The 72,089-nt window shown below is 34.5% G+C and overlaps 6 protein-coding genes across 6 annotated transcripts; all 6 read left to right on the top strand.

The window, feature by feature from the left end:
• The first annotated feature begins 24,971 nt into the window (after positions 1-24,971).
• LOC124921034 (feruloyl CoA ortho-hydroxylase F6H1-3-like) lies at positions 24,972-26,232 on the top strand. The gene has a single exon (XM_047461634.1). It carries the CDS (start codon positions 25,020-25,022, stop codon positions 26,142-26,144), a length of 1,125 nt encoding a protein of 374 aa, XP_047317590.1. The 5' UTR covers positions 24,972-25,019; the 3' UTR covers positions 26,145-26,232.
• A 5,426-nt stretch (positions 26,233-31,658) lies between these two features.
• LOC124921205 (feruloyl CoA ortho-hydroxylase F6H1-3-like) lies at positions 31,659-36,504 on the top strand. Its single transcript, XM_047461833.1, has 2 exons — positions 31,659-32,360; positions 35,770-36,504. Exons 1-2 carry the CDS (start codon positions 31,788-31,790, stop codon positions 36,316-36,318), a joined length of 1,122 nt encoding a protein of 373 aa, XP_047317789.1. The 5' UTR covers positions 31,659-31,787; the 3' UTR covers positions 36,319-36,504.
• A 5,345-nt stretch (positions 36,505-41,849) lies between these two features.
• Positions 41,850-43,188, top strand: LOC124921098 (feruloyl CoA ortho-hydroxylase F6H1-3-like). The gene has a single exon (XM_047461708.1). It carries the CDS (start codon positions 41,979-41,981, stop codon positions 43,098-43,100), a length of 1,122 nt encoding a protein of 373 aa, XP_047317664.1. The 5' UTR covers positions 41,850-41,978; the 3' UTR covers positions 43,101-43,188.
• Positions 43,189-47,786: 4,598 nt separating this feature from the next.
• LOC124921162 (feruloyl CoA ortho-hydroxylase F6H1-3-like) lies at positions 47,787-49,125 on the top strand. The gene has a single exon (XM_047461783.1). It carries the CDS (start codon positions 47,916-47,918, stop codon positions 49,035-49,037), a length of 1,122 nt encoding a protein of 373 aa, XP_047317739.1. The 5' UTR covers positions 47,787-47,915; the 3' UTR covers positions 49,038-49,125.
• A 4,599-nt stretch (positions 49,126-53,724) lies between these two features.
• LOC124921014 (feruloyl CoA ortho-hydroxylase F6H1-3-like) lies at positions 53,725-55,063 on the top strand. The gene has a single exon (XM_047461612.1). It carries the CDS (start codon positions 53,854-53,856, stop codon positions 54,973-54,975), a length of 1,122 nt encoding a protein of 373 aa, XP_047317568.1. The 5' UTR covers positions 53,725-53,853; the 3' UTR covers positions 54,976-55,063.
• A 4,601-nt stretch (positions 55,064-59,664) lies between these two features.
• LOC124921211 (feruloyl CoA ortho-hydroxylase F6H1-3-like) lies at positions 59,665-61,003 on the top strand. The gene has a single exon (XM_047461840.1). The coding sequence runs from the start codon at positions 59,794-59,796 to the stop codon at positions 60,913-60,915; it is 1,122 nt and encodes a 373-aa protein (XP_047317796.1). The 5' UTR covers positions 59,665-59,793; the 3' UTR covers positions 60,916-61,003.
• The last annotated feature ends 11,086 nt before the right edge of the window (positions 61,004-72,089 follow it).

The raw sequence follows: 72,089 nt of genomic DNA, 5'->3' as shown, positions 1-72,089 counted from the left end.
ATGATACAGACGCGAGAGGAGTATGAGGCTTAGAGATGACTGTCACGTGAAGAGATTGAGGCTAAGAGACAGTGTTGTGAGGCTGAAAGATAACGCTTTGAGGATGTGAGACAATTCTATGAGGCTGAGAGACTACGCTCTAAGTGTTGGGTTTTGCAACAGCAAAACTACGGATCTTCTTAGAAATCAAACTTGTAATAAATCAATTTCCAAATCGTCTATGACGACAAACAGTTTACCAAGAATTGAAATATCAAGAAATAAACGACAACACAATATACGTGGTTCGGTCAAAATCGACCTACGTCCACGGGAGGGATAAGTTTTACTAAATCAAAAAAATGTCAATAGTAGAAACTTACATGCCCTGCTATCAAATGAAAGAAGTGATTACACTAGGAATGATTGGAATCCTCCACAATCAAAAGCTCCCCCAACCTCTCACTCTAGATCAGCCAAAGAACAAGAAGTAAAAAAAACCCTAGATCTGTTCACTCTCTCTCAACCTTACTGTGTTATGAGAAAATACCCAAAAAAAAGTATTTATACTCTAACCCATTTTCATAACAGAAAACCCTGACCCGTTTACCCGGAATTTAAAACCCGCCCGTAATGGCAAGAAACACCTCAACAATTCTCCCCCTTCTAAACCATGGGAGAATGTTGCTATAAACATTCATCATCGTGACGCTCCTGCCAGAACCATTCCGGCTTTGGCACAACATATCTCATGCTTGCCTCTTGGTAAGCCCTTTGTCATCATATCTGACCCGTTCTCATTTGTATGCACTTTCTCTAAGTATAACTCCTTCTTCTCGAGCACTTCATGGATCCAATGGTACCTTCTTTGGATGTGTTTTGAACGTGAATGGAAACTTGGATTCTTGCTCACATGTATAACACTTTGTGAGTCACTAAACACCACAAACCCGTCTTGTGTAATGTCTATTTCTTTCAACAATTCTTTCATCCATCTCATTTCCTTACAACATTCAGTAATGACAATATATTCAACTTCTGTAGTAGAAAAAACAATACATTTTTGTAGATGAGACTGCCATGATACAGCTCCTCCTCCAAAAGTAAACAAATACCCTAAAGTTGATCTCATTGTGTCAATATCACCACTCATATCTGAATCAGAAAACCCTTCAACATGTGGCTTTCCAGTACCATAACACAAAGCGTATTTGGAGGTCCCTCGAAGATATCTCATTTGCCACTTAACCACTTCCCAATGTGTCTTACCGGGATTTGAAAGGAAACGACTAAGTACTCCAACCACATGAGCTATATCTGGTCTTATAAAGACCATTGCATACATCAGACTGCCTATTGCTGAAGCATATAGAACACTGCACGTTTCTTGACTTTCCTCTTCATCCTTGGGAGACATTGTCTTGTTTATTTTCAAGTGTGTAGCCAATGGACAAGCAACTGGCTTTCCCTTGTCCATACAAAATCAATTTAAAATCTTCTCAATATATCTCTCTTGAGACAACCATAGCCTTTTCTTCACCCAATCACGAATGACCTGTATTTCAAGAATTTGTCTTGTTTGACCCAAGTCTTTCATCTCAAAAGACTTAGCCAAATCCTTTTTTAACTTGGCAATCTTGAGCTTGTCTCTCCCAACAATCATCATGTTATCAACATATAGGAGAAGTATAATAAAGTCATTAGAATCAAACTTTTGCACAAAGACATAGTGATCTGTAGACGTCTTCATGTACCCATGAATGGTCATGAACGACTCAAACTTAAGATACCACTGCCTTGGTGCTTGCTTCAAACCGTACAAACTTTTGACAAGTATGCACACCTTGTTTTCCTCACCTTTCTTATTATAACTTTCAGGTTTCTCCATATAAACATCTTCATCCAAATCACCATGGAGAAATGCAGTCTTGACATCAAATCGTTCAACCTCAAGATCCATAAAAGCAGTTAGACTTAACACTATCCGGATAAAAGTCATCTTCACTATCGGTGAGAAAATCTCATCATAATCGATTCCATGCCTCTGGCCAAAACCTTTGACAACCAACCTAGCCTTGTATCTTGTCTTGCTATCATCACCTTCTTGCTTGATCTTGTACACCCATTTATTTTGTAATACTTTTCTGTTCTTTGGTCTTTCAACTAGATCATATGTGCCATTTTCAGTAATGACTTCATCTCTTCATCCATGGCAGCTAGCCATTCTTTCTTATGAGCATCCTCAAGATCCTTCTTATAGCATATAAGCTCCCCACAATCAATTAGAAGGACATACTTTGTAGCAGGGTACTTAGAACTTGATCTTTTCTCCATAGTAGGTCTCTTAAGTACCTCTGTTTATTGATTCTGTTGATTTCCATCTTCTTGTTGAACTTCAAAATCAACCTCAACTTTATCACCAAGATCAGTTTCAGTATTAGTATCATTTCCATGACCTACAACTTGACCCTAAGGAACATTATCATAACTATTTGAGTCTGAAATTATATGTGGCCTTGTCTCAACATCATGAGACAGCTCAAAACCAAAAAGGTCACGTATATATGCATCAAGTTTTTCACCATCTTCAAAATTCTCAATAGTATGATCTTTAAGAAATATCACATCTCGGCTTCTCAAAACCTTCTTGTCAACTGGGTCATAACACCCGTATCCTCACTTTTCATCACCATAACCCAAAAATATGTATTGCCTGGTTTTTTCATCTAATTTAGACCTCTCATCTTTTGGAACATGCACAAAAGCTCTACAACTAAAAACACGTAAATAGTCATAATTAACATCTTTACCTGACTAGACGCTTTCTGCACACTTATTATTTAATGGCTTGGAGGGAGAACGATTGATCACATACACTGTAGTGCTCATGACTTCAGCCCAGAAATGCTTAACCAACTTGGCATGAGAGAGCATACTCCTCATCCGTTCCAACATTATTCTGTTCATCCTCTCTGCCACACTATTTTGTTGTGGAGTCTTGGGCACAGTCTGTTCATGTCGAATACCCTGCTCTTTGTAATAATAATCAAATGAGTCTATGTACTCTCCCCCGTTATCTGACCGCACCCTCATCAGTTTTCTTCCTATCTCTCTTTCAATCAGCTTGTGAAAGACCTCAAACTTTGCTGCAACCTCATCCTTGGACTTTATAGCATAGGCCCAAACTTTCCTAGATGCATCATCTATGAAGGTTACAAAATATGAAGCACCACCTATGAATTTAATCTTCATAGGACCACAAACATCTGTATGGACCAATTCAAGGACATTCATTTTCAGTTCCACTTTCGACTTACTGAAGGAGACTATGTTCTGCTTACCCTTCAAGCAATGCTCACAATTTTCAAGATGAGCATCCTTGAGATTCAGCAACTCATTCCTCTTGATCAAAACATTCAGCCCCTTTTCACTAATGTGACCAAGTCTCTTGTGCCATAACTCAGAGGATGACTCCATCAAAACAGAATATGCGGCATCATAGAAAATTTTCAAATTTGTCTTGTATAAGGAACAACATTTCTTACCTCGTGCAACAACCAATGAACCCTTGCTTAGCTTCCATGCTCCACCACTAAAAACATTATGGTAGCCTTCATCATCGAGCTTACCTACTGAAATCAAATTCATTCTCAAATTAGTAACATGTCTTACATCTTTCAATGTCAGGAAACAACCCATGTTTGTCTCGATTCTAACATCACCAAGACCAACTATCTTGGACACACCACTGTTACCCATGCGAACCTCACCATAATCACCAGCTTTGTAGGACTGGAAGTAACCTTTGTGTGGAATAATATGGAATGAGGCACATGTGTGTCAAAAATCCATGTTGTTTCATTTGAAGATGTGCTAAGACAAGATTCTTGACAATTAGAAGCATATGTTAGTTCTCCATCTAAAGCATAAGCAAATGTATCTGTACTCTGTTCTTTCTTTTCTCTGGGCTTCACCGTACCCTTCGCTTTATCATTTTTAAATTTCTAGCACTCGTTTTTCCAGTGACCCATTTTGCCACAGTAATGACAAGCACCATCTTTCTTTGGAGCTCTAGACTTACTTCTAGACTTGTCCCTGCTCGAACCACTTCTATTATCCTTTGATCTTCCTCTATCAGTCACCAACATATCAGACTTAGAGGGTTTATCCCCCTTTCGATTCTCCTCATTAAGTAATGAACTGCTGACAAATGCCATGTTGACTTTACCATTTGGTGCTGAGTTACTGAGAGTGATAATAAGTGTCTCCCAACTTGTAGGCAAAGATCCAAGGACTAAAGTGCCTGCACCTCATCATCAAAGTTTATCTTCATACTACTCATCTGATTCAAAATATTTTGAAATTTATTCAAGTGCTCAGCAATTGATTTATTATCAATATACTTCAGATTCACCATCCTTCGTACCAGTGTTGCTTTATTCCTTACTGACCTCCCAGCATAGAGAGCTTCGAGTTTGCTCCACACACCATACGCCGTAGTCTCATTATCAACATGGTGCACAATATTTATACCAACCCAGGAATGAATAAAGCTGTAGTCCTTTCTATCTATCTTTTTCTAATCAGCCTCTTTTGTAGTCTCAGGTCTAACACCATCATTTTCAATTGCTTCATTCAAATCATCTAAAACTAACATATCACTAATCATCAGTTTCCATTGTCTGTAGTTTGTACCATTCAGACTCACCATATCAGGTCTAGATTTCTCCATTATTACTGTCTTAACAACTGACAAAAACCCCAACAAAGAAACTAGTTGATCTCCTTTTTGAATTTCGTCAAGTAATCAGTAGAGCACTCTGCTCCAATGTTAAAACAAATAACCAATCAATACTGCTCTAATACCACTGTTGGGTTTTACAACAACAAAACTACGAATCTTCTTAGAAATCAAACATGTAATAAATCAATTTCCAAATCGTCTATGACGACAAATAGTTTACCAAGAACTGAAATAGCACAAAATAAACGACAACACAATATACGTGGTTCGGTCAAAATCGACCTACGTCCACGGGAGGGATAAGTTTCACTAAATCAAAGAAATGTCAATAGTAGAAACTTACATGCCATGCTTTCAAATGAAAGAAGTGATTACATTAGAAATGATTGGAATCCTCCACAATCAAAAGCTCCCCCAACCTCTCACTCTGGATCAGCCAAAGAACAAGAAGAAGTAGAAAAACCATAGATCTGTTCACTCTCTCTCAACCTTACTGTGTTATGAGAAAAATACAAAAAAAAGTATTTATACTCTAACCCGTTTTCATAACAGAAAACATTCACCCGTTTACCCGGAATTTAAAACTCGCCCGCAATGGCAAGGAACACATCAACAATTTCTAAGGCCTAGCGTGACCAAATGATGGAAGAAATGGTTCAAATGAAGAATCAGATGACAATGATATTATTTATGTTTCCCGATGACCTCCCTCCTCGTCCTCCCCCTCTTACTTGATTTTTGTGTGTATTGAATTGATTATTTAATTTTTGAATTATGATATTTGGATTATATAAATGTTTTTGGCAATCAAATATTTAATATTATTTACAGGGTATATTAATAATTTAAATAAAAACAAAATATATTTAAATATTAGTAACAACATTGGCAAAGAGAGAGCCGTTACTGATATGAATGTCTGTAACGACAATGTCATCGATAGAACCGTTACTAATACTAGTATCTGTAACGACATTGGTAAAGAGAAAGTCATTACAGATACTAGTATCACTAATGCCAATTTTATTGACAAAATCGTTACTGATACTAGTAACTATAATGGCTCTTCTTTTGCCAATGCCGTTATAGATATTCATATCAGTAACGGTAATCTAAGTGATAGAGCCCTTACTAATACTTATATCAGTAACGATACTAGTATTTGTAACGGCATTAGAGAGCCGTTACAGATACTAAATAAGTATCCGTAATGTTCGTTTCGATAACGAATGGTAATATCATTATTGAAAGTTATCAGTAACGACGTTTAGAGTCTTCTGTAACGCTTTAGCCCTTACTAATGCCCCCTTTTCTACTAGTGTATATAGGTCATCATATCAACCACATGAATCCAAACTTCTTAGCAACTACCCAAATATTCGAACATCACCCAATGCATCTTAGTAATACTCCACAAAAGATTTCAGATACTAGTGGTCCATCGATAATGAAAAGTAAGTGATTTACCGATTCAACATACTCGTGACACATACGACTAATTATAATACATTTTTTTTTTCATTCACATATAATTCGTAAAATTTTTACCGTAAATAACACTACATTAAAAGAACGAGATCTTAGATGAAATCTTTGACTCACAAAATTTTTCTCGACAAAAATTATATAAAATTATTTTAGCGAACAATCTATCGAAACTAATAAAGCCCACATGATGGAAACTATCAATCTCTATCCATGTGTGATAAGAATTCATTGATTGATCATTTCGAAAAGTACTAGTATTTCTGAATATATAAATATATATATATATATATATATATATATATATATATATATATATAATTAATAGTAATTTTGTTTTAGTATGAGAGCTCTTGTAAAAAAAAACTTTAAAAAAAAATCATGTTGAAACTTACACAATTTGGTTATGAATGTTGCACAAATCAGGTTATAAAAATCTAAGAACAAATCAATATAAAAAATATTGAAATTAATTAAGATTAATTTAAAGTTAAGTAGCTTGATTAAGCTATTAAATCTTTCATAGCTATTCGCGCCCGCCCGCCCGCCGGCCGTCGGCCGGCCGCCCTCCGGTCCGTGGCCAAGAGCTAGCAATCTATTGCCGGATTCTACACTATTATTGTTTATTAGCTGTACCCAATTAATTAAATAATAAATTAATCAGGTGTGATGGTATGGGTTAAATAGATAAAACAAAAGTCTTAATATTTTGTTTTGGATTCTATTTTTAATATAAAATTCTCTCAAAAAACATTTTATTAAATTACAAAAATATATTCTATGATCTAATTTATCTGGCTCACTTTTCTTTGACAAAATAATAATATTAAAAGACTAGGATAATAAAGACACCAATTCAAATAACTTAAAATATTGCACACATGTATCCTGATATTATTTAATATTTTATTTTCTAATATATATATATATATATATATATATATATATATATATATATATATATATATATATATATATATATATATATATATATATATAATAATTGAGATTTAAGTTAACTTAAAAAGTAATGTGTCTCCTCAAAGGGAAACCTATCACAATAACACCCCTAACAAAATTTAGCAGTGCAAATCCTCAAGAAAGATCTACCCTAGTTGGATCCTAATTTGGCAAATTAAATTTTATTTTATTATTGTGCCCTTATCTGTCTTTTATTTATTTATTTATTTTTCAAATTGAGAAACATCTAGAAACATTCGTGGTGCACAACTAAATTAGTTAAAATATTTGTAAACAAAAAAAATTCAGAATATTTTTTCAGTTTATGAGAAAAACTTAAAAACTTTATTTTAGTTCCATTTATATTAAAAATTTATAAAATTAAATTTATGTAAACTAATATTTGTAACCTATTAATTATTTTGTTCAGAAAACTTATTTAAATTTTTTGATATATTATAATTTAAATAGGGATGACAACTAATTTGACGAAAACAATTAAATTAAAAAAAAATATTTTATATATAAAAATAATATATATATATTTTTTTTAGTTTGACAACTAGTATTTATTTTTAATTTGTTGTAAGATAATTTTACACAAGAGCCATAATCTCCAATAAAATAAATAAGAGAGGAAATTAGACTTGACCAAATTTAATGAAGCAATATTTGTTAGATATACTATATATTTGTTGTAGCAAAGTAATATAAGTTTAAGAAAAATATTATATTTATAATTTTTTTAAATGAGTTAAACAAACTTAAGTGCGTAACAAAACTCATATTATTTAACTTTTATTTATTTATTTCACAATACAACAATCTAATTTTTATTTATTTAACTCATGATATATTTATTATTTACAACAGTCATTATATATCAGTAAATAAAAAATAATCACCAAAAAAAGTATACTAACAAATCAACAAAATGTAATCATTAAAATATGCACTAATATTTAAATTAGAACACTACTCCCATCTTAACAATCAAAAGTGAATAGTCAATTTCAACTCTTAAAAAAAAAATAATGCTTGAATTCTGACTATTTTGTCTTACATTTATTATATTTCAAATTCATTTATTTTTGTTATGAGTAACCGATGACTAATATGATATAACAGGATGTGATTATGTGGATATTCATGAATTTGTGATTATTTGGATTTTGGATAATCTCCTAAAAAATGGCTAGTTAATTATTAGCACATAAGAATAACTTAATTACCAGATTTTATAGATATTTAATTTAAATTCATAATATAATTTATAAGATTCACAAGATTTTAGAATCATAGTACTTCATATGAATGAATTAAAATATTTTAATATAAAAAAATAACTTATTTATGTAATTTAAGTGGTAAAACATATTTAAAAAAAAATTAGTATTACTGATTTATTTTCTTACTTAAAAGGTTTTAAGTTTAAATTTAAGTGAATGTTTGAACCAATACAGATCTATATTAGACATTTATTAGACCTCAAACTCACCCATTTTTTATTTAATAAAATAATGTAAAATTACTCCTTAAATTTTTAATTTTTTCAATCTAATTCACTCTCGAAAAAAAATAATTACTTAATTTTTTCCTTTAATTTCTTTAAACACACTGAAACATTTTTTCAAGTCTACCCTAACATCAAATTCTGGATCCGTCGTCTATGAATGTGGGTAAGGTTAAGTTTCAACTATAACTATTAATAAATTTATATTTCCATAACTATTAATCTTGTAAAACTTCCTCAGAAAAAATAAAATTAGTTAATATATACATATATAAATATAAATAGTAAAATTTTAAATTTCTTGCATTTGAATCCATTGTCTTAGTTAAAAAAATAATTTTCGGATTCTTCTATATCATTTTTATTATTATCTTTTAGATGAGCTTGATTTATTATTAAATATTTTGTAAGAAAAACCTATAAACCAAACATATTACCCTTAATTAAATACAATTAAGATTATTTAAATATATCCTAAACGAGATTCGGAACACTTGCTTACGTCCTTACCTAACACCTTTTGATTTTTAATTAAAGAGGCCATTCAAATGAATATTATAAATAATTAGCGAATCGTTGTGACCACGATTCTTTCTTTTGATCAATCATTGAAATCAACTTTCTTAACAAATATTATTTTTTAATTATTATATTTTTGCAAAAACATAATTTTCATCAAATGATAAAAGGGACGATGAGAAAAACTTTTTTTTTGGCTTGTACTACATATTGATCAGTACCTACTTCTGGCTGACCTAGTCATACTATTTTTATTTATTTATTTATTTAATTTAACTATTATCTTATATGATATTTTTTATCCATTTTAATACAACTAAAAGTTTGCCAATGTAACACATCAAACATTAATATAGACATGTTTTTAAAAATGTACTTATTTGTTCAAAATTGAAAACTAACGTCTGAAAGCTGCAATGCTTGAGACAGTATAATTCACCATTTTGAGAAAATTTGTCTAGTTTAATTAGGATGGTTCAGAAAATTAATTGAAAAGGTTGGATTACAAATGTGAATAAAAAATGATAGAAAACTGTTACATTTTAATATCTGGAATCTCCACTATTACGAAGTCATGACACAAAATTTTGAGTTTTGCAAAAAAAAAATGAAAGTGGTATTTTTTTTTTAATGTTTATGTAATTTATATTAAAATTTGATAAAAATCATTTGAACAAAGCCAACAAAGTAGGACATTAAAAATAAAAAAGTCACAAAACATTAAGAGAATATAAATACGTTGCCCAATAAGTTATCGAGCTCGATCGTAGGTACTACAAAACGATTTTTAACTCCCAAACAATTTCACCCAATTTTAGGATATATAATATTAACTTATTAATTTTTTAGTCATGACCTCAATTTAAATTTATTGTGTTTTAGGTGGAAATCAAACCCATGACTTTGGTCTATTAAAAATCATTTGTGTCACTTGAAAACCTTAGTAGATGAATTTCTTACAAATCTAATTGTAAATTAAACTATTATAGGGATTTGTCCTGTTTTTACCATCATCCTATTATCACTTTCAAGAAAAAAACGAATGAATAGAATTATTTTATCCATACATACATCTTATAAAATTACCACATCTTTCAACAAGCAATTAAATTAATTGAACTTACTCCCCTCACATATATTATCTAAGTAATTAATTATTAGAACTATCAATGAATGGATTAATGTTATATCTTGTGGATGAAGTCCACCCTCCCCTTGCCGTCATGAGTTTTCCTAAAGAAATACTAGACATAATCTGAGTAGAGCACTTGGTTATATATATGGGAGTCTTCCCGGCTCTCTGTGACCCGACAACGGTCGGATAATATCGTTGGGCCGGGTTGACGAATCTGGGAACCAATATCCAGTTGTGAGCTCTGTTGGGTGATAATTTTTTGATTTAAAAAAATTAGCATTTCTAAATCAGTAATTCAGTTATAATGATTAGATATTTCTTTTTTGAAAAATATAAAAATAATTAGCTTAGACACACATTTATTATTAAAGCGTATTTTTTGAAATATAATATTCAATCAATAATAGAATCTTAATCTATATTTGAAACAAATTCTATCATGTTAGATGAATATAAAATTTTGTAGAAAGTCCTATAACATTTTATCCCAAAATACATTTTTAACCGGTCTTGTAATGAAAAATATCTGTTCTAAAAAAAGTTAGGGTTAAAATTAAATGAATCACTGATCAATTAAATGATATTATTTTAATTTTATTTTTGTTTCAAATAAATTTCGACACAATTCTGATATCATGGACACATTCTAAAATTTTACATGTTAAACTAACGTAGAATTAATAATGTTACAGTAGACGTCTCAAATTATGTATTTCCTATTCGGTGAAATCCTAAAGACGATTTGCGGTGAAATCGGTGGTGACAGAGGAGTTCATAGATGGAGATGGAGATGGAGATGGAGATGGAGATGGAGATGGAGATGGAGATGGAGATGGAGATGGAGGTACTAATTTCAATAATTAGGATCTGTTTGCTTGTTTAGAAAATCAAAATCATACTAGTGAAGACTTCCCTTGAACTGTATCCAAATGGGTTTGGCTGAACAACCCCTCCCTTCAACGCCATTTTCAGACACTCTCACACACACACCCATATCTCTCTATTGTTGGGCACATACACCTTTCTCCCATGAAGTAAGTCCTCTTTACGGGGTTCCACCTCCTTTGTATTTCCATCATGAAAGTGGAGCTTACCTCGAAGTTTATGAACCTCGTGATAGGAATGAAGCCATATGATCGATAATTTCACTCGTTTGTATGAAAATTATCAAACCATGGAATCAGTGCGATATCCTTCAGAATGGACACCGTCTTTGATTGAAAATTCAAAACATTTACAAACATGCGTTGTTTTGAAAAGAATGAACATGTTTGAGATGCTCACTTAGACTATACATGCATACACATAATACATATATAGTAGTCACATAAGAGGTTGTAATGAAGAGGTTTTGGTTGTCTATGCACGACAAACAATCGGCTTGGTGATAGTAACCAAATTTTTTGTTCTAAGGGGAATCACAAGAGAATATCATTCATCGATAATGGAGGGGGTAAAACCACCGCCATAAACAAGTGAATATCAACTCAATTGGGAATTTCCTCAATCTCCACAATGCCCATGTCCCATTGGACGACTCATCGCCAAATGGTGGGGTCGATCCCGTGCTTTCTAGTTTTTTCCTCTCACGACATCACTTAGTTTGTAACAAGTTGTCATTCCTCACTGAAAATCTTTACACATAGGTATAGAAATATCGATCCCAGTCGTGTACTTATTTGCAAATAAGAAGTGGGTGATAAACCCTTTTACATATAAATGCTTTAAATAGGGTTAAACATATGCGTATTTGAGGTGTTGTACCATTCAAGACAAGCCTATTAAGTTGAAAATATGATACAAATGTTTCAAAAGCTAAGTTTATATTTTCGAGTTAAACATTTAATACCCAATAGAGTCGCTAGAAAGCTGTAACTCCTAAAAAAACCCTTCAAGTGTAGGTTTTGTGGAAAGGCTCGAGGTTCGATAATTTCAACTTCGGTTTGCATGTCAGGAATTTTCTTTTAAATAAAATATTATTTAAAAGATTTTTTAAATGATCCATGAGAGCTTTTGAAATTAATTAAAATTAATTAATTTAGGGTTCCATTTTAAATAATCTGGGGATTTGCATTTTAATCAAATGACAAATTGATTTTTAAAAATCCGTTTGTTTAATTTATTTAAACATAATTAATTTAAAAGAACATCAGTCATTTTTAAGAGTGTTAGGGTTTAAAAATAAACACCAAATAAGCCTTAGTTAAAGTAATTTTTTGTAAAAATATCTCAAAAATATTTTGAAATCATTTTTTAATTTTTTGGGATTTTTAGAAAATAGTTTGGGATTTCTAAATTAAAAATAATAATTTTGGGTTTTAAAAGGTTGAACCAAACAAGCCTTATGACTGAAATCCTAGATTTTGGTTCATTTTTATCGATCGGGGTCTACAAACCATCGGTCTGGATCAAGGAACCTCTCGGTCGAGGCTCGGGATCTTCGATCGGAGTGTCAAAGTCCCTCGGTCTAGGAGCTAAGGACTCTCGGTCATTGGTTGAGATCGTCGGTCTAAGTATACAAACTCACTGGTCCTAGGTTGGCTCTAGGCTAAGTCCCTCGGTCCCGAGATTAGGAGTTCTCGGTCTTGAGTTTAGACCTCTTAGTCTTAGGTCCTGGAATTCTCGGTCTTAAGTTAGACCTTTCGGTCATAAAAAAACCAAACTGCAGGTTTTAAAATTTTTGTTCTTAGCTTGGATTCTTTGATCCAGGGGCTTTGGTAGCTTCACAAAACTCCCAGAAACATGTTGATCATCATCTCAAGGTATCAATCAACCTGGGTGATGATCAAATCCTTCAAAACAGTTTGTGCTAAAAAATTTGATTTTTGATTTTGAAGCTGTTTAGATGAGAAATGAGCTACCCAATACTTCCTTATGTCCTATTTATTTAATTAGTACCAAAACAAGAATACAAGTTGTTCGCTTTGACCAAATTAAGAACTCAAAATTTTTAATTATTTTGAAAATTTTGATTTTGATCAAACATGATCAAGATGAATCAAACATTATCCAAACAGTTGCCCAATATGATTACAATCATGTTGGAAAGCTTTATGGACTGTGATTCAAGAGAATTAGACCAAGAATAGTAAATGTGTTTTTTTTTTTAAATTTACATTTGGATTTTACCGTTTTAGGTTGATTGATTGTTTCTAACATATCTAGAAAGTTTATAAATGATCCTATGATCAATTTCCAACTATAAAACATCATAAACAACAAGCATACAAGCTTATGCAATTTGAAATATAAAAATTTCAATTTCAATTTGTAAATATGAATTAGAGAGTAATTGAAACATTACCAAGGATTGGAGAACACTCCTTGATCCTTAGAGAAGCTTTTGGGATGCTCGGATCTAAGTTTTAACGCTTTAAACAAAAATTCGAAATTTTCAAAAGCTTGAAGCTTTAATGGCGAAATTTTATAAATTTTCGATTTGAAGTTGGATAGTTGATTTCTTGGCTTCGAATTAATTTAGGAGGTCTTTTTATAGCTTCCTAAGGATGGTTATGGGTTTCAAGTGTATTGAATCAGCCAAAATCCATTTATATTATTTTGGTTGTTCTTCCTCAACTTGGTCGGAATAAGGATTAATTATCCCTATTTAAATAGGAGAAATAATGATCGTGGTAGGGTGATCATTTCACCTTTCGAATCAGCCGAAAATGTTGAATGTGGAGGAAGTTTCACTTTTGAGAAATTAAAAGTGGATATGTTCTTATCCTTTCCGGCGATCAGATTGAAAAAGAAGGTGGCGCATGAAACAATGTCATTTCATGCGCGTTTTGACGTTTCACTAGCGGTCTGTTAGCGATCGGACGTTCCGCCAGCGTCCTGGCTAACAGATCTAATGCTCGGTTAGCTGATCCGGTGCGATGCGTGCGCTCTTCCTCGGTTCAACCGGCTACGCGAGCGTGTCTAGAGCGTTGGATGAAAATCCAGTGCTCATCCGATGGACACGGTTCTTGCTGCAACTGATCTTCACAGTTTTGGCCACACTGGATCACGAATTTTATTTTTATTTTAAAACCTAAGGGTTTGTTTGAAATTAATTTTTCTTTCACGGTTTTGGTTTTAATTTTGATCTTTTTAAATATTCAAAATATTAAAATAAATATGGCAAATATTTTACCAATTTTTTTCTTCATATTTTAGGATTAAATTATAAATAATTTGAGGGATGAAATTGGATACCTCATTTCATCCTAAATTATTTATTTTAATACCTTAATTTTTTATAAAATTATTTTAAGATAATGAGTACAACATTTATCCCAAATAATTTTTTTTTATTTTGACTATTTTCCTTAATTAGCCAGACTTTAATTATCACATGCAATAATTAGTCTAATTAATTATTTTAATTAGGTTTTAGCCATGGGTTAATTATTTTGATTTTATTTAATTAATAATAAATCAAAATAATTATTTTAATTTTATAAATTGGTACATAAAAATGTATGTTCAACCCAAAAGTTGCATCAACTAGTCAAATTATTATGTGACTTGAAACAAACAATTTATTTCATCTTTGTATGCTTTATTACGCATCCCAAAAGGTGGATGTAACACAAGAAATGAAATTTGAAATTTTTTCACAATTTCATGTATAAATTCAGGAATTTTTATGTATTTTTCTAGAAAGAAAGAGAAAAAAGAACTTCAATTTTTGTGGTCGAAGATTGGAAACCTTGAGTTCTTGAATTTGCTCTTCATTGGTCATAATTTCTCTCATGTTGTTGTGACTTTTCCATATTGTTTTTCACGATCTCTAGAAGATATAATATTTCAAAATATGGTCATGGGTAGTTGTTATGCTTAATTTCATGCAAGGAGGGATTGATATTAAATGTATATATCATTGAACACAAGCACTAAATTGTAGATCATCATGAAACCATATAAATTCAAAAAAATTATAAGAATGTAATGACCCTAGCTAATCATTGCGATGTTCAGAAATGAGTAAGACTGATCTATTTTAGTTTATTGATAATGACAATCATAACTAAATTGTTTAGGTTACATGAGTATATTACAATAGCAAAGTCAAGGGAAATCTAAATAGTAGTAAAATTGATATCAAAAAAAGATTTTGTTTTTTTAAATGGTAAGATATCGCCCCAAATACTGCAAATTGGGAAGCATGTCTTGAAAAAGAAACCTATTTTTTTTAACTATTGGTCATTAAAAAGGAGAATAAAATATTCAGCCGAGGAGGGCTCTAAAAATCCACATTTGAAATGCTTACTGAAAGATTTTGTGAGTGATTACGAATTTATCACACAAATGAATAATTCAAAAACCACTTCAAGAATAAAAACAAGTTTGCAACTTGATATCGCAGGCTATAAAATTAACTGGAATCGAATTTAACAACGATACAAAAGAGATTACAACCGCAGATGAAAAGTGAGAAGAACTTAAGGTATTAATGCTTCAATTGAAATTAGAAAGTCAAAGCATAATCATTTATACATATCATTTAATGTTGTTTTCTAATTTTATTGGAATGTTGTTTATATTTTAGAATTAGAAATGACTATTATAATTGAAAGACATGCAAATAGATGATTATGACTTGATAGAAAATAATTTTGAGATCATTTAGCTGCAACTTGCGAGAATATGGAATATGCATTAAATATAGACGAGGGGTTAAGCAATTCAGATAAACTCATTGATGAAGGTTTTGATGACCCACTTATTGGTAACTAGAACCAATGTATAAAATCTAATTATGAAAGTTCAGAGAGTAAAAGAAAAGTAGGTCCATCGAATACACAAAAAAAGAAAAACACATGGTTATCTCCTTGTAAAAAGTAATTTCTTTGTTCTTTCAAGAGAAAGATAAACACAAGGAGAAAACTGACTATATGAATATATCAGAACTACATGAACACCCAAATATTAGTATGCAATTTTTACAAGGTTCTAAGAATACATCAATGCGGTCTCTATCGAATATAAAGAAGTGGATTAAAGAAATTCTTAAAGTCCACAAAATAATAATCGATCATAACTCTACAGAAATGGAGTGAATATGTTGACTATCCTTACAGATCTTATGATTAGCTATTTGACAATTGATGATCAAGAAGAACAATTGGACTATCTCTGATACATATTTTCTCAAAATAAGCATATTTGTCAAGGAACAATGAGTAAAGATATGTCAACTCATCAACCGTGTGACCTTAATTTCTATCATACTATTCTTAGCCACTATGAGATTAATAATGTGTTTTACTAGTTGTCACCACATTCGAATTAATGATGTGTTAAATTAGTTCTGTCACTACCATCAGATTAATGATATGTTGTATTAATTGTGTAACAACTTTGGTATTAATTATGTGTGGATTAATTAAGACATTTAAAGTATTTTGTTTATTTAGATGTGCCACATTTATAATTAATACTTTATTGTTATATGTTAATCTCATAATATATTTATAATCTTTATAATTATATTGTTTAATTTTTATATTCTCATTACATTATAGAAAAAATGGATCCTTCTAATTTGCCTTCAGAGTTGACGAATATGATATATCTTTCATAACATTATTGATAAAATAATGGCACACACTTTTAATTAATCCTTAACACGTCCAATAAAGGATCATTCTACTCGAGATATGACACTTATTCAATTGTTGGTGTCTCACAATAAGAAATGTCTAAATATGGTTAGACTGGAGAGTCATTGTCTTAGACTACTTATAGAACAATTTGTACAAGTGTATGAGCTGCCTATTTTACGGTCTTCAATTCGAGTTGTGAAACAAGTGGAGATGACCTTATAATTTAGCAGATGGTCACAACATTTCTTGTGTGGGAATAACATTTGGTCACTCTAAACAAACAGTGTCTTGATATGTTTCAGTGGTACTAAAGTCTCTTCATCAACTAAGTATTGTTAAGATACTACTGATTGATGAAAATATTATACATACAAAGTTACAACACCACCATTACATTAAATAATTAAGGTTTCAATTTTTTATTTTATATACATAATTTTTTTGTGACCAATTATCTAATTTTTGTTATGATGTGTAAAGGATTGCATTGGTGTTATATATGATACTCATGTGCAAGTGTATCTAAAAGCAGAAAATTCGTATAGTTGGTGTAGACGATTGATGCACACAATAACTAATGTAATAGTAGTATGTAGCCACGATCTCATGTTCATTTATTTTGTGTATGATGCCAGGTTCAATGCACAACTCAATTGAGCTTGATATAACACGACATACTCATCAATATCGTTTTCCACATCCACTTTCGGGTACGTTAATAAAACACATACAAGGTTTATTACAAAATACTATAAATAATTATTAATTTATTATAGGGAAATATTATCTTGTTGATTCGGGATATTCGAATAAAATAGGGTATTTAGCCCCATATGCTCGAACAAATTACCATCCTCGTCATTTCGAATGCCAACTTCCTTTTACAAGAAATGAGATGTTCAATATGAAACACTCTTCGTACATATCAACAATAGAGAGGACATTTGAAAGAAGCATGGACGCGCGAGAGCTCCTTGTGTTGACTTTCGTTGACTTGGTCTCGACACAACCAATTTGACTAAGTTTTGACTCTTTTGTATTTTTGAAAACATTCTACACAAAATTGCAAACAATAATATTATACTCAAAATTCATAATTTTTGTAACCAGTTAATCTAAACGTATCAGGTCTCCCGAATTCCAACATTTTATGAAAAGTAGCATTTGGGTGCAAGAAGAGGCCTAAAAGTAGATGTTTTATACATTTTACCTCACATCAATTTTATACTCAAAGTTCATGAATTTCTAAACCGATCAATTTGAAGGTGTTGGATCATCCAAAGTTCGAGTATTTTTTACAATTGACATTTGTATTCAAGGGTCATTTTATCATTTCTAAAAAGTGTTTCTGATTTTTATTCTCCGGGTTTAATAATCAAGTATGATCAATTTATTAGACCAGACAAATTTATTTTAATTTTGGAGTGTAAAAATGGGATGTTTACAAATATCAATATCATATTCTTTCTATTCATCTACATTTACCTCCTCTTCATCCTTATAAACCCGATTCAATGGACCAACGACACGAGTCAACAAGGGGGAGACCTGAATTGTTCTTGGAAAACTAGTGGCTACTTAAAGAGTATTTTTTGGAAATTGAAGTGGTTATGGTTTGAATTTATTCTTTCCCTCTTTTGAGTAGGTTATGTATAATACATAGAGGAGCTTTACTCATGGGAACGTAACCCCTACTTTCATTTTCACAATTTTTATTATTTAAAGCTTCAAGCTTTTTTTGTTAGCTAAACTCGGTGTTCTAGCTTGAGGCTAATAGGAATGGTTTTTTTTATCATTCATAGTCTTGGTAAGGATCCATAACATTTTCATTCACTTTATATAATCCCAACTGAATAAAGTTTAATTTTTAGCATTTTCAGGTTATTATTTGTATGATGTTTTTCTTTCCTTAAATATATTGCATACTATAATTATATTGCATGTATAAGAAGAATATGTAAATCTAGAAGCTTGTCATTCTCTTTTAATTAGAAAATTAAAACTAACCTCGAATAAAACGTGTTATTGGCCCTTGTTCAAGGATATTGGCTCAAGAATAGTCCAAATATCATATGTTTCAATTTGGGATTCCTTTAGTCTTTAAAAACGAGATTTAAAAAAATCATCATTTTATGTGAAATAAAACCACATGCAAGGGTTTTATTTTTCCAAATATTGATGTTATGGATGCATGTTTGTTGATAAGTTTATGTTTGAGTGATGTTATGGGATATTTCTATGTGTTTAAATTTCATTTTAGGGTAGAGATTTGATTTCTCTTTTGACTTTTGTTCTTGGTGTTCATGGATGTAGTCCGTCCGACGGTGGCTTGGTTATTGATCAAGAAAATCAGCCTCAACTTGATGTTCGACTAGAGAGTGAAATCTCAGGCGCGACTTCCGACAAAAAATCATCCTTGCATCCCACCACGACTTCGACCGAGAATTCCCCTAACGACCAATGTCGCGATTGATGCCCTGCTCATGTTTTCGTACTAGGTCGTGGCTTCTCCAGTGATTGATATCACGACCGAGGATCCTCCATCCTACTGGGATTCCTTCCTTTGATTGATGCCCCGATCGATGACATCCTCCCCGATCGAGAAAACTGTTAGGATTTGTATCTCCCAAATCCGACATGCTTGAAATAATCTGTAAAAACGCAAGAAAAAATAACACAAGAAAATACAGATTTATAGTAGTTCACTCAAATTGAGCCACGTCCACTTTAGCCTCCACCAGATTTCACTATGAAGAAGAAGAAAGAATACAAAGTTTTTGCCTCATACTTTATTTCTCTAGAATTATGTCTAATTAATAATCTCATATTTATAGGGTAAACATTCAGGTAATAAAACCTAAATAACTCTTGGTCAGACTCAAGCCCAAAACCAAATATAAACCCAATAAACTCTAATTAACAATGTAGAGTTTATTATAAGTATAGGCTCCATAACTCAACAATCTCTCACTTGGAGACTAACTTCATCAACTCTCGATCGGTAGCGACTTTCCATCCGATATCTTAACGAAGAAGACCAACTGATGGTTCACACAACTTTAGTTTCTCATTTGTCAAAGCTTTTGTTAGCATATCAGCTGGATTCTCACTCTTGGGAATCTTCTCAAGAGCTAATACTCCATCTTCTAATGCTGACCGAATAAAATGATAACGAACCTGTATATACTTTGTCATTTCATGATAAACTAGATTCTTTTCCAAATTAATGACACTCTAATTCTCGCATCACAACACACTTCTCTCGTAGTCTTGATCCAATTCTCGCAAAAAAGGTTGTTACCACATCATCTCCTTAACAACCTTTGTTATAACAACATACTCTGCCTCACAACTGGAAAAAAGTAACAATCTTATACAATTTTGAAACTCAACTGATTGCAGTACCTCATAGAATATAAATATACCATGTTGTGCTCTTCCTACTATCAACATCACCACCATTGTCAGCATCAACATATCCTTCCAAACCCATATTTGACTTTCGAAAACACAAAGCGAGACCCGTGCTTCCTAATGTTGTCTACCCGAGTTGTTATCAGATTTCAAGTATTGTAGTATCAACTTTACTGCTTTCCAATATTGTCTACCCGGGTTTCTCATGAATCTGCTAACAACTCCCACTACATGTGCTATGTCTGGTCTTGTACAAACCATCGCATACATAATACAACAATTGATAGAGGCATACGGAACAATGGCCATGTAATTTTTCTCCTCCTTTGTTGAAGGTGACTGATCTTTAGATAGTCTGAAGTGACTAGCTAAGGGGGTAGTAATTGGTTTGCATCATATAAGTTGAACCTGATAAGAACTTTCTTCACATATTCTTCTTGGGAAAGTTTGAGAACTTCTTCATCCCTGAAAATTCTCATCCTAAGGATTTGTTTGGCAACACCCAAATCCTTTATTGCAAACTTTTCAGACAACTCTTTCTTGAGCTTGTTAATCTCATACAAACTTGCTCTAGAAATCAACATGTCATAAATATAGAAGAGCAGAATAATGTACGATTTATCAAAATTATTGATACAACAACAATGATCATCTAAATCACCATGAAGAAAAGTAGTTTTGACATCCATTTGTTGAAGATGAAGGTCTTCTTTCACAACCAAACTCAAAATAGTTCTAATTGTCATCAATTTAACTATTGGAGAGAAGATCTCATTATAGTCAATACCTTCTTTCTGTTGAAACCTTTCACAAACAACCTTACCTTGTACCTCATGGTTTTATCATGTTCTTCTTTAATCCTGAAGATCCATTTGTTGTGAAGTACTGCTTTATTTTCCTTTGGTAGCTCAGTGAGCTCCCAACTATGATTCAACGTAAAAGAGTTCATCTTATCTTTCATCGTAGACTCCCACTTAACCGATTTATCAGATTGTATTACTTCCTCATAGCATTTATGTTCACCTCTATCTGTCAACAAGATATAGTTCAGAGATGGAGACCACCTCTCAACTGATTTTCGATTCCTTGACGATCTTCTCAACTGTATAACCGGTGTTTGCTAATTTACCTCTAGGGCCACGTTCTCAACGATTTCATCTTTAACAAAACATTGTTCTTCTTCGACAGTTGGTATATATTCAACTTAAAATTCTCTCAAATCGACTGTACCAGTCTCTTCCAACTTGAAATCACAATCTGATGTCTTCCCAACACAATCTTTGTAAAGAACTTGTTCATTATAGATAACATTTCTGTTACGAATGATCTTCCGATTTTGATTATCCTAGAAACGATAACTAAACTCGATATCACCATATATAACCAATGAAAAAACATTTATTAGACTTTGGATCAAGCTTGCTCCTATTACATTCATTAATATGAACATATGATAAACAACCAAACACTTTCAAATAAGAAAGGTTTACATTTTTATTGCTCTAAGCTTCTTCAGAAATTCTGAATTCAATAGGAATAAATGGTCCCCTGTCTATCAAATAGGCAGCAATATTGATAGTTTTTGCCCAGAAGGTTTTAGGCAGCCCTACCTGCAATCTCATGTTTCTAGCACGCTCGTTCAATGTTCGATTCATTCGTTCAGCTACTCCAATCTCTTGAGGCGTTCGGGGAACAATCTTCACTATACTGATCCCATTCATAGCACAATACTCTTTGAAATCTGAATTGATATATTCACTTCCGTTGTCGAATTTCAAGCACTTAACTTTCTGATTTGTTTCATTTTCAACCAAAGCCTAACATTTCTTGAAAATAGCAAATACTTCAGACTTGTGCTTCATAAAATATACCCACACCTTTCTTGTCAAATCATTTATAAACATCACGTAGTATTGTGATCCGCCAATAGAAGAAACATGTGCAGGTCTCCACATATCAGTGTGTACCAACTCTAGCCTTTTTTTCTTAAGCTCCTTCCCAATCTTTAAGAAACTTGCCCATTTCTATTTTCCAAAATGCAGTTTTTACATAACTTATGTTTAACATATTTCAGTTATGGAATCTGTCAATTCTTCAAAATAATTTACATCCATTTTTCACTCATATGGCCCAACCTGCAATCCCACAACTCATTGTTCTTTGAGTCATCAACTACTGCATAAACTGTTTTTCTATAAATTGAAGTCGTGTATAACATTCCAGTTTTGTGACCTCGAGCAACAACTATTGCTCCTTTAGTCATCTTCCATGCACCATTTCCACAACTGAAATTGTGACCTTCTTCATCAAGTTGTGTAACAGAAATCAAACTGCGCATTAAACCTGAAATGTGTTTCACCTTATTAATCTTTCAAACAAAACCATTTGCCATCTTCAATTTGATGTCCCCCATGCCAACAATATCCAGTAGCTCACAATCTACGAGATAAACTTTTCCACAGTTTTCAACCATATAATTCTCTATTAATTCTTTGTGAGTAGTGGTGTGGAAAGACGTTCCCGAGTCCAAAACCCATGAATCTATTGAGTTATCAACAGACAGAAGTAAAGCATCAGTGACAACTTCTGTAACAACGTTGGCTGCATCATTTTTATCATCAATGTTTCTCTTTGGTGCTTTGCAGTTCCTCTTCAAATGACCATGTTTACCACAATTCTAGCACTAAAATATATGTCCAGACTTGGACTGACTCCTCTTGCTCCTCAACATAGATCTTCTCTTACCTCAGCTGAAGTTTCTATCATTACCTCTGCCCCTGCTTTTCACATTCAGAGCATAACCTTTGAACGTTTCACCAGAATCAATTTTATGAACCTCTTCAATAAGAATACGATCTTTAACTTCAACAAATTTCAGTTTAACATTTCTAACTGAATTACTAATTGTTGTCCTCATAGGTTCCCAACTATTTGGTAGAGATGCTAACAAAATTAGGGCACTAACTTCATCCCTAAAATCAATCTTAACAGATAGCAATTGATTCACAATTGTATTGAATTCATTCAAATGAGTAGTGACAGAAGTACCATCAACCATTCTTAAGTAAAAATGTCTTTTCATTAAGTGTACTTTGTTGTTAGCAGATGGTTTCTCATACATATCAGAAAGAGCCATCATCAAATCCATGGTGGTCTTCTCCTTTGCTACATTATGAGCAACTGTCTTGGCTAGCGTTAATCGGACAACTCCCAAAACCTGTCTATCAAAAACTTTCCATTCAGCTTCATCCATCTTCTCTAGTTTCTCACTCAAATGAACATGAAGCTACTTTCCATAGAGATAATCTTCAATTTGCATTTTCTAAAAGGCATAATCTGTCCCATCGAATCTTCCAATCCCAAGTCCTATATTGTTCTCACTTGCCATCGTTTACAATGCTCAGATCTAGCCTAGCCGCTCTGATACCAGTTGTTAGGATTTGTATCTCTCAAATCCGACCTACTTGAAACAATCTATAAAAACGCAATAAAGAATAACGCAAGAAACACAAATTTATAGTGGTTCACAAAAATTGAGCTACGTCCACTTCAGCCGCCACCATATTTCACTATGAAGAAGAAGAAATATAAAATTTTTGCCTCACACTTTATCTCTCTAGAATTATGTCTAACTTATGTAAACTCTTAATAATCATATATTTATATAGTAAATATTCAAGTAATAAAACCTAAATAACTCTTGGTCAGACTCAAGCCCAAAACCAAATACAAACCCAATAAACTCTAATTAATAATATAGAGTTTATTATAAATGTAGGCTTCATAACTCAACAAAAACAGTATATATGGTTTTCGATCGTGAGTCTGATCGACATCTTCCTTCCTAGCCGAAAAGACATACTCCCGTCATGGTTTTCGACCGACACACATGTCAGTGACACGTGACCCATGATCCTACTCCTGGCCTGCACCCGACCCATGAACCGACCCGCAACCCCAATTCATTTGCTTAAGATCTCTTTGATTTTTCTTGTTTGTAATTTTGTATTTATTTCTTTATTTTCTGTTTTTTCATGCTTTAATTATTTTTTAAAATCACAAAATTTAATAGAAAATTGTTAAATATAACATTTTTTTTTATAAAACCAAAAACATTTTTCGCTAAGGTCCTGTTTCGATATTTGTACATATTTGTTTGAATTTGTTCCATTGTGCCAAAAATCCTTAAGTAAAACGAAAGTTATAGAGGATCTATAGAGCGTTCAAAATTGATAATTTCATGATTTAAGAAAAAACAATAAAAGAAGATTATTATGTCATGAGAATTGAGAAGTGAGGTCGAATGATTGGAATAAAGTGATTGGACTTATTTGAACAAAAAAAAGCGTCCCTTGCAGCTTCCTGGAAATGAAATGATTTGAAAAGTCAAAAATGTTTTGTGGACCTCATCACCACCAATTTGCAGTCCTCCGCCTGCTATCTATCTCTCTCACAAAACAGCACATGTTCTTTTATTATGTGAGAAAGAAATATAATATATGCTTTTGACTGACTAAGTGCTTTTAATAATATTAATAATGTTTAAGCAAACTATATATACTCGCCGATCCTAGTATCATTAATCTACTTATAATCTCGCTCCTCTTCATCGATCCTTATAAACTCGTTTCATTTATATATTAAATATATCTCTTGATCTGCATATATAATTTATAATATATGGCTCCTGGAATGACAATCGCATCATCCGAGAGGACCGAGTCATTCGATGTGATAAAGTACGCCGTCCATGAAGGGCACGGAGTGAAGGGTCTCTCCGAATTGGGCCTCCGATCCCTCCCCAGACAATACGTTCAGCCTCTCGAGGAAAGGATCGACATGAAAACAGTGGTCAATCAGCACTCCATTCCCGTCATCGACATGTCCAACCTGCTCCACGATCCCCAAGTGGCCGACTCCATCTGCGACGCCGCCGAGAAATGGGGCTTCTTCCAAGTGGTCAACCACGGGGTCCCCCTTCAGGTGCTGGAGGATGTCAAGGAAGCCACCTACAGGTTTTTCAGGCAGCCGGCCGAGGAGAAGAAGAAACACTCCAAGGACAATTCCCCCACCAACAATGTCCGGTTCGGGACCAGCTTCACCCCTCACGCTGAGAAAGCCCTCGAGTGGAAAGACTATCTTAGCCTATTCTTCGTCTCCAATCAGGAGGCCCATGCCCACTGGCCTTCTTCCTGCAGAGACGAGGCCTTGGAATTCCTCAACACCTCCGAAATCATGATCAAGAACCTTCTCAAGGCACTCACTCAAAGGCTCAACGTCCACAACGAGGACTTCGACCAAGCTAAAGAAAACCTCTTTATGGGTTCCAAGAGGATCAACATGAACTACTATCCCAAGTGCCCCAATCCCGATCTCACCATCGGAGTCGGCCGCCACTCCGACGTCTCCACTCTCACCATCCTCCTACAGGATCAAGTCGGAGGCCTCTATGTCAGGAAACTCCACCACGACGACGCTGCTGCTGCTGCTGATCAGACCACCTGGATCCACGTTCCTCCCGTCCCCGGAGCCATTGTCATCAACATCGGGGACGCCATGCAGATAATGAGCAACGGGCGCTACAAGAGTGTCGAGCACAGGGTCGCAGCCAACGGATCCCACAACAGGATCTCCGTTCCCATATTCGTCAACCCCAGGCCCAACGATGTCATCGGACCCTTGCCGGAGGTCATACAGAGCGGGGAGACTCCCATATATAAGCAAGTGCTCTACTCAGATTATGTCAAGCATTTCTTTAGGAAGGCTCACGACGGCAAGGGGACTGTCGACTTCGCCAAGATATAATAACATTCATTCATACTCCTAATTTCATAATCAAATGTATAAGAGGAGAGTAATTGAGTTCATTTAATTTAATTGTTTGTTGAAGAGATGCACGTGCTAATTCTACTTCATCTCTAGAAGATATATGTATGGATAAATTAATATTATTGATTCATTATTATCTTCAAAGTAAAAAAAATGATGATAAACACATAATCAAATATAATATTTCAAATTTTGTGTTCTACTAGGTACCACGTTCACAAAATATGTTAGTTTTTTCATTCTCTCTTCATTACTTTAGACTCATTCTATAAAATGACCATATTTTGTGAAGGTGGTACGTATTAAATGCAAAATCTATAACAAAAATTTGATCCCGTTAAAAACATGATTAATCGGTTTAATTTATTATAATAGTTTAAATTATAATTAGTTACATTTGTCATAAATTAGTAAGTTAATATTATAAATCATAAAAAACATAAAAAAAGTATTTTTATTTATAAAAACTCTTAAACTTCACTTCATAAGTGTGGAGAATTTATTCCCTATTCTAGCCTAGCGGTAATAAGAGATATATATTAATCATGTGTTTCTAGGTTCGTGCCCGTTAGACGGCAAGTTCTGCGACTCGTTAAATGATTAAGTTTGTTTGCGGGCTACATACTTAATCCGTTGTCCCATTTTTATTTTCCAAAAAAAATAAATAATATCTAAGCAAGACCCTAAATTATATATTTGGGAAATTTATGGGAAAATACATCATTATCTAAATTAAAATCCTTGGTATGCTGCAATAGACATTTAGCTAAAAATAATCTACTCGTAGAGTTGTGTTCTTTTATAAATAATGACTAATTCAACTATTATTGATTTACATGGAGTTGTGAAAGTTATTTTGAAAAATAAAAAAACATATGTATAATACGAGGGTCATTTTTCTAATAATAATCTATAAAGAAATGTGTTTTCTCGTAAATTATGACTCACTCAACGATTTCTGATTTATAAATAGTTGTGAAGATAATTTTGAAAAATAATAAAAAATAATATATGCATGATTCGAGATATATTTTTCTAAAAATAACTTCGAAGAGAGGTGTTCTCTCGTAAATAATAATTGAATTAACGATGGTTGATTTACAAGTAGTTGTAATGTTTTTTGAAAAAGAAATAACTTTTTTATGTATGATACTAGAGGGTATTTTTCTACAAATAATGTATGAAGTGTTTTATTCTCTTAAATAATGATTAAATCAACAATTGTTGATTTACAAATTGATGTGAAGGTCATTTTGAAAAAGAAAGAAAAGAACCCTATGTATGATACTATAGGGGCATTTGTCTAAAATTAATCAACCAAAAATTATGTTATTTTGTAAATAAAATATTTAATTAAATCAACGATTTATGACTTATAAGTAATTGTGAAAGTCACTTAGAAAAAAAAGAAAACCCTAAGTACGATATTATGGAAATTTTCCAAAAAAAACAATGTACGAGGAGTTGGGTTCTCTAGTAAAATAAAATTAAAAACTGACTAAAAAACCATCTTTTATTTACAAACAGTTGTGAATGTCATTTTGAAAAAAAATATATGTTTATATAAAACAATCATTCTTAGGGTCGAGGATTCTCAATTCGCAACGTTCCATAGCTTATAAGTCATCCGACTAGTGGATGCATTGCAAGTCCATTCTTAATATAAACATAACCCTAACCAAAGTTAAAAGTTAAATCTAACCCTAACTAGAGTTAAAAACTAAACATAACCCTAGTCGGAGTCAAAAGTTAAACATAAACCCTAGTTGGATTCAAAAGCTAAACTTAAACCCTAGTTGTAGTTAAAAGTTTAACAAAAACCAAATTGTAGTTAAAAGTTAAACCAAACCCTAGATGGAGTAATGAGTTAAACCAAATCTTTGTCGAAGTCAAAAGCTAAACCAAACTCTAGATGGAGTCAAAAGCTTAATCAAACCCTATACATAGTTAAAAACTAAATCAAACTCTAACCGTAGTTAGAAACTAAATCAAATCCTAATTGGAATAGAAAGTTAATAGTTTTTGATCATTGACACTATTAATGGATAATACGCATTTGAAGCACGACGATCATATGTTGATAATGTATATGCAAGATGAGGACACTTTATGTTGATAGTACATATTTAAAGTGATATGATCCTAGGTTGATGACGTATATGATTTATTGATAGTACATATCTGGGATAATAAAATTATTTTTGATGACGTATGTACAAGAAGATAATACAATCTTATGGAAAAAAAACACGTTTGAGGTATATACGATTAATTTTTGATGATCGTACTTGTGTACCATATTTTCTAATTGTTGGTTTCTCACACTATCGTTTATTGATGTTTGTGTCAATCAGATTAGGAATACTTTGATAGTATGCACGAGGATCATTTGTTGATGTTAATATTAATGTTAGTATGCCTAAGAATATCATTTATTGATGGTATGCACAATCAATTGTTGATGATTGTATTGGTGTACAAATACTATTTGTTGATAGTATACAAAATCATATTTTATGATTCACTTGAGTGTACCTAGAAACACCATTTGTTGCACGTCTATCTTCGATAAAGTATTGTAAGTCATTCGATCAACCTTTAGTTTATGTCGAAAGCTAACACTAGCCGAATTAGAAGCCAAATACCATCCATGTGGTAGAATTAGCCATATTCTGTACTTGAATAAGAGCTGGATCATGTTTAATTACACATCAATCCTCGTGGATGAATTAGCCGAATTTTCGTCCTAAATAAGGACTAGGTAAGGTTTCATCACACAAGTTGTGTGAATGAATTAGCTAAATGTCCATACTCGAGTAAGGAATGGGTCGGGTTTCATTACACATCACTACCCTTTGATGAATTAGTCGAACATATGTCCTCAGGTAAGGACTGGGTTAGGTTTCATCACACAAGTTATGCTAATGAAATAGTCGAATGTTTGTTTAATCCAAACTTGGTACAAAATGGGTTCCTATGGCATTCTATACGAACCCATTTTTAACTTTCTCGATTTATAAAAAATTTAAATTATCGTGAGCCATTAAAGATTTTCTAAAAATTCTAATACTGGATCATTGCAAGGGAAATAAATAATTAATTAATTTGAAAATAATGTCGTATCCATTATTAGATTAAAAAATAATTAAAATCGGGATAATTTCAAATAAAATTCAAAAACATACAAATAATTAAATAAATTAATGATATTTGCTAAATGAGTTTATATCTATTAATTATTTTTGTATGTTTGCACGTTAAAAAAAGGTCGATAAAAAATTGTCGACGACCACTTTGTGCGGCCACTAGACGGAAGGACTAACAGGAGGTATTGGCAACCCCGTAGAGGCTCGACCCATGCACAGAACCCGAGTTGATCTTCCACGGAAGCAAGCCTAGGTTGAGGCACCTATTGAGGTCAATGTACAAGACTAGACAACAAACTCCCAACGCCCATCACCAACCATTGGCCCACATTTAAAAGGTTGTCCATCGCGCATTCACAATTATCAACCAAAGCTTGGGTCCCTTCTTCTTCTTCGTGATGAAGATGTGACATCGGATGTGTTACATGTAATGCGTAAGAATGACGTAAACAATAAATAGACAGAGATTTAAGGTGGTTCACCAAGATAGAACTTTGTTACGTCCACTAGAAGAAAGAGATTATTATTGAGAAGATTGTTTACAAAGTTGATATAACAAACTAGGGTTATTACATGGGTTTATATAACACTCTGTCCCCAGAAACCCTAACACAGAAACCCTAACGAATAGAGAATTGGGTTGACCCATTAAGAAAGCCCAACTATTCAAGTCTATTCAACATAAAGTATGGCTTTATTTGAAAAGCAACCGAAATCATTTCTATTCCTATAAGGTATTAAATTCGACAATTCAAAAGGGAATCATAGTGAGCATGGAGGGAGAATTCAGTGGGAGAGAAGATAAGGACAAACTAATTTTAGCGAAAGGAGATAGGTTGGAGATCCCGAGACCTAGATGCCTTTAAAAGGATCCCAATACTATTTCAAACAGACGGGAACTCAAGGAAGAAGAAAGAACCTCAAAACAACAATCCGTCATTAAAGGTTGTTCTTCAAACTTTTTGCATTATTTTTTATTTTTAAAAGAGGTTGTAAAACATCATTCAAATCAAGTCAAAAACTTTATTAAGAGCATTGTAGTGATTACAATCAACTATTATGAACCCTATCAACAAGTACAATTTTACCATCTTTTATATCGACTATAGATACTTGTTTATTTTCGTCATTTTTAATTTTTAAAATGTCAATGATATAATCCAGATCCATGTTCAAGGATTAAATTAATATAAAGTCTAGACGCATCTTTTGGGATTGGGGAATAATTTGACAAAATAAAACGCAAAATTTAAAATTTCAAAAATAGCCGAAATTTTAAAGTAGATACCGCCCTTTGGACCGGCACGAACGACATAACGCTAACGTCATTTCTAAAGTGTCACCGGACATGGAACCAACTTAGAATTTTTTTTAAAATGCATTTGTACGCGCAAAACAATTATTTTTCTTGGTCTCTCACGTAGAAAACCATGTGGCGACTCTAAAAGTAAAAAAACCAGTCTTTTAAAAGCGTCGATTTATCTCTCTTCTCTTGCTTGGTTCCTCATCTATTTTTAGTTGATTCGATAGCAGAGTAAATTATGAGATTAAGATTATCGAGATTTAAATTTTCAAAAACCAAACCAATTTCAAAGCATAATTAAAAGGAAATGAAATGTCTCTCAAAAAGACGAGACGACGATGGTGACCTATTTTTCAGGTCGAGCAACAAAATTTATATCCACTAGACTAAATTCACATTTATAATTTCGATGACAGATCAACCCGCAAGTCAACAATCCGACCGGTTTAGAACTTGTTTAACGAGTCGTGCGTTGTAGTACGAGTACCATGTGATTTGTTATAGTTGTGTTATATATATATATTATATATATTATGCAAAATCTGATAATTTGAGATTATAAACTAAATCAATATAGACTTATTTTATTTTTGGTCATTTTTACTACTATCTAAAGCCTTGTTTGGTGTAACAATGTTTTTCAATTAAATAAAATATTCTTATTTTAAAAATTAATACATCTTAAATATTTTCAACTAATAATATAATTTTTCAAAATAAGAAACACCACAACAACAACTATTTAAATAATTCTAAATCCAATCCGAACACCAACATTGTTGCAGTTTCATCGAAGCTAGATATTTTGAAAAGTCAAAAATGTGGTATGACCTCCACCTACCCTACCACTTAATTTGTCCTCCGCCCGCCATCTCACTCTCTCACACACAAAACAGCACATGTTCTTTTATTTTGTGAGAAAGAGAGATATAATAATAAATAAATGCTTTTGACTGACTGAGTGCTTTTAATAATATATTAATAATGTTTAAGCAAGCAAACTATATATATATCCATACTCGATCGCCGATCTTAGTATCAATATCACATCCCTCTCATATTCTTTCTATTCATCTACTTATAATCTCGCTCCTCTTCATCGATCCTTATAAACTCGTTTCATTTATATATTAAATATATCTCTTGATCTGCATATATAATTTATAATATATGGCTCCTGGAATGACAATCGCATCATCGGAGACGTCGTCATTCGATGTGATAAAGTACGCCGTCCATGAAGGGCACGGAGTGAAGGGTCTCTCCGAATTGGGCCTCCGATCCCTCCCCAGACAATACGTTCAGCCTCTCGAGGAAAGGATCGACATGAAAACAGTGGTCAATCAGCACTCCATTCCCGTCATCGACATGTCCAACCTGCTCCACGATCCCCAAGTGGCCGACTCCATCTGCGACGCCGCCGAGAAATGGGGCTTCTTCCAAGTGGTCAACCACGGGGTCCCCCTTCAGGTGCTGGAGGATGTCAAGGAAGCCACCTACAGGTTTTTCAGGCAGGCGGCCGAGGAGAAGAAGAAACACTCCAAGGACAATTCCCTCACCAACAATGTCCGGTTCGGGACCAGCTTCACCCCTCACGCTGAGAAAGCCCTCGAGTGGAAAGACTATCTTAGCCTATTCTTCGTCTCCAATCAGGAGGCCCATGCCCACTGGCCTTCTTCCTGCAGAGACGAGGCCTTGGAATTCCTCAACACCTCCGAAATCATGATCAAGAACCTTCTCAATGTGAGTTTAAGCATTGATTGTGAGAAAATATAAAGTTGTAGGCCTTTATTGATGTTAGTGTATATAATATAATAATATATTATATTGATATATTATTATATTGTCTTTTATACCATTAGGGTATATTTAATTATTAGTGGGCTTGGGCCTATATGTATAAGTAATTTAAGGTTCTAGGCTAATTACTCCTATATAAGGATTGGTTGTAAAGGTTGAATATACAACACTCAAGTTTTTTCAAGACTTTTTTCTTCTTTAGCAAATATCTATTTTCCAGAGTTTCATATCTTCATAGTTGTTCTTAGAAAGATCCAATAGTCAAAGCCAACATTTGGTATCAGAGCTAGATTGAAGAACATGTCGTCGACAAGATCAACCAGAGATGCGGCGGCAATGAAGATTGGAAGAGAAGGGAATGTGACGCTCTCCTATCCGTTACTCACGAAGAGTAACTACTCGGTTTGGGTATTGAAGATGCGGGTAAACTTACAAGCACAAGGAGTGTGGGAAGCCGTGATGCTCGAAGATGTCGACGAACGGATTGATAGAATGGCTCTCGCCGCCATCTATCAAGCACTCCCTGAGGACGTTCTTCTCATGGTGGCTGAGAAGGATTCCGCTAAGCTAGCGTGGGAGACGTTAAAGACAATGCATGTTGGAGTGGAGAGAGTCAAGGAGGCAAAAGTGCAAACCTTGAAGACACAATTTGAGGCGATTCGTATGAAGAATGGGGAATCGGTGGATGATTTCGCCATGAAATTGACATCCATTGTGACTGGTATCCGCTCGTTAGGAGAGAAGGTGGAGGAGACCTCCGTCGTCAAGAAGTTCCTTAGAGCCTTACCACAAACATACATGCAGATCGTTACAGCGATCGAGCAATTTGGTGACCTCAAGAATATGACCGTCGAAGAGATCGTCGGTCGTCTCAAAGTCCACGAGGAGAGACTTCGCGGATACGGAGACCAAGAGGAGGAGCATCTATTGCTCACGCATGATGAATGGATGTCACGAATGAAGAAAAACGGAGAAGCCGATTTTTCTTCTGGATCATCGAGTCGTAGCGGCAACGGTGGAGATAACCGAGGTCGTGGCAAAGGGCAAGGGCAAGGTCAAGGTCAAGGGCGAGGTTGTGCAGAAAGCTCACCTCGACAAGAAGGTACCAAGCCCCGCAAAGACAAGAGCACAGTGAAGTGTTACGCTTGTCAAAAGTATGGGCACTACGCGTCTAAGTGCCCTAACAATAGATCTGACGGTGAGGCAAACCTCACTAGCTTCTATGATGAGGAGCCAGCATTAATGTTTGTTGAGGTAGTGACGAAAGCTTTGCCCGAAGAAGATGATGCAAACCTCACTAGCTTCTATGATGAGGAGCCAGCATTAATGTTTGCTGAGGTAGTGACGAAAGCTTTGCCCGAAGAAGATGATGCAAACCTTGTTAGCTTCTATGACGAGGAGCCAGTATTAATGTTTGCTGAGGGAGACGAGAAGACAAACCTTGAAGAGTTCATGCAAGAACCGTTCAAGGAGGAAGCAGATGTGGTGTTGTTCAGTGAAGAGAAAGTCATGGAGAAACTCCTCGTAAGTGGCGATGAGTGTAATCACACTAATGTGTGGTACCTTGACAATGGAGCAAACAACCATATGAAGGGCCATCGAGAGAAGCTCAATGAGATCGACGAGAAAATTACTAGAAATGTGAAGTTCGAAGACGGAAGCGAGGCGCACAAGTTTCCTAATTCATCTTACAGGGAAATCTATGTGAGGAGAGACACTATATTCGAGGAGGAGAAGAAGTGGGAGTGGTGCAACAACAACAACAAGCTCGTACAAAATCTCGCGGAGTTCGGAATCCTACGAGATGTCTATGTGGAGGCACCACTAGTAGAGATGGATCCTGATGAATTGTTGTTGCTCACCACCGATGAGCCAACAACATATCACGAGGCGGTAGTCGAAGAGTCATGGAATGAAGCCATGAACAATGAGCTCGAGTCTATTAGGAAGAATAAGACATGGGAGCTCACTAACTTACCACCCAATCACAAGACCATCGAGTTAAAGTGGTTTTTCAAGTTTAAAAGAGACAGCGAATGCAACATCCTCAAGCACCAAGAGAGATTGGTAGCAAAAGGCTATGTGCATAAGCAAAGTAATGATTTTGAGGAGAACTTTGCACCGGTGGCGAAACATTACACAGTCAGGTTAATTCTTGGTATCGAGGTGGACCAGAAGAAAGATAGCATTAAGGTAAAGCAGGAAGCTTATGCGAAGAAGATGTTGAAATAGTTTGTAATGGAGGATTATAACTCGAGCAAGTATCCTATTGAAGCAAAGTTGCAGCTCGGAAAGGATGTGGAAGGAAGCATAGTGGATCCGAAGGAGTATTGGCGTATCATCGGGTGTCTCAGGTACTTGGCACACACTCGACCGGATATCTCTTATGTAGTTGACATAGCGAGTCGATACATGGAGAAGTCTGCCACTCTACACCAACAGGTAGTAAAAGACATTCTTCGTTACGTGAAGGGAACGATGAATTATGGGATTCAGTTAAGAAGAGGACGAGAAGTTGAAGAACTCGTTAGTTTTACTGACAGTGACCTAGCCGGTGACACAGATGACAGAAAAAGTATTGGAGGGATGGTATTTTATCTCAACGGGAATCTGATCACGTGGCAATCTCAGAAACAACGAACTGTTGTTTTATCTTCATGTGAGGCGGAGTTTATGGAAGCTACTGCAGCGTCGTGCCAAAGACTTTGGCTAAGAAACTTGTTGAGCGAGGTGCTCGGATGCAAGATGAGGCCGGTAACCCTCAATATCGACAACAAGTCTGCAATAGAATTAATGAAGAACTCGGTGTTTCATGGACGCAGAAAACACATCGACATTCGGTTCCACTTCATCCGTGAATGCGTCAAGAATCAACAGATCGTTGTAGAGTTTGTAGGCACTAGAGAGCAGCGTGCAGACATTCTCACTAAGGCACTAGCAAGAGTCAAATTTGCAGAGATGCGAGAGATGCTCGGCGTGAAGTATCTCGAACCAAATCAAGCTTATGGGGGAGATTGTGAGTTTAAGCATTGATTGTGAGAAAATATAAAGTTGTAGGCCTTTATTGATGTTAGTGTATATAATATAATAATATATTATATTGATATATTATTATATTGTCTTTTATACCATTAGGGTATATTTAATTATTAGTGGGCTTGGGCCTATATGTATAAGTAATTTAAGGTTCTAGGCTAATTACTCCTATATAAGGATTGGTTGTAAAGGTTGAATATACAACACTCAAGTTTTTTCAAGACTTTTTTCTTCTTTAGCAAATATCTATTTTCCAGAGTTTCATATCTTCATAGTTGTTCTTAGAAAGATCCAATAGTCAAAGCCAACACTCAAGGCACTCACTCAAAGGCTCAATGTCCACAACGAGGACTTCGACCAAGCTAAAGAAAACCTCTTTATGGGTTCCAAGAGGATCAACATGAACTACTATCCCAAGTGCCCCAATCCCGATCTCACCATCGGAGTCGGCCGCCACTCCGACGTCTCCACTCTCACCATCCTCCTACAGGATCAAGTCGGAGGCCTCTATGTCAGGAAACTCCACCACGACGACGCTGCTGCTGCTGATGATCAGACCACCTGGATCCACGTTCCTCCCGTCCCCGGAGCCATTGTCATCAACATCGGGGACGCCATGCAGATAATGAGCAACGGGCGCTACAAGAGTGTCGAGCACAGGGTCGCAGCCAACGGATCCCACAACAGGATCTCCGTTCCCATATTCGTCAACCCCAGGCCCAACGATGTCATCGGACCCTTGCCGGAGGTCATACAGAGCGGGGAGACTCCCATATATAAGCAAGTGCTCTACTCAGATTATGTCAAGCATTTCTTTAGAAAGGCTCACGACGGCAAGGGGACTGTCGACTTCGCCAAGATATAATAACATTCATTCATACTCCTAATTTCATAATCAAATGTATAAGAGGAGAGTAATTGAGTTCATTTAATTTAATTGTTTGTTGAAGAGATGCACGTGCTAATTCTACTTCATCTCTAGAAGATATATGTATGGATAAATTAATATTATTGATTCATTATTATCTTCAAAGTAAAAAAAGATGATGATAAACACATAATCAAATATAATATTTCAGATTTTGTGTTCTACTAAGTACCACGTTCACAAAATATGTTAGTTTTTTCATTCTCTCTTCATTACTTTAGACTCATTCTATAAAATGACCATATTTTGTGAAGGTGGTACGTATTAAATGCAAAATCTATAACAAAAATTTGATCCCGTTAAAAACATGATTAATCAGTTTAATTTATTATAATAGTTTAAATTATAATTAGTTACATTTGTCATAAATTAGTAAGTTAATATTATAAATCATAAAAAACATAAAAAAAGTATTTTTATTTATAAAAACTCTTAAACTTCACTTCATAAGTGTGGAGAATTTATTCCCTATTCTAGCCTAGCGGTAATAAGAGATATATATTAATCATGTGTTTCTAAGTTCGTGCCCGTTAGACGGCAAGTTCTGTGACTCGTTAAATGATTAAGTTTGTTTGCGGACTACATACTTAATTCGTTTTCCCATTTTTATTTTCCAAAAAAAATAAATAATATCTAAGCAAGACCCTAAATTATATATTTGGTAAATTTATGGGAAAATACATCATTATCTAAATTAAAATCCTTGGTATGCTACAATAGACATTTAGCTAAAAATAATCTACTCGTAGAGTTGTGTTCTTTTATAAATAATGACTAATTCAACTATTATTGATTTACATGGAGTTGAAGGTTATTTTGAAAAATAAAAAAACATAGGTATAATACGAGGGTCATTTTTCTAATAATAATCTATAAAGAAATGTGTTTTCTCGTAAATTATGACTCACTCAACGATTTCTGATTTATAAATAGTTGTGAAGATAATTTTGAAAAATAATAAAAAATAATATATGCATGATTCGAGATATATTTTTCTAAAAATAACTTCGAAGAGAGGTGTTCTCTCGTAAATAATAATTGAATCAACGATGGTTGATTTACAAGTAGTTGTGATGTTTTTTGAAAAAGAAATAACTTTTTTATGTATGATACTAGAGGGTATTTTTCTACAAATAATGTATGAAGTGTTTTATTCTCTTAAATAATGATTAAATCAACAATTGTTGATTTACAAATTGATGTGAAGGTCATTTTGAAAAAGAAAGAAAAGAACCCTATGTATGATACTATAGGGGCATTTGTCTAAAATTAATCAACCAAAAATTATGTTCTTTTGTAAATAAAATATTTAATTAAATCAACGATTTATGACTTATAAGTAATTGTGAAAGTCGCTTAGAAAAAAGAAAACCCTAAGTACGATATTATGGAAATTTTCAAAAAAAAACAATGTACGAGGAGTTGGGTTCTCTAGTAAAATAAAATTAAAAACTGACTAAAAAATCATCTTTTATTTACAAACAGTTGTGAATGTCATTTTGAAAAAAAATATATGTTTATATAAAACAATCATTCTTAGGGTCGAGGATTCTCAAGGCGCAACGTTCCATAGCTTATAAGTCATCCAACTAGTGGATGCATTGCAAGTCCATTCTTAATATAAACATAACCCTAACCAAAGTTAAAAGTTAAATCTAACCCTAACTAGAGTTAAAAACTAAACATAACCCTAGTCAGAGTCAAAAGTTAAACATAAACCCTAGTTGGAGTCAAAAGCTAAACTTAAACCCTAGTTTTAGTTAAAAGTTTAACCAAAACCAAATCGTAGTTAAAAGTTAAACCAAACCCTAGATGGAGTAATGAGCTAAACCAAATCTTTGTCGAAGTCAAAAGCTAAACCAAACTCTAGATGGAGTCAAAAGCTTAATCAAAACCTATACATAGTTAAAAACTAAATCAAACTCTAACCGTAGTTAGAAACTAAACCAAACCCTAATTGGAATAGAAAGTTAATAGTTTTATGATCATTGACACTATTAATGGATAATACGCATTTAAAGCACTACGATCATTTGTTGATAATGTATATGCAAGACGAGGACACTTTATGTTGATAGTACATATTTAAAGTGATATGATCCTAGGTTGATGACGTATATGATTTATTGATAGTACATATCTGGGATAATAAAATTATTTTTGATGACGTATGTACAAGAAGATAATACAATCTTATGAAAAAAACACGTTTGAGGTATATACGATTAATTTTTGATGATCGTACTTGTGTACCATATTTTTTAATTGTTGGTTTCTCACACTATCGTTTATTGATGTTTGTGTCAATCAGATTAGGAATACTTTGATGGTATGCACGAGGATCATTTGTTGATGTTAATGTTAATGTTAGTATGCCTAAGAATATCATTTATTGATGGTATGCAGAATCAATTGTTGATGATTGTATTGGTGTACAAATACTATTTGTTGATAGTATACAAAATCATATTTTATGATTCACTCGAGTGTACCTAGAAACACCATTTGTTGCGCGTCTATCTTCGATAAAGTATTGTAAGTCATTCGATCAACCTTTAGTTTATGTCGAAAGCTAACACTAGCCGGATTAGAAGCCAAATACCATCCATGTGGTAGAATTAGCCATATTCTGTACTTGAATAAGAGCTGGATCATGTTTAATTACACATCAATCCCCGTGGATGAATTAGCCGAATTTTCGTCCTAAATAAGGACTAGGTAAGGTTTCATCACACAAGTGTGTGAATGAATTAGCTAAATGTCCATACTTGAGTAAGGAATGGGTCGGGATTCATTACACATCACTCCCCTTTGATGAATTAGTCGAACATATGTCCTCAGGTAAGGACTGGGTTAGGTTTCATCACACAAGTTATGCTAATGAAATAGTCGAATGTTTGTTTAATCCAAACTTGGTACAAAATGGGTTCCTATGGCATTCTATACGAACCCATTTTTAACTTTCTCGATTTATAAAAAATTTAAATTATCGTGAGCCATTAAAGATTTTCTAAAAATTCTAATACTGGATCATTGCAAGGGAAATAAATAATTAATTAATTTGAAAATAATGTCGTATCCATTATTAGATTAAAAAATAATTAAAATCGGGATAATTTCAAATAAAATTCAAAAACATACAAATAATTAAATAAATTAATGATATTTGCTAAATGAGTTTATATCTATTAATTATTTTTTGTATGTTTGCACGTTAAAAAAAGGTCGATAAAAAATTGTCGACAACCACTTTGTGCGGCCACTAGACGGAAGGACTAACAGGAGGTATTGGCAACCCCGTAGAGGCTCGACCCATGCACAGAACCCGAGTTGATCTTCCACGGAAGCAAGCCTAGGTTGAGGCACCTATTGAGGTCAATGTACAAGACTAGACAACAAACTCCCAACGCCCATCACCAACCATTGGCCCACATTTAAAAGGTTGTCCATCGCGCATTCGCAATTATCAACCAAAGCTTGGGTCCCTTCTTCTTCTTCGTCGTGATGAAGATGTGACATCGGATGTGTTACATGTAATGCGTAAGAATGACGTAAACAATAAATAGACAGAGATTTAAGGTGGTTCACCAAGATAGAACTTTGTTACGTCCACTAGAAGAAAGAGATTATTATTGAGAAGATTGTTTACAAAGTTGATATAACAAACTAGGGTTATTACATGGGTTTATATAACACTCTGTCCCCAGAAACCCTAATACAGAAACCCTAACGAATAGAGAATTGGGTTGACCCATTAAGAAAGCCCAACTATTCAAGTCTATTCAACATAAAGTATGGCTTTATTTGAAAAGCAACTGAAATAATTTCTATTCCTATAAGGTATTAAATTCGACAATTCAAAAGGGAATCATAGTGAGCATGGAGGGAGAATTCAGTGGGAGAGAAGATAAGGACAAACTAATTTTAGCGAAAGGAGATAGGTTGGAGATCCCGAGACCTAGATGCCTTTAAAAGGATCCCAATACTATTTCAAACAGACGGGAACTCAAGGAAGAAGAAAGAACCTCAAAACAACAATCCTTCATTAAAGGTTGTTCTTCAAACTTTTTGCATTATTTTTTATTTTTAAAAGAGGTTGTAAAACATCATTCAAATCAAGTCAAAAACTTTATTAAGAGCATTGTAGTGATTACAATCAACTGTTATGAACCCTATCAACAAGTACAATTTTACCATCTTTTATATCGACTATAGATACTTGTTTATTTTCGTCATTTTTAATTTTTAAAATGTCAATGATATAATCCAGATCCATGTTCAAGGATTAAATTAATATAAAGTCTAGACGCATCTTTTGGGATTGGGGAATAATTTGACAAAATAAAACAAAAAATTTAAAATTTCTAAAATAGCCGAAATTTTAAAGTAGATACCGCCCTTTGGACGGGCACGAACGACATAACGCTAACGTCATTTCTAAAGTGTCACCGGACATGGAACCAACTTAGAATTTTTTTTAAAATGCATTTGTACGCGCAAAACAATTATTTTTCTTGGTCTCTCACGTAGAAAACCATGTGGCGACTCTAAAAGTAAAAAAATCAGTCTTTTAAAAGCGTCGATTTATCTCTCTTCTCTTGCTTGGTTCCTCATCTATTTTTAGTTGATTCGATAGCAGAGTAAATTATGAGATTAAGACTATCGAGATTTAAATTTTTAAAACCAAACCAATTTCAAAGCATAATTAAAAGGAAATGAAATGTCTCTCAAAAAGACGAGACGACGATGGTGACCTATTTTTCAGGTCGAGCAACAAAATTTATATCCACTAGACTAAATTCACATTTATAATTTCGATGACGGATCAACCCGCAAGTCAACAATCCGACCGGTTTAGAGCTTGTTTAACGAGTCGTGCGTTGTAGTACGAGTACCATGTGATTTGTTATAGTTGTGTGATATTATATATATATATATATATATATATATATTATATATTATGCAAAATCTGATAATTTGAGATTATAAACTAAATCAATATAGACTTATTTTATTTTTGGTCATTTTTACTACTATCTAAAGCCTTGTTTGGTGTAACAATGTTTTTCAATTAAATAAAATATTCTTATTTTAAAAATTAATACATCTTAAATATTTTCAACTAATAATATAATTTTTCAAAATAAGAAACACCACAACAACAACTATTTAAATAATTCTAAATCCAATCCGAACACCAACATTGTTGCAGTTTCATCGAAGCTAGATATTTTGAAAAGTCAAAAATGTGGTATGACCTCCACCTACCCTACCACTTAATTTGTCCTCCGCCCGCCATCTCACTCTCTCACACACAAAACAGCACATGTTCTTTTATTTTGTGAGAAAGAGAGATATAATAATAAATAAATGCTTTTGACTGACTGAGTGCTTTTAATAATATATTAATAATGTTTAAGCAAGCAAACTATATATATATCCATACTCGATCGCCGATCTTAGTATCAATATCACATCCCTCTCATATTCTTTCTATTCATCTACTTATAATCTCGCTCCTCTTCATCGATCCTTATAAACTCGTTTCATTTATATATTAAATATATCTCTTGATCTGCATATATAATTTATAATATATGGCTCCTGGAATGACAATCGCATCATCGGAGACGTCGTCATTCGATGTAATAAAGTACGCCGTCCATGAAGGGCACGGAGTGAAGGGTCTCTCCGAATTGGGCCTCCGATCCCTCCCCAGACAATACGTTCAGCCTCTCGAGGAAAGGATCGACATGAAAACAGTGGTCAATCAGCACTCCATTCCCGTCATCGACATGTCCAACCTGCTCCACGATCCCCAAGTGGCCGACTCCATCTGCGACGCCGCCGAGAAATGGGGCTTCTTCCAAGTGGTCAACCACGGGGTCCCCCTTCAGGTGCTGGAGGATGTCAAGGAAGCCACCTACAGGTTTTTCAGGCAGCCGGCAGAGGAGAAGAAGAAACACTCCAAGGACAATTCCCCCACCAACAATGTCCGGTTCGGGACCAGCTTCACCCCTCACGCTGAGAAAGCCCTCGAGTGGAAAGACTATCTTAGCCTATTCTTCGTCTCCAATCAGGAGGCCCATGCCCACTGGCCTTCTTCCTGCAGAGACGAGGCCTTGGAATTCCTCAACACCTCCGAAATCATGATCAAGAACCTTCTCAAGGCACTCACTCAAAGGCTCAACGTCCACAACGAGGACTTCGACCAAGCTAAAGAAAACCTCTTTATGGGTTCCAAGAGGATCAACATGAACTACTATCCCAAGTGCCCCAATCCCGATCTCACCATCGGAGTCGGCCGCCACTCCGACGTCTCCACTCTCACCATCCTCCTACAGGATCAAGTCGGAGGCCTCTATGTCAGGAAACTCCACCACGACGACGCTGCTGCTGCTGCTGATCAGACCACCTGGATCCACGTTCCTCCCGTCCCCGGAGCCATTGTCATCAACATCGGGGACGCCATGCAGATAATGAGCAACGGGCGCTACAAGAGTGTCGAGCACAGGGTCGCAGCCAACGGATCCCACAACAGGATCTCCGTTCCCATATTCGTCAACCCCAGGCCCAACGATGTCATCGGACCCTTGCCGGAGGTCATACAGAGCGGGGAGACTCCCATATATAAGCAAGTGCTCTACTCAGATTATGTCAAGCATTTCTTTAGGAAGGCTCACGACGGCAAGGGGACTGTCGACTTCGCCAAGATATAATAACATTCATTCATACTCCTAATTTCATAATCAAATGTATAAGAGGAGAGTAATTGAGTTCATTTAATTTAATTGTTTGTTGAAGAGATGCACGTGCTAATTCTACTTCATCTCTAGAAGATATATGTATGGATAAATTAATATTATTGATTCATTATTATCTTCAAAGTAAAAAAAATGATGATAAACACATAATCAAATATAATATTTCAAATTTTGTGTTCTACTAGGTACCACGTTCACAAAATATGTTAGTTTTTTCATTCTCTCTTCATTACTTTAGACTCATTCTATAAAATGACCATATTTTGTGAAGGTGGTACGTATTAAATGCAAAATCTATAACAAAAATTTGATCCCGTTAAAAACATGATTAATCGGTTTAATTTATTATAATAGTTTAAATTATAATTAGTTACATTTGTCATAAATTAGTAAGTTAATATTATAAATCATAAAAAACATAAAAAAAGTATTTTTATTTATAAAAACTCTTAAACTTCACTTCATAAGTGTGGAGAATTTATTCCCTATTCTAGCCTAGCGGTAATAAGAGATATATATTAATCATGTGTTTCTAGGTTCGTGCCCGTTAGACGGCAAGTTCTGCGACTCGTTAAATGATTAAGTTTGTTTGCGGGCTACATACTTAATTCGTTTTCCCATTTTTATTTTCCAAAAAAAAAAATAATATCTAAGCAAGACCCTAAATTATATATTTGGGAAATTTATGGGAAAATACATCGATATCTAAATTAAAATCCTTGGTATGCTGCAATAGACATTTAGCTAAAAATAATCTACTCGTAGAGTTGTGTTCTTTTATAAATAATGACTAATTCAACTATTATTGATTTACATGGAGTTGTGAAAGTTATTTTGAAAAATAAAAAAACATATGTATAATACGAGGGTCATTTTTCTAATAATAATCTATAAAGAAATGTGTTTTCTCGTAAATTATGACTCACTCAACGATTTCTGATTTATAAATAGTTGTGAAGATAATTTTGAAAAATAATAAAAAATAATATATGCATGATTCGAGATATATTTTTCTAAAAATAACTTCGAAGAGAGGTGTTCTCTCGTAAATAATAATTGAATTAACGATGGTTGATTTACAAGTAGTTGTGATGTTTTTTGAAAAAGAAATAACTTTTTTATGTATGATACTAGAGGGTATTTTTCTACAAATAATGTATGAAGTGTTTTATTCTCTTAAATAATGATTAAATCAACAATTGTTGATTTACAAATTGATGTGAAGGTCATTTTGAAAAAGAAAGAAAAGAACCCTATGTATGATACTATAGGGGCATTTGTCTAAAATTAATCAACCAAAAATTATGTTATTTTGTAAATAAAATATTTAATTAAATCAACGATTTATGACTTATAAGTAATTGTGAAAGTCACTTAGAAAAAAAAGAAAACCCTAAGTACGATATTATGGAAATTTTCCAAAAAAAACAATGTACGAGGAGTTGGGTTCTCTAGTAAAATAAAATTAAAAACTGACTAAAAAACCATCTTTTATTTACAAACAGTTGTGAATGTCATTTTGAAAAAAAATATATGTTTATATAAAACAATCATTGTTAGGGTAGAGGATTCTAAAGTCGCAACGTTCCATAGCTTATAAGTCATCCGACTAGTGGATGCATTGCAAGTCCATTCTTCATATAAATATAACCCAAACAAAAGTTAAAAGTTAATTCTAACCCTAACTAGAGTTAAAAACTAAACATAACCATAGTCGGAGTCAAAAGTTAAACATAAACCCTAGTTGGAGTCAAAAGCTAAACTTAAACCCTAGTTGTAGTTAAAAGTTTAACCAAAACCAAATCGTAGTTAAAAGTTAAACCAAACTCTAGATGGAGTAATGAGCTAAACCAAATCTTTGTCGAAGTCAAAAGCTAAACCAAACTCTAGATGGAGTCAAAAGCTTAATCAAACCCTATACATAGTTAAAAATTAAATCAAACTCTAACCGTAGTTAGAAACTAAACCAAACCCTAATTGGAATAGAAAGTTAATAGTTTTATGATCATTGACACTATTAATGGATAATACGCATTTGAAGCACTACGATCATTTGTTGATAATGTATATGCAAGACGAGGACACTTTATGTTGATAGTACATATTTAAAGTGATATGATCCTAGGTTGATGACGTATATGATTTATTGATAGTACATATCTGGGATAATAAAATTATTTTTGATGACGTATGTACAAGAAGATAATACAATCTTATGAAAAAAAACACGTTTGAGGTATATACGATTAATTTTTGATGATCGTACTTGTGTACCATATTTTCTAATTGTTGGTTTCTCACACTAACGTTTATTGATGTTTGTGTCAATCAGATTAGGAATACTTTGATGGTATGCACGAGGATCATTTGTTGATGTTAATGTTAATGTTAGTATGCCTAAGAATATCATTTATTGATGGTATGCACAATCAATTGTTGATGATTGTATTGGTGTACAAATACTATTTGTTGATAGTATACAAAATCATATTTTATGATTCACTTGAGTGTACCTAGAAACACCATTTGTTGCGCGTCTATCTTCGATAAAGTATTGTAAGTCATTCGATCAACCTTTAGTTTATGTCGAAAGCTAACACTAGCCAGATTTGAAGCCAAATACCATCCATGTGGTAGATTTAGCCATATTCTGTACTTGAATAAGAGATGGATCATGTTTAATTACACATCAATCCCCGTGGATGAATTAGCCGAATTTTCGTCCTAAATAAGGACAAGGTAAGGTTTCATCACACAAGTTGTGTGAATGAATTAGCTAAATGTCCATACTCGAGTAAGGAATGGGTCGGGTTTCATTACACATCACTCCCCTTTGATGAATTAGTCGAACATATGTCCTCAGGTAAGGACTGGGTTAGGTTTCATCACACAAGTTATGCTAATGAAATAGTCGAATGTTTGTTTAATCCAAACTTGGTACAAAATGGGTTCCTATGGCATTCTATACGAACCCATTTTTAACTTTATCGATTTATAAAAAATTTAAATAATCGTGAGCCATTAAAGATTTTCTAAAAATTCTAATACTCGGTCATTGCAAGGGAAATAAATAAATAATTAATTTGAAAATAATGTCGTAACCATTATTAAATTAAAAAATAATTAAAATCGGTATAATTTAAAGTAAAATTCAAAAACATACAAATAATTAAATAAATTAATGATATTTGCTAAATGTGTTTATATCTATTAATTATTTTTGTATGTTTGCACGTTAAAAAAAAGGATGATAATAAATTGTCGATGACCACTTTGTGCGGCCACTTGACGGAAGGACTAACAGGAGGTATTGACAACCCTGTAGGGGCTCGACCCATGCACAGAACCCTATCAACAAGTACAATTTTACCATCTTTTATATCGACTATAGATACTTGTTTATTTTCGTCATTTTAAAATTTTAAATGTCAATGATATAATCCAGACCCATGTTCAAGGATTAAATTAATATAAAGTCTAGACACATCTTTTGAAATTGGGGAATAATTTGACAAAATAAAACGCAAAATTTAAAATTTCTAAAATAGCCGAAAATTTAAAGTAGATACCGCCCTTTGGACGGGCACGAACGACATAACGCTAACGTCATTTCTAAAGTGTCACCAGACATGGAACCAACTTAGAATTTTTTTTAAAATGCATTTGTACGCGCAAAACAATTATTTTTCTTGGTCTCTCACGTAGAAAACCATGTGGCGACTCTAAAAGTAAAAAAATCAGTCTTTTAAAAGCGTCGATTTATCTCTCTTCTCTTGCTTGGTTCCTCATCTATTTTTAGTTGATTCGATAGCAGAGTAAATTATGAGATTAAGACTATCGAGATTTAAATTTTTAAAACCAAACCAATTTCAAAGCATAATTAAAAGGAAATGAAATGTCTCTCAAAAAGACGAGACGACGATGGTGACCTATTTTTCAGGTCGAGCAACAAAATTTATATCCACTAGACTAAATTCACATTTATAATTTCGATGACGGATCAACCCGCAAGTCAACAATCCGACCGGTTTAGAGCTTGTTTAACGAGTCGTGCGTTGTAGTACGAGTACCATGTGATTTGTTATAGTTGTGTGATATTATATATATATATATATATATATATTATATATATTATGCAAAATCTGATAATTTGAGATTATAAACTAAATCAATATAGACTTATTTTATTTTTGGTCATTTTTACTACTATCTAAAGCCTTGTTTGGTGTAACAATGTTTTTCAATTAAATAAAATATTCTTATTTTAAAAATTAATACATCTTAAATATTTTCAACTAATAATATAATTTTTCAAAATAAGAAACACCACAACAACAACTATTTAAATAATTCTAAATCCAATCCGAACACCAACATTGTTGCAGTTTCATCGAAGCTAGATATTTTGAAAAGTCAAAAATGTGGTATGACCTCCACCTACCCTACCACTTAATTTGTCCTCCGCCCGCCATCTCACTCTCTCACACACAAAACAGCACATGTTCTTTTATTTTGTGAGAAAGAGAGATATAATAATAAATAAATGCTTTTGACTGACTGAGTGCTTTTAATAATATATTAATAATGTTTAAGCAAGCAAACTATATATATATCCATACTCGATCGCCGATCTTAGTATCAATATCACATCCCTCTCATATTCTTTCTATTCATCTACTTATAATCTCGCTCCTCTTCATCGATCCTTATAAACTCGTTTCATTTATATATTAAATATATCTCTTGATCTGCATATATAATTTATAATATATGGCTCCTGGAATGACAATCGCATCATCGGAGACGTCGTCATTCGATGTAATAAAGTACGCCGTCCATGAAGGGCACGGAGTGAAGGGTCTCTCCGAATTGGGCCTCCGATCCCTCCCCAGACAATACGTTCAGCCTCTCGAGGAAAGGATCGACATGAAAACAGTGGTCAATCAGCACTCCATTCCCGTCATCGACATGTCCAACCTGCTCCACGATCCCCAAGTGGCCGACTCCATCTGCGACGCCGCCGAGAAATGGGGCTTCTTCCAAGTGGTCAACCACGGGGTCCCCCTTCAGGTGCTGGAGGATGTCAAGGAAGCCACCTACAGGTTTTTCAGGCAGCCGGCAGAGGAGAAGAAGAAACACTCCAAGGACAATTCCCCCACCAACAATGTCCGGTTCGGGACCAGCTTCACCCCTCACGCTGAGAAAGCCCTCGAGTGGAAAGACTATCTTAGCCTATTCTTCGTCTCCAATCAGGAGGCCCATGCCCACTGGCCTTCTTCCTGCAGAGACGAGGCCTTGGAATTCCTCAACACCTCCGAAATCATGATCAAGAACCTTCTCAAGGCACTCACTCAAAGGCTCAACGTCCACAACGAGGACTTCGACCAAGCTAAAGAAAACCTCTTTATGGGTTCCAAGAGGATCAACATGAACTACTATCCCAAGTGCCCCAATCCCGATCTCACCATCGGAGTCGGCCGCCACTCCGACGTCTCCACTCTCACCATCCTCCTACAGGATCAAGTCGGAGGCCTCTATGTCAGGAAACTCCACCACGACGACGCTGCTGCTGCTGCTGATCAGACCACCTGGATCCACGTTCCTCCCGTCCCCGGAGCCATTGTCATCAACATCGGGGACGCCATGCAGATAATGAGCAACGGGCGCTACAAGAGTGTCGAGCACAGGGTTGCAGCCAACGGATCCCACAACAGGATCTCCGTTCCCATATTCGTCAACCCCAGGCCCAACGATGTCATCGGACCCTTGCCGGAGGTCATACAGAGCGGGGAGACTCCCATATATAAGCAAGTGCTCTACTCAGATTATGTCAAGCATTTCTTTAGGAAGGCTCACGACGGCAAGGGGACTGTCGACTTCGCCAAGATATAATAACATTCATTCATACTCCTAATTTCATAATCAAATGTATAAGAGGAGAGTAATTGAGTTCATTTAATTTAATTGTTTGTTGAAGAGATGCACGTGCTAATTCTACTTCATCTCTAGAAGATATATGTATGGATAAATTAATATTATTGATTCATTATTATCTTCAAAGTAAAAAAAATGATGATAAACACATAATCAAATATAATATTTCAGATTTTGTGTTCTACTAGGTACCACGTTCACAAAATATGTTAGTTTTTTCATTCTCTCTTCATTACTTTAGACTCATTCTATAAAATGACCATATTTTGTGAAGGTGGTACGTATTAAATGCAAAATCTATAACAAAAATTTGATCCCGTTAAAACATGATTAATCGGTTTAATTTATTATAATAGTTTAAATTATAATTAGTTACATTTGTCATAAATTAGTAAGTTAATATTATAAATCATAAAAAACATAAAAAAAATATTTTTATTTATAAAAACTCTTAAACTTCACTTCATAAGTGTGGAGAATTTATTCCCTATTCTAGCCTAGCGGTAATAAGAGATATATATTAATCATGTGTTTCTAGGTTCGTGCCCGTTAGACGGCAAGTTCTGCGACTCGTTAAATGATTAAGTTTGTTTGCGGGCTACATACTTAATTCGTTTTCCCATTTTTATTTTCCAAAAAAAATAAATAATATCTAAGCAAGACCCTAAATTATATATTTGGGAAATTTATGGGAAAATACATCGATATCTAAATTAAAATCCTTGGTATGCTGCAATAGACATTTAGCTAAAAATAATCTACTCGTAGAGTTGTGTTCTTTTATAAATAATGACTAATTCAACTATTATTGATTTACATGGAGTTGTGAAGGTTATTTTGAAAAATAAAAAAACATATGTATAATACGAGGGTCATTTTTCTAATAATAATCTATAAAGAAATGTGTTTTCTCGTAAATTATGACTCATTCAACGATTTCTGATTTATAAATAGTTGTGAAGATAATTTTGAAAAATAATAAAAAATAATATATGCATGATTCGAGATATATTTTTCTAAAAATAACTTCGAAGAGAGGTGTTCTCTCGTAAATAATAATTGAATCAACGATGGTTGATTTACAAGTAGTTGTGATGTTTTTTGAAAAAGAAATAACTTTTTTATGTATGATACTAGAGGGTATTTTTCTACAAATAATGTATGAAGTGTTTTATTCTCTTAAATAATGATTAAATCAACAATTGTTGATTTACAAATTGATGTGAAGGTCATTTTGAAAAAGAAAGAAAAGAACCCTATGTATGATACTATAGGGGCATTTGTCTAAAATTAATCAACCAAAAATTATGTTATTTTGTAAATAAAATATTTAATTAAATCAACGATTTATGACTTATAAGTAATTGTGAAAGTCACTTAGAAAAAAAAGAAAACCCTAAGTACGATACAATGGAAATTTTCCAAAAAAAACAATGTACGAGGAGTTGGGTTCTCTAGTAAAATAAAATTAAAAACTGACTAAAAAATCATCTTTTATTTACAAACAGTTGTGAATGTCATTTTGGAAAAAAATATATGTTTATATAAAACAATCATTCTTAGGGTAGAGGATTCTAAAGTCGCAACGTTCCATAGCTTATAAGTCATCCGACTAGTGGATGCATTGCAAGTCCATTCTTCATATAAATATAACCCAAACAAAAGTTAAAAGTTAATTCTAACCCTAACTAGAGTTAAAAACTAAACATAACCATAGTCGGAGTCAAAAGTTAAACATAAACCCTAGTTGGAGTCAAAAGCTAAACTTAAACCCTAGTTGTAGTTAAAAGTTTAACCAAAACCAAATCGTAGTTAAAAGTTAAACCAAACTCTAGATGGAGTAATGAGCTAAACCAAATCTTTGTCGAAGTCAAAAGCTAAACCAAACTCTAGATGGAGTCAAAAGCTTAATCAAACCCTATACATAGTTAAAAATTAAATCAAACTCTAACCGTAGTTAGAAACTAAACCAAACCCTAATTGGAATAGAAAGTTAATAGTTTTATGATCATTGACACTATTAATGGATAATACGCATTTGAAGCACTACGATCATTTGTTGATAATGTATATGCAAGACGAGGACACTTTATGTTGATAGTACATATTTAAAGTGATATGATCCTAGGTTGATGACGTATATGATTTATTGATAGTACATATCTGGGATAATAAAATTATTTTTGATGACGTATGTACAAGAAGATAATACAATCTTATGAAAAAAAACACGTTTGAGGTATATACGATTAATTTTTGATGATCGTACTTGTGTACCATATTTTCTAATTGTTGGTTTCTCACACTAACGTTTATTGATGTTTGTGTCAATCAGATTAGGAATACTTTGATGGTATGCACGAGGATCATTTGTTGATGTTAATGTTAATGTTAGTATGCCTAAGAATATCATTTATTGATGGTATGCACAATCAATTGTTGATGATTGTATTGGTGTACAAATACTATTTGTTGATAGTATACAAAATCATATTTTATGATTCACTTGAGTGTACCTAGAAACACCATTTGTTGTGCGTCTATCTTCGATAAAGTATTGTAAGTCATTCGATCAACCTTTAGTTTATGTCGAAAGCTAACACTAGCCGGATTTGAAGCCAAATACCATCCATGTGGTAGATTTAGCCATATTCTGTACTTGAATAAGAGATGGATCATGTTTAATTACACATCAATCCCCGTGGATGAATTAGCCGAATTTTCGTCCTAAATAAGGACAAGGTAAGGTTTCATCACACAAGTTGTGTGAATGAATTAGCTAAATGTCCATACTCGAGTAAGGAATGGGTCGGGTTTCATTACGCATCACTCCCCTTTGATGAATTAGTCGAACATATGTCCTCAGGTAAGGACTGGGTTAGGTTTCATCACACAAGTTATGCTAATGAAATAGTCGAATGTTTGTTTAATCCAAACTTGGTACAAAATGGGTTCCTATGGCATTCTATACGAACCCATTTTTAACTTTATCGATTTATAAAAAATTTAAATAATCGTGAGCCATTAAAGATTTTCTAAAAATTCTAATACTCGGTCATTGCAAGGGAAATAAATAAATAATTAATTTGAAAATAATGTCGTATCCATTATTAAATTAAAAAATAATTAAAATCGGTATAATTTAAAGTAAAATTCAAAAACATACAAATAATTAAATAAATTAATGATATTTGCTAAATGTGTTTATATCTATTAATTATTTTTGTATGTTTGCACGTTAAAAAAAAGGATGATAATAAATTGTCGATGACCACTTTGTGCGGCCACTTGACGGAAGGACTAACAGGAGGTATTGACAACCCTGTAGAGGCTCGACCCATGCACAGAACCCTATCAACAAGTACAATTTTACCATCTTTTATATCGACTATAGATACTTGTTTATTTTCGTCATTTTAAAATTTTAAAATGTCAATGATATAATCCAGACCCATGTTCAAGGATTAAATTAATATAAAGTCTAGACACATCTTTTGAAATTGGGGAATAATTTGACAAAATAAAACGCAAAATTTAAAATTTCTAAAATAGCCGAAAATTTAAAGTAGATACCGCCCTTTGGACGGGCACGAACGACATAACGCTAACGTCATTTCTAAAGTGTCACCAGACATGGAACCAACTTAGAATTTTTTTTAAAATGCATTTGTACGCGCAAAACAATTATTTTTCTTGGTCTCTCACGTAGAAAACCATGTGGCGACTCTAAAAGTAAAAAAATCAGTCTTTTAAAAGCGTCGATTTATCTCTCTTCTCTTGCTTGGTTCCTCATCTATTTTTAGTTGATTCGATAGCAGAGTAAATTATGAGATTAAGACTATCGAGATTTAAATTTTTAAAACCAAACCAATTTCAAAGCATAATTAAAAGGAAATGAAATGTCTCTCAAAAAGACGAGACGACGATGGTGACCTATTTTTCAGGTCGAGCAACAAAATTTATATCCACTAGACTAAATTCACATTTATAATTTCGATGACGGATCAACCCGCAAGTCAACAATCCGACCGGTTTAGAGCTTGTTTAACGAGTCGTGCGTTGTAGTACGAGTACCATGTGATTTGTTATAGTTGTGTGATATTATATATATATATATATATATATATATTATATATTATGCAAAATCTGATAATTTGAGATTATAAACTAAATCAATATAGACTTATTTTATTTTTGGTCATTTTTACTACTATCTAAAGCCTTGTTTGGTGTAACAATGTTTTTCAATTAAATAAAATATTCTTATTTTAAAAATTAATACATCTTAAATATTTTCAACTAATAATATAATTTTTCAAAATAAGAAACACCACAACAACAACTATTTAAATAATTCTAAATCCAATCCGAACACCAACATTGTTGCAGTTTCATCGAAGCTAGATATTTTGAAAAGTCAAAAATGTGGTATGACCTCCACCTACCCTACCACTTAATTTGTCCTCCGCCCGCCATCTCACTCTCTCACACACAAAACAGCACATGTTCTTTTATTTTGTGAGAAAGAGAGATATAATAATAAATAAATGCTTTTGACTGACTGAGTGCTTTTAATAATATATTAATAATGTTTAAGCAAGCAAACTATATATATATCCATACTCGATCGCCGATCTTAGTATCAATATCACATCCCTCTCATATTCTTTCTATTCATCTACTTATAATCTCGCTCCTCTTCATCGATCCTTATAAACTCGTTTCATTTATATATTAAATATATCTCTTGATCTGCATATATAATTTATAATATATGGCTCCTGGAATGACAATCGCATCATCGGAGACGTCGTCATTCGATGTAATAAAGTACGCCGTCCATGAAGGGCACGGAGTGAAGGGTCTCTCCGAATTGGGCCTCCGATCCCTCCCCAGACAATACGTTCAGCCTCTCGAGGAAAGGATCGACATGAAAACAGTGGTCAATCAGCACTCCATTCCCGTCATCGACATGTCCAACCTGCTCCACGATCCCCAAGTGGCCGACTCCATCTGCGACGCCGCCGAGAAATGGGGCTTCTTCCAAGTGGTCAACCACGGGGTCCCCCTTCAGGTGCTGGAGGATGTCAAGGAAGCCACCTACAGGTTTTTCAGGCAGCCGGCAGAGGAGAAGAAGAAACACTCCAAGGACAATTCCCCCACCAACAATGTCCGGTTCGGGACCAGCTTCACCCCTCACGCTGAGAAAGCCCTCGAGTGGAAAGACTATCTTAGCCTATTCTTCGTCTCCAATCAGGAGGCCCATGCCCACTGGCCTTCTTCCTGCAGAGACGAGGCCTTGGAATTCCTCAACACCTCCGAAATCATGATCAAGAACCTTCTCAAGGCACTCACTCAAAGGCTCAACGTCCACAACGAGGACTTCGACCAAGCTAAAGAAAACCTCTTTATGGGTTCCAAGAGGATCAACATGAACTACTATCCCAAGTGCCCCAATCCCGATCTCACCATCGGAGTCGGCCGCCACTCCGACGTCTCCACTCTCACCATCCTCCTACAGGATCAAGTCGGAGGCCTCTATGTCAGGAAACTCCACCACGACGACGCTGCTGCTGCTGCTGATCAGACCACCTGGATCCACGTTCCTCCCGTCCCCGGAGCCATTGTCATCAACATCGGGGACGCCATGCAGATAATGAGCAACGGGCGCTACAAGAGTGTCGAGCACAGGGTCGCAGCCAACGGATCCCACAACAGGATCTCCGTTCCCATATTCGTCAACCCCAGGCCCAACGATGTCATCGGACCCTTGCCGGAGGTCATACAGAGCGGGGAGACTCCCATATATAAGCAAGTGCTCTACTCAGATTATGTCAAGCATTTCTTTAGGAAGGCTCACGACGGCAAGGGGACTGTCGACTTCGCCAAGATATAATAACATTCATTCATACTCCTAATTTCATAATCAAATGTATAAGAGGAGAGTAATTGAGTTCATTTAATTTAATTGTTTGTTGAAGAGATGCACGTGCTAATTCTACTTCATCTCTAGAAGATATATGTATGGATAAATTAATATTATTGATTCATTATTATCTTCAAAGTAAAAAAAATGATGATAAACACATAATCAAATATAATATTTCAGATTTTGTGTTCTACTAGGTACCACGTTCACAAAATATGTTAGTTTTTTCATTCTCTCTTCATTACTTTAGACTCATTCTATAAAATGATCATATTTTGTGAAGGTGGTACGTATTAAATGCAAAATCTATAACAAAAATTTGATCCCGTTAAAAACATGATTAATCGGTTTAATTTATTATAATAGTTTAAATTATAATTAGTTACATTTGTCATAAATTAGTAAGTTAATATTATAAATCATAAAAAACATAAAAAAAGTATTTTTATTTATAAAAACTCTTAAACTTCACTTCATAAGTGTGGAGAATTTATTCCCTATTCTAGCCTAGCGGTAATAAGAGATATATATTAATCATGTGTTTCTAGGTTCGTGCCCGTTAGACGGCAAGTTCTGCGACTCGTTAAATGATTAAGTTTGTTTGCGGGCTACATACTTAATTCGTTTTCCCATTTTTATTTTCCAAAAAAAAATAATAATATCTAAGCAAGACCCTAAATTATATATTTGGGAAATTTATGGGAAAATACATCGATATCTAAATTAAAATCCTTGGTATGCTGCAATAGACATTTAGCTAAAAATAATCTACTCGTAGAGTTGTGTTCTTTTATAAATAATGACTAATTCAACTATTATTGATTTACATGGAGTTGTGAAAGTTATTTTGAAAAATAAAAAAACATATGTATAATACGAGGGTCATTTTTCTAATAATAATCTATAAAGAAATGTGTTTTCTCGTAAATTATGACTCACTCAACGATTTCTGATTTATAAATAGTTGTGAAGATAATTTTGAAAAATAATAAAAAATAATATATGCATGATTCGAGATATATTTTTCTAAAAATAACTTCGAAGAGAGGTGTTCTCTCGTAAATAATAATTGAATTAACGATGGTTGATTTACAAGTAGTTGTGATGTTTTTTGAAAAAGAAATAACTTTTTTATGTATGATACTAGAGGGTATTTTTCTACAAATAATGTATGAAGTGTTTTATTCTCTTAAATAATGATTAAATCAACAATTGTTGATTTACAAATTGATGTGAAGGTCATTTTGAAAAAGAAAGAAAAGAACCCTATGTATGATACTATAGGGGCATTTGTCTAAAATTAATCAACCAAAAATTATGTTATTTTGTAAATAAAATATTTAATTAAATCAACGATTTATGACTTATAAGTAATTGTGAAAGTCACTTAGAAAAAAAAGAAAACCCTAAGTACGATATTATGGAAATTTTCCAAAAAAAAACAATGTACGAGGAGTTGGGTTCTCTAGTAAAATAAAATTAAAAACTGACTAAAAAACCATCTTTTATTTACAAACAGTTGTGAATGTCATTTTGAAAAAAAATATATGTTTATATAAAACAATCATTGTTAGGGTAGAGGATTCTAAAGTCGCAACGTTCCATAGCTTATAAGTCATCCGACTAGTGGATGCATTGCAAGTCCATTCTTCATATAAATATAACCCAAACAAAAGTTAAAAGTTAATTCTAACCCTAACTAGAGTTAAAAACTAAACATAACCATAGTCGGAGTCAAAAGTTAAACATAAACCCTAGTTGGAGTCAAAAGCTAAACTTAAACCCTAGTTGTAGTTAAAAGTTTAACCAAAACCAAATCGTAGTTAAAAGTTAAACCAAACTCTAGATGGAGTAATGAGCTAAACCAAATCTTTGTCGAAGTCAAAAGCTAAACCAAACTCTAGATGGAGTCAAAAGCTTAATCAAACCCTATACATAGTTAAAAATTAAATCAAACTCTAACCGTAGTTAGAAACTAAACCAAACCCTAATTGGAATAGAAAGTTAATAGTTTTATGATCATTGACACTATTAATGGATAATACGCATTTGAAGCACTACGATCATTTGTTGATAATGTATATGCAAGACGAGGACACTTTATGTTGATAGTACATATTTAAAGTGATATGATCCTAGGTTGATGACGTATATGATTTATTGATAGTACATATCTGGGATAATAAAATTATTTTTGATGACGTATGTACAAGAAGATAATACAATCTTATGAAAAAAAACACGTTTGAGGTATATACGATTAATTTTTGATGATCGTACTTGTGTACCATATTTTCTAATTGTTGGTTTCTCACACTAACGTTTATTGATGTTTGTGTCAATCAGATTAGGAATACTTTGATGGTATGCACGAGGATCATTTGTTGATGTTAATGTTAATGTTAGTATGCCTAAGAATATCATTTATTGATGGTATGCACAATCAATTGTTGATGATTGTATTGGTGTACAAATACTATTTGTTGATAGTATACAAAATCATATTTTATGATTCACTTGAGTGTACCTAGAAACACCATTTGTTGCGCGTCTATCTTCGATAAAGTATTGTAAGTCATTCGATCAACCTTTAGTTTATGTCGAAAGCTAACACTAGCCGGATTTGAAGCCAAATACCATCCATGTGGTAGATTTAGCCATATTCTGTACTTGAATAAGAGATGGATCATGTTTAATTACACATCAATCCCCGTGGATGAATTAGCCGAATTTTCGTCCTAAATAAGGACAAGGTAAGGTTTCATCACACAAGTTGTGTGAATGAATTAGCTAAATGTCCATACTCGAGTAAGGAATGGGTCGGGTTTCATTACACATCACTCCCCTTTGATGAATTAGTCGAACATATGTCCTCAGGTAAGGACTGGGTTAGGTTTCATCACACAAGTTATGCTAATGAAATAGTCGAATGTTTGTTTAATCCAAACTTGGTACAAAATGGGTTCCTATGGCATTCTATACGAACCCATTTTTAACTTTATCGATTTATAAAAAATTTAAATAATCGTGAGCCATTAAAGATTTTCTAAAAATTCTAATACTCGGTCATTGCAAGGGAAATAAATAAATAATTAATTTGAAAATAATGTCGTATCCATTATTAAATTAAAAAATAATTAAAATCGGTATAATTTAAAGTAAAATTCAAAAACATACAAATAATTAAATAAATTAATGATATTTGCTAAATGTGTTTATATCTATTAATTATTTTTGTATGTTTGCACGTTAAAAAAAAGGATGATAATAAATTGTCGATGACCACTTTGTGCGGCCACTAGACGGAAGGACTAACAGGAGGTATTGACAACCCTGTAGAGGCTCGACCCATGCACAGAACCCTATCAACAAGTACAATTTTACCATCTTTTATATCGACTATAGATACTTGTTTATTTTCGTCATTTTAAAATTTTAAAATGTCAATGATATAATCCAGACCCATGTTCAAGGATTAAATTAATATAAAGTCTAGACACATCTTTTGAAATTGGGGAATAATTTGACAAAATAAAACGCAAAATTTAAAATTTCTAAAATAGCCGAAAATTTAAAGTAGATACCGCCCTTTGGACGGGCACGAACGACATAACGCTAACGTCATTTCTAAAGTGTCACCAGACATGGAACCAACTTAGAATTTTTTTTAAAATGCATTTGTACGCGCAAAACAATTATTTTTCTTGGTCTCTCACGTAGAAAACCATGTGGCGACTCTAAAAGTAAAAAAATCAGTCTTTTAAAAGCGTCGATTTATCTCTCTTCTCTTGCTTGGTTCCTCATCTATTTTTAGTTGATTCGATAGCAGAGTAAATTATGAGATTAAGACTATCGAGATTTAAATTTTTAAAACCAAACCAATTTCAAAGCATAATTAAAAGGAAATGAAATGTCTCTCAAAAAGACGAGACGACGATGGTGACCTATTTTTCAGGTCGAGCAACAAAATTTATATCCACTAGACTAAATTCACATTTATAATTTCGATGACGGATCAACCCGCAAGTCAACAATCCGACCGGTTTAGAGCTTGTTTAACGAGTCGTGCGTTGTAGTACGAGTACCATGTGATTTGTTATAGTTGTGTGATATTATATATATATATATATATATATATTATATATATTATGCAAAATCTGATAATTTGAGATTATAAACTAAATCAATATAGACTTATTTTATTTTTGGTCATTTTTACTACTATCTAAAGCCTTGTTTGGTGTAACAATGTTTTTCAATTAAATAAAATATTCTTATTTTAAAAATTAATACATCTTAAATATTTTCAACTAATAATATAATTTTTCAAAATAAGAAACACCACAACAACAACTATTTAAATAATTCTAAATCCAATCCGAACACCAACATTGTTGCAGTTTCATCGAAGCTAGATATTTTGAAAAGTCAAAAATGTGGTATGACCTCCACCTACCCTACCACTTAATTTGTCCTCCGCCCGCCATCTCACTCTCTCACACACAAAACAGCACATGTTCTTTTATTTTGTGAGAAAGAGAGATATAATAATAAATAAATGCTTTTGACTGACTGAGTGCTTTTAATAATATATTAATAATGTTTAAGCAAGCAAACTATATATATATCCATACTCGATCGCCGATCTTAGTATCAATATCACATCCCTCTCATATTCTTTCTATTCATCTACTTATAATCTCGCTCCTCTTCATCGATCCTTATAAACTCGTTTCATTTATATATTAAATATATCTCTTGATCTGCATATATAATTTATAATATATGGCTCCTGGAATGACAATCGCATCATCGGAGACGTCGTCATTCGATGTAATAAAGTACGCCGTCCATGAAGGGCACGGAGTGAAGGGTCTCTCCGAATTGGGCCTCCGATCCCTCCCCAGACAATACGTTCAGCCTCTCGAGGAAAGGATCGACATGAAAACAGTGGTCAATCAGCACTCCATTCCCGTCATCGACATGTCCAACCTGCTCCACGATCCCCAAGTGGCCGACTCCATCTGCGACGCCGCCGAGAAATGGGGCTTCTTCCAAGTGGTCAACCACGGGGTCCCCCTTCAGGTGCTGGAGGATGTCAAGGAAGCCACCTACAGGTTTTTCAGGCAGCCGGCAGAGGAGAAGAAGAAACACTCCAAGGACAATTCCCCCACCAACAATGTCCGGTTCGGGACCAGCTTCACCCCTCACGCTGAGAAAGCCCTCGAGTGGAAAGACTATCTTAGCCTATTCTTCGTCTCCAATCAGGAGGCCCATGCCCACTGGCCTTCTTCCTGCAGAGACGAGGCCTTGGAATTCCTCAACACCTCCGAAATCATGATCAAGAACCTTCTCAAGGCACTCACTCAAAGGCTCAACGTCCACAACGAGGACTTCGACCAAGCTAAAGAAAACCTCTTTATGGGTTCCAAGAGGATCAACATGAACTACTATCCCAAGTGCCCCAATCCCGATCTCACCATCGGAGTCGGCCGCCACTCCGACGTCTCCACTCTCACCATCCTCCTACAGGATCAAGTCGGAGGCCTCTATGTCAGGAAACTCCACCACGACGACGCTGCTGCTGCTGCTGATCAGACCACCTGGATCCACGTTCCTCCCGTCCCCGGAGCCATTGTCATCAGCATCGGGGACGCCATGCAGATAATGAGCAACGGGCGCTACAAGAGTGTCGAGCACAGGGTCGCAGCCAACGGATCCCACAACAGGATCTCCGTTCCCATATTCGTCAACCCCAGGCCCAACGATGTCATCGGACCCTTGCCGGAGGTCATACAGAGCGGGGAGACTCCCATATATAAGCAAGTGCTCTACTCAGATTATGTCAAGCATTTCTTTAGGAAGGCTCACGACGGCAAGGGGACTGTCGACTTCGCCAAGATATAATAACATTCATTCATACTCCTAATTTCATAATCAAATGTATAAGAGGAGAGTAATTGAGTTCATTTAATTTAATTGTTTGTTGAAGAGATGCACGTGCTAATTCTACTTCATCTCTAGAAGATATATGTACGGATAAATTAATATTATTGATTCATTATTATCTTCAAAGTAAAAAAAGATGATGATAAACACATAATCAAATATAATATTTCAGATTTTGTGTTCTACTAGGTACCACGTTCACAAAATATGTTAGTTTTTTCATTCTCTTCATTACTTTAGACTCATTCTATAAAATGACCATATTTTGTGAAGGTGGTACGTATTAAATGCAAAATCTATAAAAAAAAAATTGATCCCGGTAAAAACATGATTAATCGGTTTAATTTATTATAATAGTTTAACTTATAATTAATTATATTTGTCATAAATTAATAAGTTAATATTATAAATCATAAAAAACATAAAAAGTATTTTTATTTATAAAAACTCTTAAACTTCACTTCATAAGAGTGGAGAACTTATCCCCTCTTCTAGACTAGCGGTAATAAGAGATATATATTAATCCTAAGTTTCAATGTTCGTGCCCGTTAGACGGCAAGTTCTGCGACTCGTTAAATGGTTATGTTTGTTTGCGGGCTACATACTTAATCCGTTGTCCCATTTTTATTTTCCAAAAAAAATAAAAACAAATAAATAATTTTTAAGCAAGACCTTAAATTATATATTTGGCAAATTTATGGGAAAATGCATCATTATCTAATTGAAAATCCTTGGTATGCTACAATAGACATTTAGCTAAAAATAATATATGAAGAGGAGAGGATTTGAGTTCAATTAATTTCATTGTTTGTTGAAGAGATGCACGTGCTAATTCTACTTCATCTGTAGAAGATATATGTATGGATAAATTAATATTATTGATTCATTATTATCTTTAAAGTAAAAAGAGGATGATGAAAAAAAAAGAAGGATATATCAGTTTAATTTATTATAATAGTTTAACTTATTATTAGATTTGTTATACATTAGTAAATTAATATTATAAAAAAGAGAAAACAAAAAAAATTATTTTATGTTTGCAAAAACTCTCAAATTTGGACTCATAATAGTGGGGAGTCTATATTCGAATGTAACAATGGTCTATCAATTTGTATTCACATTTATATTCCAACTTTTTCAATTAATATTCTAAAGTACTCCAATTAAACTAACTTGATTTCATTTAACATTTTGATTCTCTAACTTGATTACAAGCTTGAAAGGATCGGTGTCACAAATAGAGACAGGGGACTAGCTATTGATGACAACTTCGTACAAAAACAGATTTATAGAAATCCTGTAAGGGATTTAAATCGCTTTCTATTTTTCAAAAACCCTTGCAAACTCTTGAACGATTCAAGTGCGGAAACGTTTGATTAGGTTTGAATCTAAGAACCAAAGAAGGAGAAGATGACATAATGTAAATGACACAAAGAGTTGTTTATGAATATTTGAAGCCAAACTCTCATACGTCACCCCTTCTTCCAACCACCGGAAGGATTCACTATACTTTTCTTAGAATCAAATATAGTTGCACGGCTAACTTACTGTTGAACAGAACAGACTCTGTTCAACTTACAGTAAATTGAAGAATATCACTCAACTAGACAATACTTTGATTTTATCTCTCTCTTGATCTACACACAGTAAAGTAAGAAAGCAATTCGTGATATTGTTCGTGTATCAACTTGTATATTTTCGTATGTTCTAATCGATCGAGAGCTCATCCGTTGTCCTTGAGAATCTTTAAATAGAGAGCAAATATCAACGGTTGAATCTTCTATAATGACACGTGGCGAACTTCCAGTGGAAAACCTCCATAATACACAAGTACAACAAACTCTGAGCACCAAAATCGTGGCCGTACCAATCTGGTAGTGCACCAAATATTCTTCTAGGATTGTCCTGTAAGAAACAAGTAGTGGGAAGAATATTTTCTTACGTGTCATTAGTTAATTGGTTGCAACTGGCTATCGTACTGACCTGCACTGAAAAGTGGAGCAGGAGTAGCATGCAGCTAGTTGATCGTAGGTAGACGGACTCTAGCTTTAAACAACTGCTTAAGCATGTCATTAGACGTTTTTCAATTAGACTGACAAGTCTAATGAAATTAGACACCCCCGTCTAATAGTAGGATCCATTAGACCACCTGGTCTAATGGGATTAGACGACACGTCTAATTACGGTTCCTTTCAAACTAATCTGAAGGAGTTAGACTGCACGTCTAACTCTCATCTGTTATATGGCACGTCTAACTACGCTTCCCTTCAGACTAATCTGAAGGAGTTAGACTACACGTCTAACTCTCATCTGTTAGACTACACGTCTAACTACGGATCTGTTAGACTGCACGTCTAACTACGTATCTGTTAGACTTCACGTCTAACTACGTTTCTGTTAGACTTCACGTCTAACTACGTCTGTTAGACTGCATGTCTAACTACATATCTGTTAGACTGCACGATTAACTACGTATCTATTAGACTGCACGTCTAACTACGTATTTATTAGATTGCACGTCTAACTACGTATCTATTAGACTGCATGTCTAACTACGCCTGTTAGACTGCACATCTAACTACGTATTTGTTAGACTGCACGTCTAACTACGTATTTGTTAAACTGCACATCTAATTATGTATCTGTTAAACTACACGTCTAACTACGTTTCTATTAGACTGCACGTCTAACTACGTATCTGTTAGACTGCACGTCTAACAACGTTTCTGTTACAATGCACGTCTAACTACGTTTCTGTTAGACTGCACGTCTAACTACGTATCTGTTAGACTGCACGTCTAACTACGTTTCTGTTATACTGCACATCTAACTACGTTTCTGATAGACTGCACGTCTAACTATGTATCTTTTATATTGCACGTCTATCTATGTCTGTTAGACTGCACGTCTAACTACGTATTTGTCAAACTACATGTCTAACTACGTTAGTTAGTCTGCACGTCTAACTACGTATCTGTTATACTGCACGTCAAACTACGTATCTGTTAGACTACACGTCTAACTACGCCTGTTAGACTGCACGTCTAACACAATGCGTCCAATAGCCAATAAGTCTAATGAACCTCATTCAGACTTAGTCAAATATAGCATGTTTTTGATACACCCAAAAATAATTAGACAGCTCAGTTTAAGTTTTGTACAAACACATCATCAAAATTCCATTAGTCGGAATACTTTGACTTTTAGTCAAAATAATTTGACCCAATAATTTCCCCATTTTTGATGATGATGTTAAAACTTTGCACAAATAAAAGATAAAAAACCATCCAATAAACGAAAGAGTCAAACTTGTTCACCAGCTTACACGAATAAGTTTTAAAAACCACCATTCAGAAACCAAGTTTAAAGAACTAAGTTCACAAACTAACAAAAGATAGTTTAGGAGAAAAGAGATTATTGATCTTCCCTTTTCACGAGTGGGTCGATTGGGTAGCGAAATCCTTGACATCTGAATTCTTCACCATTTAGAAGGATTCGAAATGGAGGGAGAGAACGACCACCACGATCACTTTCATCACTTCTACCACCACGATCACCTCCACTACTTCTACCACCACGATCATCGCTGCGACCTCCGCCTCTTTTGATTGGCCTATCACTATCATCACCGATTTGATTTCGCTTTGATCTGGTGCCTGTTGAAACACCACCACCTCTTTTGCCGCTATTGTCATCGCCTTGGGTAAGGAGGTTCTTCTCTTTCTCGGTAGCTGCTTTAGCATCTTCTTCATCCTGAATCTTTCTCACAAAGGAATTAGCCTATTCCAACCGCTCAGCATCAACTCTTCTCATATTGCCTTGAATCTCAACCATCTGATTTCGAAACAAGCTTATTCCACCCATAATTTCATTATGGAGTTCAACGTCATTTTCCCTTTCATAGTCGATCAAATCGCTCTTTCGTCTGAAGAAGTTCTTTTTAAATTTGGTGTATGTCTTGTTGAGGGTATTAATCTCGTACATGTTCCTCTTCAAAGTTTGCTCCATCTCATAATGGGTTTTAAGAAGAGCGACAAATTCCTTCTTGTTTTCTTTTTGCGTCTTCATAATCTTCAACATGTTTGATTGCATTTCAGCCACATTCTTCTGAAGAGTACCCATCAATGTTGTCATAGACTTCATAAGATTTGTACCACCAGCAGATGATCCTTCATTAGATGAAATCTATTGAGAATCTGTTGGAGCGGTCTAAATGGGACTGATATGGGTGTGAACTTGCATGGGCTGCTCGGGTCCATCCTTCTCAGAATCACTTTCAGACTTTCCTTCTTCTTCATCATCAACAAAATCTTCACGTACCTTGTGAATCTGACTAGGCGACCTGTCTGAATGATGAGGAAGGTTGGCAACATCATCATGAATATTCGCAGCATTGATATTAGGAAATGGTCGAGGCTTGGGTGAACCGGGAATGAGACATTGAGACAAAGGAAGCCCTTCTGATGATTCAACATTTTTATCTTGTTCCTCCTTATATGAGGAACTCTTCTCTGATTCCTTGTTATTTGAGGTTCCCCTTCAGATTGAGCTTCATTAGGATGACTGACTTCAGCCTCCTTTTTTGGAGATGCCTCTGCTTCGAGAATAGGGGACTCCAACACTTCCTTTTCCTACTTAACAAGAGCTTGAACAAGTTCCTTAATCATTTCTTCTTCTTCGATAATGGGATTGGATTGAACATGTTCCACAATTTTCTCAATTCTGGGTTGAGCCATTAGACGTTTTTCTTCAGCTGAAAAACTTCCCAATTCTATAAGAAGAGTAGTACCATGCTCATCTTCATCAATATTACGATCATCGGACAGATTCATAAGTTCATCTTCATCTGAGGAGCTTTCAAAAGGGATAACCCCAGAGTAATTTTCTCCATGAACATACCTGAGAACGGTAGAAATGTAGTCTTTCATGATCTCGTCTAGTCTTTTCAGAGCCTTCTCCTCTGCCTTAGCATTCCTCTCAAGAGGATTGAAATTGGCTCTTCTGACTTGAAGGATCGGAAAGAGAGCTCTTCCTCTAAAATTTGCTTCAACTAGCTCCTTTTTCTTAAGAGCTTCATATACTTCCGATGTCTTAGCCCATTTTAGGACTCTCTTTTCAACGCTAACTAGCTTCAACCATTGACTACTTATGCATTTACCCTTGATGACCTCATCATACTTAACGGACATTCTGTGCAAGACCCAAGTATCAAAGATCTCGATCTTTTCAGTAGCATTTATATTGACCTGATCCATCATAAGGTTGACAATGCAGGTTGCTTCAGAAATCTCCTCATTTGAATCGATTGCAATATCCTTCCCTTTTCCAATAACCTCAACAGGTTTTGGAGTAGGCCTTGGTTCCACTGGACCTTGGAATAGAAGCAAGTTCGACTGGACCTTGCTTAACTCGGGAGTCAACTATTCTAGAGTCCTTCTTCGAAGAGCTTTTCAGACTAGTGGAACTAACCTCTGATTCATTGACTGTTCTCTCTCTTTTAGCTCCTGTCGACAAGATAGAAGCCACTGGTTGTTTGGAGCGAGTAACAGATCTTCCACATGTCTGTTGGCTTGATGCTCCAGAGAACGATTCCTTGTTGTTCTTCATTCGGACAAGGGTGTTGGCAACAGTGAACACATTATACACCCGGGTAGAATTGATCATTTCAGAATCCCCCATGGGACCCCTAAATGTTCCAACAGACGACTATGTTGAGAAGAAAAGCTCACACTTTCCTTGTTTTCTTGATTGATCGTCGCGCACAGGTTTATGAACAAAGTTGAGGCCCAGTTGACCTGAATCCCTTTGGAGATGGATGTCATATAGTTAAAACGGTATTGACTATAGAGATGGAAAGAGCTCGCCTTCCCTTAAAGCGCTTTAGTAACCACATCATTCAACAAAATAAAGTGGGGTTTAAGAGCCTTCTTACACCCATTTAATCGGATTTCTGAACCATCGGCTGAGAAAACTGTCTTCATTTCTGTCGTGACTTCAGTTGGCAGAGAAAGGTTTAATGTATGGCCCTCTGATAGAAGTTCGAAGAACTCCGCATAAGATGCTTTGTTGAAAGAGATTTTAGTATCATTCACCATTGCAGTAATGGAATCGCCGACCATCGTCGACGATTTGAAAAACTCCCTAACTTCCTTTTCGTGGAAAATGAACGGCCCGCCGAGGTATTTCCCGAGACCGGAGTATTCAAGGGATCTGAACATGTCGACCACATCTTGTTGATTGAACGTATAGATGGAGGGAAAATCTACCTGCAAAGTGCAATGACTGAGTGTGATTCTCTTGTTACCCATTTTGAAAGAATACGAACAGACACAAGATGAACAAGGGTTTCTTAGAGAGAAAATCGAAGAAATCTAGGGTTCTTAAGAGATTTTGAGAGAGAAAAAACTTTTTCAATCTCATGCAGAATGTCCTTATATAGACTCCCAAGAGTCGCATGAGATAACCGTCATATTTTAATTGGGGTAGGACCCATTCATTAATATTAGACGTCCTTTCCAAGTAGTCATCATTAATTTTAGGGGTATATTAGTCATTTTCTCTTAACTTGAAAGATACATGTTTTCATGTGATTCGGAGATGACTATGTTTATGCATGAGCGGGAAAATTAGACATCACAACACATGAGACAGCTGTCCTTGATTAGTCTAATACACACGTAGTTAGACATTTTTCTTACTTCTCCAATCTATGAAAACTAAACGTCTATTAGACACATGGATATATTAGACACAAGCGTCTAATCACGTGTCTTATAAATGTCTAACGTCTATTAGACGTCGACGTCTAATTACGCATGAACAACACGTATTAGACGTGTGTTTAGTTAGACATGAGCATTCAATTGCTCTTGTCATAAAAACGTCTAACGTCTATTAGACGTGTACGTCTAACCGCGTAGGTTATTAACCAAGACACATAGACTTAGATGCATAGATTGTAAATAAAAATACGTTTAAGTACATGCTTTTTCTCTTAGACGACCTCGTCTAATAGACCGATTAAATTTTGTCTGCGTGTATCTTTATTTTCATAATAAATTTTCCCTCTCATTTTGTGCATGTACAAAATGAATAAACAAATGTTTTGAGGTCCTTAAGACCAAAAATATATATATTTTTTTTAAAAAAAACATAAAAGACTTAGTCCTATGGAATGGCAAAGGCCATTATTGATCTCCTAAAATGTATACTCAGAAGAGTATGCTCCATGCTTCCTTCCTACAGCTCTCATGTATCACATACACAAGAAAATATTTACAAACTTTGGTACCCACATTCAATTGGGTCCTCGATCAATTAGTCCCTTAAGAATCCATATTTGAGTTATTCTGATGGATTTCCCATTTTGTGCTGTGATTAATGCGTATGATTTTGACTTAGCTGACGCCTTCTTGCTAGCCACTGATCCCTTAGCTTTTAAAGATGATTTTCTTTTAAAACTTCTTGACTTTGAGTCAGGTTTTAAATTGCCAGACATGCTGGCTGTATCTAACTTATTTTTCAGCAAGCTACCAGTCGGCGGAACATAAGTTATTTCATTCTTCAAAGCTACCTCTTCATGAATTGGATCAGATTCAATATCAGTCACACTCCCTTCAACAAAACTTATTGTCTTAAGCTTGTCAATTGTTGAGTTTGACTTTTTGCAGGACTGGTTTGGGTCATTGCCATCAAATCCTAAACTGGATCTAGATTCAACAGGTTTTAACAGACTAATCTGATATTTGACAGCTTCTCTAGACCTTGTCCAAGCACTAACAACATAGTTTAACCTTTTGTTTTCAGAAGAAAGAGTTTGAATCTGTTCCTTGAGCATCTCATTTTCGGATGAGATCTCTACTACTTTCTTTTTAAAAACATTTGATTCATGAGTTTGACATAAAATCGGTTGAGACACTTTAGATGAAGATTTTGTTTCATTTAAGGATTCTACTAGCTTTTTGTACTCTATGACCATGTCATATAGTGTAGCTACCAGCTGTTCCTTTGAAAACTTTTCAGAAGAGAAGTCAAATACCTCAGTTTCTAGGTATCTTCTTCTTATTATCTTGCCATGAAGCAATCCACCTCATCTTCATCACTGTCGCTGGATGAGAAGTAAGAGTCACTATAGTTTCGTCTGCTCTTCTCGTCCCCTTCCATAAGAGCCTTTAGCTCCTTTTCATTGTCATTTTTCTTCTCATCACGCTTCGGCTTCCGAAATTCCGATTGGTAATGACCTAAAATGCCACAGTTATAACACTTAACATTAGCTTTGGATTTTGTTGGGTCAAATTATTTTGACTAAGTGTCAAAGTATTTTGACTATTGGAATTTTGATGATGAGTATGTATAAAACTCAATTTAAGTTGTCTAATCGTTTTTGGTGTAGGTGTATCGAAAACATGTTATTTTGGACTAAGTCTAAATGAGGATTATTAGACTGATTGGCCATTAAATGCATTGAGTTAGACGTGCAGTCTAACATATGAAAGTTAGACGTGCAGTCTAACATATGAAAGTTAGACGTGCAGTCTAACTCCTTCAGATTAGTCTGAAAGGACACGTAGGTAGACGTGTAGTCTAACTCCTTCAGATTAGTCTGAAGGGACACGTAGTAAGACGTGCAGTCTAACGTATGAAAGTTAGACGTGCAGTCTAACTCCTTCAGATTAGTCTGAAGGGACATGTAATTAGATGTGCAGTCTAACGTCTGAAAGTTAGACGTACAGTCTAACTCCTTCAGATTAGTCTGAAGGAACACATAGTTAGACGTGCAGTCTAACGTATGAAAGTTAGACGTGCAGTCTAACTCATTCAGATTAGTCTGAAGGGACACGTAGTTAGACGTGCAGTCTAACGTATGAAAGTTAGACGTGCAGTCTAACTCCTTCAGATTAGTCTGAAGGGACACGTAGTTAGACGTGTAGTCTATCGTATGAAAGTTAGATATGCAGTCTAACTCCTTCAGATTAGTCTGAAGAGACACGTAGTTAGACGTACAGTCTAAAGTATGAAAGTTACACGTGTATTCTAACTCCTTCAGATTAGTTTGAAGGGACACTTAGTTAGACGTGCAGTCAAACGGATACGTAGTTAGACGTGCAATCTAACGTATGAAAGTTAGACGTGCAGTCTAACTCCTTCAGATTAGTCTGAAGGGAACCGTATTTAGACGTGTCGTCTAATCCCATTAGACCAGGTGGTCTAATGGATCCTACTATTAGACGTGGGCGTCTAATTTCATTAGATGAGGTCGTCTAAGTGAAATACGTCTAATGTCATGCTTAAGGTAGTTGCTTGAATCTAGCACACATCTACCAACGATCAACTAGTTATACGCTACTCCTGCTCCACTTTCTAGTGAAGATAAGTACGACAGCCAGTTGCAAGCAATTGATTAATTCCACGTAAGCAAATAATCTTCCCACTACTTGTTTTTGTAGGAATATCCTAGAAGAATATTTGGCGCACTACCAGATTAGTGCGGCCACGATCCTGGTGCTTAGAGTCTGTTGTGTACTATGGAGACATTCCAATGGAAGCTCTCCATGTGTCGTTATGAAAGATTCGATCGTTGGTACCTGTTCCTTATTTAACGATACTCAAGGACAACGGAAGAACTGCCGGATACAATTGCCAGAAAAACTACTGCAGAACACAATTGCTGAATACTAAATTTACAATCTTAAGAACTGCTTTCTTGCTTTAATGTGTGTTTATCAAGAGAGAGTTATAATCAAAACATTGTTTTAACTGAATGATATACTTCATCGTATTGTAAGTTGAACAGAGTCTGTCCTGTTCAATAATGAGCTAATCGTGCGACTGTAATTGATTATAAGAAAGTTATAGTGAATCCTTCCGGTGGTTGGAAGAAGGGATGACGTAGGAGAGTTTGCTCCGAACATCCTTAAACAAAATGTTGTGTTATTTACATTCTGTGATCTTCTCATTCTTGGTTCTTAGCTTCAAACCTGAGTAAACATTTCCGCACTTGAATCGTTCAAGAGTTTGCAAGGGTTTGTGTAGAATAGAAAGTGATTTAAATCCTTAACATGATTTATATCAAACTGTTTTTCCTATGTCGTCATCAATAGTCAGACCTCCGTCTCTATTGATTAAGCTGATCCTATTGATTTCTTATTATCATTAAAATTTGAAGAGCTTGAGTTAGAGTTGCTCTTCTTCATGAAGTTGCCAAACTTCTTCATGAAGAGAGACATAGCATCGCTGCTGAGCTGTTGGGCAGCTGTCTTCACATCAGGAGTAGTAGGTGGCTCTTTAGCAGTCACCAACGCTTTGGCAATGATAATGGATGTGGATTGATCTTCTTCAATCCTAGAGTTCAACTCGAACTCGTAGGCCTTGAGATCAGTAAACAGATCGAAGAGCGAGATCTTGTTAAGGTCTTTGGATTTCCTCATAGCCATTATCTTTATGTCTCATTCTCTTGGAAGAGCACGCATGACCTTAATAGCAAGCTCCCTATTGATATAGGTCTTACCAAGAATAGATAGAGTGGAGACAATTTGGTTGAACCTTGTGTCGAACTCGTTCATCGTTTCTCCGGGACGCATTTTGAAACTGTCGAATTGTTGAGTGACAACCATAATCCTGTTCTCCTTTGTTTGCTCATTGCCCTCACATAGTTGGGTAAGTCTATCCCAAATCTCCTTGACAGTATCACACTCGATGATGTAGTTGAACATACTATCATCTAGAGATCTGTACAAAACGTCTAATGCCATTTTGTTGAGGTTGTTCTTCCTCTTGTCTTCAATGGTCCATTCGGATTTCTCCTTATTGATCTTGATGGGACCATCTGTGATAACGCTCCACATGTCGTCATGAAGAGAAGAGAGATGAGCACGAACTCTCTTCTTCACACGATATAGTTTTCTCTTGATAATGTAGGGATTACGGTAGCACTGACATCTTTAGTTATAGTTGACATTCTTAGTGAAAGCTTGAGAATAGAAACTTGGCTCTGATACCAATTGAAAGGATCAGTGGCACCAATAGAGAAAGGAGTCTAGCTATTGATAGAAATCCTGTGAGGGATTTAAATCACTTTCTATTCTTCACAAACCCTTGCAAACTCTTGAACGATTCAAGCGCGGAAACGTTTG

Source organism: Impatiens glandulifera, chromosome 1, assembly GCF_907164915.1.
Source record: "Impatiens glandulifera chromosome 1, dImpGla2.1, whole genome shotgun sequence".
Classification (NCBI taxonomy): Eukaryota; Viridiplantae; Streptophyta; class Magnoliopsida; order Ericales; family Balsaminaceae; genus Impatiens; species Impatiens glandulifera.
Note: the sequence above shows the minus strand (reverse complement) of the source record. Positions and strands in the feature narration are given on the sequence as shown.

Bases quoted from the DNA above. Each gene is read 5' to 3' on its own strand.
- LOC124921014 (XM_047461612.1), top strand. From the start codon at position 53,854: ATGGCTCCTGGAATGACAATCGCATCATCGGAGACGTCGTCATTCGAT.
- LOC124921098 (XM_047461708.1), top strand. From the start codon at position 41,979: ATGGCTCCTGGAATGACAATCGCATCATCGGAGACGTCGTCATTCGAT.
- LOC124921211 (XM_047461840.1), top strand. From the start codon at position 59,794: ATGGCTCCTGGAATGACAATCGCATCATCGGAGACGTCGTCATTCGAT.
- LOC124921162 (XM_047461783.1), top strand. From the start codon at position 47,916: ATGGCTCCTGGAATGACAATCGCATCATCGGAGACGTCGTCATTCGAT.
- LOC124921205 (XM_047461833.1), top strand. From the start codon at position 31,788: ATGGCTCCTGGAATGACAATCGCATCATCGGAGACGTCGTCATTCGAT. The intron at 32,361-35,769 runs GTGAGTTTAAGC...CCAACACTCAAG, and splicing joins TGATCAAGAACCTTCTCAAT to GCACTCACTCAAAGGCTCAA.
- LOC124921034 (XM_047461634.1), top strand. From the start codon at position 25,020: ATGGCTCCTGGAATGACAATCGCATCATCCGAGAGGACCGAGTCATTC.